The sequence below is a fragment of the Triticum aestivum genome, chromosome 7A (assembly GCF_018294505.1).
Source record: "Triticum aestivum cultivar Chinese Spring chromosome 7A, IWGSC CS RefSeq v2.1, whole genome shotgun sequence".
In the NCBI taxonomy this organism is placed as follows: Eukaryota; Viridiplantae; Streptophyta; class Magnoliopsida; order Poales; family Poaceae; genus Triticum; species Triticum aestivum.
Genome location: NC_057812.1, coordinates 592,772,171 through 592,844,259, shown reverse-complemented (window position 1 = coordinate 592,844,259; position 72,089 = coordinate 592,772,171).

Sequence of the window (72,089 nt, the reverse complement as noted above, 5' to 3'; positions counted from 1 at the left end):
AAGCACGGCCTCTTCCATCGAGAGAACATCTGCGGCTGCCGACAGGGTAGCTACAGCTGCCGAGACGGTCGTAGCTGTTGCTACGACAGTGGCTGCAAACACCGAGAGCGCTCGAGCTGCCGTCCGTGCCGCCGACGTCGCCCTGGCTCGGGTTGAGGCCATCCACGCCAAGATCGAGGATGCACACACCAATATATTCTAGGCCACCTCGGACTCCAGCATGCAACCCATGTTTGAAAAGGCTGTGGTGGCCATGGAGCACCTGCTTCCTCATGAGGTCGCCGAGCGGGAGCTGGAGATGCAGGAGGCGGCGGAGATCGAGGAGCGCCAGGAGGAGGAGTTGCGCGTGGCCGAGGTCGAGGTAGAGAAGAGTCTGTCCGTCGAGGAATTGGCAGTGGAGTACCAATGCCAGCTCTGGCGCAGCCACTACTACGAGTACTACAATCTTGAGGGCGGCGCCGAGGACGAGGACGAGAATGCGGTCGACTTCAGCAGGGGGGACGCGGAGTCTACCAACGGCGGCATGTCGCCAGGACAAGTCATCGACGTCTCATCTCACACCGGCGATGCATAGGTTGGTGCGGCGGCGGATTTTTTAAAATTATGCGTACTTAGGCTTTGTTTTTAATGCTGGTCTTTTGTTAGAGCAATGTTTAGGTCAACTGGCTCTGTTTAATCACTTAAATTGCTTGATTCAGTAAGTATGGTCTGTCTGGTGTACGCTCTTTTGTGTGCCCAAATTAGCAAGCAATGTTAAATTATGGAATGACGTACCCTGGGAAATTTCCACCAAAATTTGAATTATCAAACTCATCCCATGCATGTCAAGCTGAAGAATCATTTGTGATGCCCACAATCGTTCAAAGTGAATGGTCCGGCGGCACCACGCGCAAAGTTTCCCTCCACATTTCCAAAATTTTGGCCTACTGCCAAAATATCTATCCCACCCCCTTTTCTCCCCAACCACAAGTCACATTTCCCCTATTTCTTCCTTCCTTCCTTCCTTGCTAAGCTATAGCCGCTTCCTCGCTCTCGCCGTCGCATCCTACCGCCGGTCTCACCATGGTCTTCTTCAAAGACCTCTCCAGCGGTTCCTCCTCCGACGACGACTCCTTCACCACTCAGGTATGCCTCTCTTCTCTCTCTCTCTCTCTCTCTCTCTCTCGGGCTATGACTTGGAACGAAGGATTTTTACCCGGTGGTCGATTTGAGTCATTTCTTCCTCTTGTAGCTCCCTAGGACCATTAGTGGAAACGAATGGAGAGGGGTGGCTGAAGATCTATCTGCTCGTTGTCACCATCATTCTCCATGCGTGAAGCTAGTTGCGTTTGATTCTGTGGATAGTGGGAGGATGTTTCTGGCATGTGCAGAGAAGGTTAGACCCTCTTTCCTTGTTACAAATCATTTGTTAAATGTGATTCAGACACTATCACGGTCCCAGCCCATTCATACAACACCTTCAACCAAACGCATCCTAAGACAGTGTCACAGTCTGTACCTAGTATCTTAAATTGTTTCCATCTCACCAGTGATGCCATTAGAAAATTATTTGGTACTGCTTCAGCAGTTTGTGCAGCCAACTTTGGTCCACACATCCGAGCAGCCAAGTAGTAAAATACTAAATCTTTATGGCACGAAGGAACTGGGCATCGGAGCAACTTCGTGCTCCGAAGTCCGGGTCCCTGATTTTTTCCGCTGCATCGGCTCGCCAGTGCAGGGCACCAGTGCGAGATGTAGGTTGTCTTTACCCTGGTTTTGGCATACACAGTGGATGGTCTTAGTGCTATTAGTTCTATGTTACTAAATTTGTGCATGTACACACCTATTAATATCAATTTGTTGTCATCCAAACACGTCGCTATGCTGTTGCAGTTATATTTACCTTCCTCATAAAATGTTCAATTTTTTTATTTATTGTACATGAGTAAGAACTTGTAGCGTTGTTGTAGTTAATTATAGCTTCTGATGTTCCAGAATTTGGTCGTTGTCTCAGTACCAATTATTTCATTTGCACATTGACCTTTTTGAGAAGATATGTCATAATTAACATGTTTCTTCAGTTTTTCAAGATAAGCATTGGTGATTTTCTATGTTTCTCTAAACCCATTTCCCCTAGAATTGTTACTGATCTAGTTTTAAATATTATAGGATGAATGGAAGTGTTCTTACTTGGAGTGGGTTGATCAAGAGTGGCTACAGTCTTTAAAGATGTGCCTAGTGAAGCTCTGGAGCATGTATGAGGAAGAGAACAGACGTAGGCTTAGAGAAACTGTTGTCCACTGAAGAATATTTGAAGATGCGGGATAAAAAGTTGAAGGTGGAGAATGAGCTCAGATTTTTTAAATCAGACTTTGCTAAGATGGTGTTGCCGAAGGAGCAGGCACTTTCCCAGTTGGCCCGTGCAAAACAGGTTCTTACTGAACTGAAAGCAGAGGTGGATAAGGCGAGCCTGGATGATCTCGATTAGGGAAATGAATATATTGTTCTTATGAAGTTGAACTAGCTATATGTTGTACCGTGTTGTTTTCATGTAGCTACCGTACTGTCATGTTATAATATATTTATGTGCCTGATATGAAATTGGCAAACAACTGTCTGATATGAAATGTGAATTTGCATAATATTGGAATTATTAATTGTAAACTAATAAACCTGCTAAATGTGTCATGGACCTTTGCAAACGGTTCTAGTAGTAAAAGCGCCTGCGATGGATAGCCCAATGCCACACAGCTTTCTTCATCAAATCGTGTGTGATATAGTTGATAAAAGCAAACAGTTAACCAAGGCAGACTGTGTGTGATTGTTACACCTTTCACACATGAGCCTACACATAAAACTGTGTGGGATGTACGTACGAACGAAAATGTTTTCCCTGGATTGACTGTGTGGGATGTACATAAGAACGAAAACATATTCCTTGGATTGATTTTGTGTGCTATACATACGAACGGAAATGTTTTTCTGGGATTCACCGTGTGGGATGTACATACCTACGGAAATGATTTTCTCGGATTACCGCGTGGGATGTACATACCTACAAAAATGATTGGGTTTCGATGCCTCGCTCGATCGCACACGGCCCCAGCCTGTGTCCTAGGAGGGCCTATCCCCGACAATTTCTGTGTTGTATGGGAAGGACCCCCCTATCGCCCACACTCACTTGGTGATGGTTCCAAATGCCGTCGCGGAAAGGGGTTAAAAACCGTTTGTATAGCACCAATGCGTACCAGTGATTGTTCTTGTCCCCATCAATGATCTTATGATCTTTGGACCATTGCCACAAGGCAGTTTCTTCTTTACGCCAAATATCTGCAAGTTCTTTTCTAATCTCTTCCATTCTAATTTTATCATTATCATCAAGTTGGGTTTTCTCAGAAAACACGTCAAGAATACCAACTTCAAGAAAAAGCTCTCTCTTCTTTTTCTTAATCCCTTGTTCGTTATTAATACTCCACCCTTTAGCTTTCTTCCTAAAAGGCCTACTCTTGTTCATCCACACATCCATCGCATATTTTCCAGGCATAGGTGTATTTGAAATGTCAGTGACCAAAATTTTAAAGTTTGGGTGGTCAAGCAACCATTTCTCAAATCAAAACATTTTTGGGGAGGTAACCCTCTAAGCACCCGTGTCAAGAATTAAAGGAATATGAACACTCCCTATTCTAGGGAGAGCAGTTAACACCGACAAGGGAAAATGAGCACCCCAGGAAAGAGAAACAAAGACTCTATCTATAACAACAAAAATTGGGGTTGTCTTGACTATTACTCCAAGTATAACTTCTATTAGCAGTATTGATTTCCATAAGGGACCATTTAATTATCTTGTTATTAAAAAACACGAAAATTGATTATTAATGACCCCATTGTTCTTATAAGCAGTAGATCTGACCAGCACTACAAAAAAATACACTTCCATGATGATACGTGTTTGTCACAATAGGTCGCGTTTTTTGTCATGCATGTACATCCATGACGATTTTATGACAGAATCAAGATAGTCATAGTTGTGCTGTCGTAGAAGTCTTCCATGACATTACCAAAATTATCATCACGGAAGTGTCCACTTCCATGATGATAAATCGCGCGTCATAGAAGTTCTTTCGTCAAGGGTGACCAACACGTGGCATCCACCATAATGGAACACTGTTAAGCTATCGTTTCTGATTTTGGATCTGATAACCCGTTAACAGCCCGGACCAATGGGGATTTTCCACGTGTAAAATCATCATTGGCTGGAGGAAACACATGTCAGCTCCGCGTTGGCACAAGTGTCACTCAGCCAATGGGCGAGATGCGCCTATGATATGTTGACATGTGGACCTGCCCAAAAGTGGCCCATAAAGTTTAAATGGGCCGGCCCAACTAAAGTCCCGCTAGATTTTGCGGACCATAATGGGCCGGCCCAGCTAAAGGCCCGCTAGATTTTGCGGACCATAATGGGCCAACCCAGCTAAAGGCCCACGAGATTTTGCGGATCATAATGGGCTGGCCCAGATAAAGGCCCACAAGATTTTGCGGGCCATAATGGGTCGGCCCAGGTAAAGGCCCACAAGATTTTTGCGGGCCATAATGGGTCGGCCCAGGTGAAGTCCCACAAGATTTTTGTGGACCATAATGGACCGGCCCAACTAAAGGCCCATGAGATTTCGCCGACATTAATGAGCCGGCCCAGCTGTAGGCCCACAAGATTTTGAGAACCCTAGTAGGCCCGCCCATTAACTGGCTGCCATGTTTTGGGCCAAATGCCGGCCCATATTTGATCTGGTCCATTATTGGCCTACCATGTTCCGGGCCTAACAATGGCCCATATGAGATCCGGCCCGTTAAAAGCCTACCATGTTCTTGGCCAAATTACGGCCCAGATCAGGTCCGGCCCTTTAAGAGGCTTTGGGCTAAATTATGGCCCATATCAGATTCGGCCCGTCAACTGGACGCTATGCTTTTGGGCCCACTTGCTAAAGTCCCATTTCGTAATTCGGCCTGATATTAGTTTCGGCCTGTTAAGGGCCCGTTTAACATTTTGGCCCTATATTAATTTTGGCATGTTAAAAGCCCATCATATAGTTGGCCTAACTACGGCCCGGTTTGCACCTGGCCTGCTTGCAGCCGATAATCTGATTGGGCCAAACAAGGTCTGAGAAAATTTTGGCCTGTTAAAATCCTGTGATTTGATTGGCACAATCATGGGCCGGGGTCCATTTCGGGCTCCTGCCGGCCCGTGAGAGTTGTTTGGCATGTTTCAGGCCCAACCTACTTCTCAGCCTCCTAAAAGCCCATTGAGTTTTCTTGCGAAAAGAGGGTTGGCGTTTACTCGGCCTATTAAATGCCCAAATCTACTAGTGGGCCAATTTACATTTAGGCCTTTAACAGACCAAGATGACGGGGCCCATGATGCGGATCATACATCGTGATTGCATGACGGCCTGATTATGTACCGTAATTTTACGGTTTGGCCAGTTTACTGTGAAGACATGATATATATATATATATTATATATATATATATATATTATATATATATATATATATATACAGTAAAATAACTGCAGCATCGTGAATAAGAAAAAACCTAGACTATACAATAAAGAAATTACGGCATATTACATCCACTGGGCATCAAAGTTCTCCACTATGATAATAAAGCACAAGCAGACAACAGATTACATACACTGGGCATCAAAGATCGCCACCAGTGCAACTAAACACGCCGACAAAATAATATACAAAACCGACAGCACTTCAATAGAGTTCAAGAAAGGTTAGCCCTGCTGGGGAGCTGCAGTGCAAGCAGTTGAGCAAGCTGATGAGATTGCGCTTGTTTAACACTTATATCCTCCACTCTGAAAGATAAACAAGCAGACAGATGACATGTTTTGCATATAAAAGTATCAGTGCTGACAATTCATCACATTTCTTACTAAAGAATAAAGTGACACAGCTTAAAATTGCATTAACACAATATGGTATATTTCAGGTCAAGACATGGCAGGAAATGACATTGTGAAGGAGTTGGCAGCTTCACGACACCACTCGATTACATATCAAGAACTCATAAGTATCGATGGTTAATGTGCTGTCAATTTATCCCATTTCCGATTGGCAAATAAAGAGACTGTTTAAATAATAGTAGAATGATATGACATTGTTCATAGTTAAGACATTGCAGAATATGACATTGTGCTGTAGTGGGTAGGTTCACCACACCACTGGATTACGGATCAAGAACAGAAGCATACATGTAGTGCAAAATAAGATCACTTGCTCTGTATAGTTTAATTTGCATGGTATGACGAAGGAACTTGGTTGTACAACTGAAAACTTAAATTGAGAAGGACAAACTTTTGTTTATGAACTACATAATAAACTTTAAACATGCAATTTGATGCAAACACCAAAAATAAACAGCTGTTGCAGTCATGCCTAACCAAATATACATAACAAAGTTTGAAGGTTTGAGAAGGACAAACTTACATTATTGGTGAAGACAGGCTCTATAAAGCCCTTGTCCATGCTGATGGGGGGGGGCAATTCAAGATGTTCACCACATAATCTTCTTCATAAGCATTGCCTTTTGTCGGGGAAACTGATCCACGAACACCTATGGGGCCGGCGGACCGGGCCCCTTTCGGTTCGGCGGGGGGCGGAGATCGCACGAAGAGCAGATCGAGGCGAAGCACACGAGCAGTTTACCCAGCTTCGGAGCTCTCCGGAGAGATAACACTCCTACTGCTGCATGTCTGGTTGTATTATGTTCTTGCTCGTGAGAGCTAGGTGTTTTCTGGCTTACGAATGAATTGAGCCGACCGAACCCCCTCTACGTTGCGCATGGGCCTCGTTTTATATGCTAAAGGGGTCACCGACAGGTGGCAACATAGAGAAGGGTACAAATGTAAAAAGTGAAGTGGTTGGTACAGTTACTTGTACAGTGTACCCTACCTAACCCTAACAGCAGGGGACAAGGGCATTAAATGCCCGTCTGGGTCACCCAAACGATGCAGAAAAGGACCGTTAGGGGCGCCACCGCTCGCCACGATGGCGATCTTGTCAGCTTCGCATGCCACTGCGCACCGCTGGCTGCACAGCCTCCCGCCACGCGCGCCTGGAGAGGCCCCCAGGGCGACACGTTGGTGGATGCGCTGGAGCGTGGGCACAGAGTGGCCGCCTGCCGCGGCAAGCGCCTTGCCGCTGCTGTTATCTTGTCGGGCCTGGAAGCTTGTCGCTCACCGGGCCTCGAGGTACCTTGGTTGGCCTTCCCGGCAAGCTCCTCTTGCCGGGGCCTTGTTGCCTTGCCGGAGCGCGTGGCACGTCACGGCAAGTTCCTTGGAGTGCCTTGGTTGGCCTTCCCGGCAACCTCCTCTTGCCGGGGCTTGTCTCCTGAGCTTAAATACTTTGTTCTTGAATGGCTCCAAGGGAACCACGGAAGATCTTGGTGTTAGCACGGCAAGTCTTGCCGCGGGGTGCTGCAATTGCCCGTGCACAAGTTCGGGGTACTAGGGTACCCCTATTCTAGTACACCGACAGGAGCCCCTGGGCCTGGGCCAGACACGGTGCCGAGCGCTATTGGGCCAGGCCCAAGACAGGGCACGGGCACACGCGGACCGGGCCACGCCGAATCTCGTTCCGTATCCACCGCGCTCTCCCCTAACGGCACGCGTTGAATGCGGCATCGTGGGAGAGATCGTGGGTGGTTCTTTATTCAGAAGGGTGAAAAGTCCGCCCCATCCCTCTTTATAAGCAGAGGAAACAGGGGCAGTTCGTTCCCCCTCGCTGGTTGCTACTACTCCATCTTCATGAACCTCCGCCGCCCCCTTCTTCCCGAAGCCGAGAGAGTAGCGCTCCGCCCCCCATTGCCATCAGCACCACCAACGCCGTCGACCTCCCCCACCACCTCTGCCATGGCTCCGAAAGCCGACAAGGGAAAGGGCGTGAAGTCGGCCGAGGCGCAGCGGCTCGCAGCGCTGCGGAAGGAGAGGGCGATCTTCTCCCCCCAGCTCGGCGTGCAGGAGCTGAGGGAGTACTTCTACCTCTTTTGGGCGACGGAGACGCGGGCGCATCCGCGCACGAGGGTACTCCCGGCCGCTGCTTCGGAGCTGGCTCCAAACGGGTACCCATTCTTCACGCCATTCTTCTATTGCGGGCTCTGCCCGCCCTTCTCGGAGTTCTTCTGCGATATCATGAACACATACGGCTTCCGCCTCCTTGACTTCACCCCCAACGCCGTTCTGACCATGGCAGTTTTCGCACATTTGTGCGAAAACTTTGTCGGAGTCCACCCCAGTGTTGCCCTTTTCTGCCACTACTTCATACCTCGGGTAGAGAGAGGAGAGCCGCTTGCCGGAGGGATCGCTTGGATCTCGAGAGTCGGCAAGAAGGAGGCGTACTTGGAGGGTGAGCTCCGCAGCAAGTGGGATGAGTGGAGAGCGGAGTGGTGCTGGATCGTCGAGGAGAATCCGCAGCCCTTCACCACCGTGCGCCAAGCTCCAATAGTGCGCGGCAATGACTGGAGCAACATGGCCCCGGAAGATGAGAGGCTGAGGATTGCCATCACTAGGATTCTTTGCCTCAGGCTTGCCGGGCTCACTGTAGGTGCTGTAGGCGCAGATTTCCTCCACCGCCGCATCGCCCCCCTGCAGGAGAGGGGAAGGCCCGCCTGGGAATTCAAGAACTCGGCGGACATCATGAGGCTGCGCCCGGGCCTCAACTACAACTTCACCGTCTTGGAGCTGGATGCAATGCTCCTGGAGTTGTTCAAACGCGACCCCCAGCACCCATTCACACTGCCGAGGGGCGTAGTTCCATTGTGCAACAATTCTTCGCTTGACCGGATCCGCGCCATGATGCCCTTGTGCGATTCACACGAAATCGTTCCAACTTGGCAAGAGCCTGCGGATGACGCCGTGCAAGCGTTCTTCGACAACTTGGAAGAGGTGCGGGTCCATGCTGACGAGCAGAAGAGCCTCACCCGTGACACCACCGACAAGGAGCTGCAGCGTATCGCCACTAGGGTAGAAGAGGTTGCGGCCGCAGCTGCCGCGGGCGTGTTCGGGTTCACTGTGGAGGAGGCGGAGGCTGCAGAGGCGGCAAACCTTGCCGAGCGCGCGGAGTTCATTGGCGAGGAAGGGCCTGCCGGTTCTGAAGCTGAGCCGAGCGAGGCCGGCGAGGAAGAGCCCGAGCCTTCAGAAAACTTGTCGCAGGCGGAGCCCCCGGCCCCGCCAAGGAGGCGCCTTCGCAGGGCCGGGGACGCAGCGGGGCGGCAGCCGGGTCAACAGCCGCCAAGCCGTGCGACACGCTCTACCGCGGCAAGTAATGTTGCCGCAGGTGCGCCTCACACAGCAGCGGCAACTGGAGCGGGATCTTCCCGGGCCACCGCCACCACCCCCGCCAAGCGAGCAAGGGATCCTACTCCTCCGCCTCGCCGCACCAGAGGGGAGCCGGACTTCAATCTTTCCGCGCTCAGCTCCGACGAGGAGGAAGAAGAGTAAGCTTCTTTGGTGCTCTTGTAGTTCTTCAATCTTGCTGTTTATATCTTGTATCTGACTTGCTTCAATCTAGACTCCTTTCTTTTCAGGACGCTGGCCCAGAGAGCGGCGAAGAGGGCCAAGGCCGCGGTGATCGTCATCGAAGATGACCCCACCGTATCAGCAGGGGGTGGGTCCGAGACCACCTTGACGGACCCGGCAATCACTCCTCAAAGCAGCCCCCAGCGTAAGTTCATAGTTAGCTTTCTGCCGTCGGGCGCGCATGAGTGCTTTTTTTCCTTTGTTGATATCTTGCTTGTTGATTTGTGTAGGAGCAAAGCAGCCACATCAGGAGCGCCCGGAAGCTGGTCCCGAAGTGCCATCCGCTTTGACTACACCGCCAAGGGAGGGGTTCCCGGTAAGGGAGCGCTCTCCAGCAAGGGAGAACTCTCCGGCAAGGGCAGCACCGTCGATCCTGTGGCGGCCGAGACCGCAACTGCAGATCTTGGCACAGGTAATTCACTTGTCCAAAAACTTTCCCTTGGGTTCTTCTTCTTCTGATTTTCTTCTCTTGGATTTTTGATTGATTTTTCTCCCTTCTTCGTTCTTCAGACCCACCTGCGGCTGAGCCAATGGAGACAGAGGGCGCCGGCGAGGAGGGGATCGGTGTTGATGAGGCCGCCGGCGAGGAGGCCGCCAAGGCTGCCGCCGCAGAAGCCGGCGAGGGGTCAGGCGATCGCACTGACGACCCCGAGGCCGCAGGAGCGCCAGGCGCTGCACCGACCACCGATCCCTCTGCTGCTTCTGCGGAGCCGGGCTCCGAGGAGCCCGAGCCCGACGCCTACTTGAAGGCCGGTGACGGTATCTTCATCAAGCTACCCTGGGCGTTGAGCTCCAGGGCGCCGGTCGAGGGGGAAACTTTTGATGAGGAGGTGCTCGCCTCCGCCGGACTGTCGTTGGTCGACACGCCCAGCAGCAGCAGTGGCGAGCCTGAGGAGGAGCAGCTGCTGCGGAAGCTGCTGTCACTCTACCGCGCCCGGCAAGCCAAGCTGGCTTCCCGGGAAGCGCTTGTCGCGAAGGCGGGAGTTGACATGGAGAAGCGCGCGGAGGAGCTCCGGGGCCAAAATCAAGAAGCTCTCCGGTCCCTGGCACAGGAGCGGGAGCGACTCGACGAGGAGCGCACGGCCTTCCTTCTCGAGAAGGCCGAAGCTGAGGAGGAACAAAGGCTGGCCGCCGAGAAGCAATCCGCGCGAGAAGGCGAATTGGTGCAGCGGAAGGCCAACCTCGACAGCTACGAGGAGGAGCTCACCGAGCGCGAGCAAGCACTTGGCGGGGCGCTCAAGGAGGCAAAGGACGCTGCCGCAATCGCAGAGGCTACCAAGAAAGAGCTGGAGGAGAAGGTGGCGCAGCTGGAGGCCAACATTGGGAAGAGCGGCAAGGAGCTTGCCGCGCTAAAGCGTGAGCGTGAGAAGGATGCTGCCGCCCACGGTGAGCTGCAAGGCCTTCTCGCTGAGAGGGGCAAGGAGCTCAGCGCCGCCAAGGACTCCAATGCGGACCTGGAGTTGAAGCTGGCCACGCTGATGCAGACGCTGGAGGCCGGCAAGGAGCGGGAGAAGACCTTGTCGGAGAAGGTCAAAGCTGACAAGGCGCTGCTGGAGAGCATCGCAGTTACCCAGAACTCGTTCAGAGACACTATGGAGCACTGGACCGAGGGTCTGGTGAATACTGCCGCAGTCATCAACGAGGAGCTGGCGCAGCGGGGGATGGAGGACTTTGGGTATCCCTCCGACGAGAATCTCCAACCCAGCGCCAAGCTCAGCCTGTTCTTCAAGGGCGTGGCGACGACACTCCAGCGGCTCCGGGAAAGGATCCCAAAGCAGCTGTCCGATGAGTCACGCAAAATCTGCGTCGGGGTTCTCCAGAAGCTGCTGATGAAGGTGGCCTTCCGCAATCCAGGCCTCAGCTTTACCAACGTCCTCAAGTCCTTGCCGCCAGACGCCGATCGGGACGCACTCAAGGCCCTTGTCGCACCCATTGTGGATAAGGTGAGCGAGATCAAGAGGGTCGAGGGCGGACGCGTAGACTAGGCCGCCCATTTCTTCTTTTCCCTTGTCACTGCTAATTATGTTATGAAAACAGTCTGTTAGAGCTGCGACAAGTTATCTTGTAATATAACTTTATTTCTGTTATCAATTGCTATGTTATTTCCTCTACTAGATTCCTTCCTTTGTATGTTTTTACCCTACGCTTCTAGGGAACTTGTCGGCGCAGGCACCCGAGCCACGAGCGCTGAGTGCGGAACGTCAGCAGCCTGCTGGCGGCGCTGCTTCCGACAAGAAACCTTGTCGCGACTAGATGCAGCACACTTAAGTTGTTGAGCGGACTCGAAACAAAGTAAGGGCGCAACTAGCCACGAGTTGGTTCCTCCGCGCACAGGTTTTCCATACAAAGCAGGATCGTTCGAGGAAGATAACTAAAAAAATTTAAAAACTGATTGCTCAAACTTTGGCAACTTAGCTTTTCTGTCGTTTGCTTCCCGGCAAGGCAAAACTTTGCTTGAACGACGCCTGGTCCATACTACAATCCTCTCCTTCCCCCCGGCAAACTTGTGTGCGAGGGAACCTTCTTTTCCTTTGTTGAAAAAGAAGAAAGAAGAGAAAATAATAATATGGAGCCCTTCAGCTCGTTATTGCTTACCGGATGTAGGTGCTGCACAAAGTGTCAGACAACGCATGCAAGAAAGAAACTAATGCATGAAATGGACAAGTTGTGCGGAGCACATGGGGTTCTATTTATGCACGGGATCTGCGCCCGGCTTTGTACAAAGGATTACATGCAACAGTGGCAAGACTTGTACAAAAGGTGGTTGCCGGAACGGGTTCCGGCAACCGCGCCCTACGGGAAAAACTTACGAAGATGTTCTATGTTCTAGGAGTTGCTCACCGGAATGCCATCTTCGGTCTCAAGGCGGACAGCGCCGGGCCTTGTGACTCGTTTCACCCGATAAGGGCCTTCTCACTTCGGCGTCAACTTGTTGGAATTCTTGGCGGACTGAACGCGCCGAAGAACAAGGTCGCCTTCCTCGAAGCTTCTGGCCTTAACTTTGCGGCTATGGTAGCGGCACAAAGCTTGCTGGTATCGAGCAGCTCGTACAACAGCCTGAAGACGATCTTCCTCGAGGAGCAGCGCGTCGTCTAGTCGCAGCTGTTCTTGCTCAGGCTCATCATAAGCGAGCACTCGAGGCGATCCGTATATGAGTTCCGTGGGGAGAACTGCCTCTGCTCCATAGACTAAAGCGAAAGGTGTCTGGCCGGTGGCTCGATTTGGCGTTGTTCTGATCGACCAAAGAACCACCGGCAGCTCCTCGATCCAGTTTCTTCCGCACTTGCGTAGCCTGTCAAAAGTTCTGGTCTTGAGCCCACGCAGCACTTCAACATTTGCCCTCTCTGCTTGACCGTTGCTTCTCGGATGAGCAACAGAAGCGAAGCAGACCTTGGCGCCAAGGTCTTGGACATAGTGCATGAAGGTGCGGCTCATGAATTGCGTGCCGTTGTCTTTGATGATCCTGTTAGGGATCCCGAAACGGCAAACAATTGACCTGAAGAACTTGACTGCTGACTGTGCTGTCACCTTCCTCACTGGCTGCACTTCCGGCCACTTTGTGAACTTGTCGATTGCGACGTACAAGTACTCAAAGCCCCCGACAGCTCGGGGGAAAGGGCCGAGGATATCGAGCCCCCAGACCGAAAATGGCCAGGATAAAGGGATCGTCTGGAGAGCTTGAGCTGGCTGGTGTATCTGTTTGGAGCGGAACTGGCACGCTTCACACTTGGTTACTTGTGCAGTTGCATCCTGGAGGGCTGTCGGCCAAAAGAAACCTTGCCGGAAAGCTTTGCCGGCAAGTGCTCTTGCGCCAATGTGGTGGCCACATATGCCTCCATGTATCTCTGCCAACAGCTTTTGTCCATCTTCCCGGCAAATACACTCCAATTTCACACCGTTGAGTCTTCTTCTGTACAGTATGCTATCGACAAACTGGTACATACTTGACTGCCGGGCTACTTTTTCCGCTTCTTCTTGCTCTTCGGGAAGTTCTCCTGTCTGAAGGAAATGGACAATCTGCTGTGCCCATGCTGGAGCTTGTGGCTCGACAACAAGGACTAAAGGCATATCTGCTGCTGCGGGAACATCCGCTTCCACGGCAAGGACTTGCGGCCCCGCCGGAGCTTGATGTTCCCCGGCAAGCTTGCCGAAGCAAAACTTGTCGGGAGCGTCTGCTTCAACGGAACAAACCATAAGGCTTGCCGGAGCAGACTGTCCCTCAGCAACCTTGGTGTTGATCTTGGGGACTTTCTTGGCGGCGGCTTCGGGGAGCTCTGCCGGAAAGTAGTCACCAGAAACCAACTTCCTCTTCTTGCTTTGTCCAGTTGATGGTGTTACGGATGGTTGAGTCAACTTGAGCACAAAGATCCCTGGTTCCACAGGTAACTTTAGTGCGGCGCACTTTGATAGGCCATCAGCAATGTCATTCTGAGCTCTTGGGATATGCTCCATCTGTAGGCCGTCAAAGTGCTCTTCTAGTTTCCTCACTTTATCAACATATGCTTCCATCAATGGACTCTGGTAGTTCTTGTTCACTTAGCGGACGACAAGCTGTGAGTCACCCCTGACAATGAGCTTCTTGATCCCAAGGTCTGCTGCGATTCTGAGACCGGCAAGCAATCCTTCATACTCTGCAGTATTGTTGGTTGCTTGCTCCTTGGTGAAGTGCATCTGGACTAGGTACTTGAGGTGCTCTCCGGTGGGTGCGACAAGCAGCACGCCCGCACCGGCGCCTTGCAGCGAGATGGCACCATCAAAGTACATCAGCCACTCTTTGCTTGCCTCTTTGACGGGGATGCTCGTCTCTGGAATTTCTTCATCTGGTGTCGGCGTCCACTCTGCTATGAACTCTACCAATGCTCTGCTTTGGATAGTTGAAGTGCTCTCAAACTTGAGGCCAAAGCTTGACAGTTCCAGCGCCCACTCGACAATCCTGCCTGTCGCTTCTAGATTTTGCAGTATCCTCTTCAGCAGAAAGCGAGTGACGACTGTGATCTCATGTGCTTGGAAGTAATGGCGCAGCTTTCTCGAGGCCTTGAGGAGGCCGAAAAGCAACTTCTGCACACCAGAGTACCTTGATCTAGCCCCCTATAGAAGGGAACTGACAAAGTAAACTGGACGCTGCACCATTCTCTTCTGCATCTTATCATGCTCCTGCGCAGATCCATCTCTGTCGGGACCAAAGCTTGTCGGCGAAGCCCCCTGCTTGTCGCTGGATGCATCTGCCGTGGTTGCTGGCTCATCATCTGCCTCCCTCTCCGCCACTAACGCAGCACTAACCACTTGATTGGTTGCCGCTATATACAGCAGCAACTTCTCTTGCGGCTTAGGTGCGACAAGTATTGGAGTGGAGGACAGGTATCTCTTCAAGTCCTGCAGTGCAGCCTCCGCCTCCGGAGTCCATTTCATTGGACCTGCCTTTTTCAAAATTTTGAAAAATGGCAGGGCGCGCTTAGCAGATCTAGAGATAAACCTGCTGAGAGCAGCCACACAACCGGCAAGCCTTCGTACATCCTTGACACGCTTTGGTGCTTCGATCTGCTCAATGGCCTTGATCTTGTCGGGATTGGCTTCAGTTCCCCGCTGAGACACGAAGAACCCGAGAAGCTTGCCGGAAGGAACTCCAAACACGCACTTCTCGGGGTTAAGCTTGAGGTTGATCTTGCGCAGATTTGCAAATGTCTCATCTAAATCTTGAATCAGGGTCGCCCTGTTCTTGCTCTTGACCACTATGTCATCCATGTAGGCTTCCACATTTCTGTGCATCTGCGGCTCAAAAGCATGGTGGACTACCCTTGCGAATGTTGAACCAGCATTCTTCAAACCGAAAGGCATCCGTACGAAGCAGTACGTGCCACACGGGGTGATAAATGCGGTTTTCTCTTCATCCTCTTCTGCCATGAAGATCTGATGGTATCCTGAGTATGCATCAAGAAATGAAAGCAAATCACATCCGGCTATGGAGTCAACAATCTGGTCAATGCGCGGCAAGGGAAATGGGTCTTTGGGACAAGCTTTATTAACATCAGTGAAGTCAATACAAAGCCTCCATCTCCCGTTAGCCTTGCGCACGACAACAGGATTGGCCAACCACGTGGGATGGAGCACTCCTCTGACAAGGCCTGCTGCTTCCAACTTCTTGATTTCTTCTGCGATGAATTCTTGGCGCTCCACTGCCTGCTTCCCGACTCTCTGCTTGACGGGCCGCGCATGAGGATAGACGGCAAGGTGGTGCTCAATTACTTTTCTGGGAACACCGGGGATATCAGACGGTTGCCACGCAAACACGTCGACATTTGCCTGCAGGAAAGCAATGAGTGCGCTTTCCTATTTGGGGTCAAGAGTGGCGCTGATGGTGAAGGTACCACCAGCGCCGTCCTCCTTGGCGGACAGCTTCTTGGTCTCAGGTGGAGCTGTCATTGCCTTCTTACACTTGCCGGTGGAGCTCGATGGTGCATCCTCGACGGTAGCGCAGCACTCCGAGGAGGTGCGCTTGCCGGAGTGGGCATCAGAACTCTTGCCGGACTTGGTCTTCTTCTTCCCCCCGGGAGCTTCAGCTGCAAGTGTCTTGCATTCTGCTGCGGCTGCTGCTTCCCGGTAGATCTTGTCGGCACAGATAAGAGCATCCTTCTTGTCGCCAGGGACAGAGATGACACTTATCGGGCCTGGCATTTTCAGTACGTTGTACGCATAGTGAGAGGCTGCCATGAACTTGGCGAGTGCCAGTCGGCCAAGGATTCCATTGTAAGGTAATGGAAAGTCAGCAACATCAAATGTGACCCTCTCAGTCCTGAAGTTCAGCTCGCTGCCAAATGTTACTGGCAACGTGATCTTTCCCTTCGGCTTGCTCCTTCCCGGGTTGATTCCTTGAAATGTACCGGTCTCTTCGAGCTCGCTGTCAGGGATCTGGAGTTTCTGGAGCACCGCGGAGGAGATCAGGTTCAAGCCGGCCCCGCTGTCAACTAGCATCTTAGTGACCTTGAGGTTGCTGATTGTTGGTGAAACCAACATCGGCAAGCACCCGACCGCAGTTATGCGATCAGGGTGGTCCTCAATATCAAAGATGATAGGCGTGCTGGACCATTTCAGAGGTTTGCGTGACTCGACGGGTGGTTCTGCTGCATTAACTTCCCGCACCCACTGCTTGAGCTGGCGGTGCGAGGTGTGCAGAGAAGCACCACCGTCAACGCACAGGACCTTTGTGGCTTTCTGGAACTCCTGCTCATCAGTCTCCTCATCGCCCATGTCTTCATCGTCGTCTTCATCTTCATCCTTGTCGCGGCCGCGAGGAGGTCTGTCTCCTTGCCGCTACTTGGCCTTGCCGTGGCGTCCTCCTCGGCCGGGACGTTTCTTGCCGGATCCCCCAGCACCTTCCCGGGCCTTCTCCTTGTCGCGCCACTCATATTCAGCTTTCTGTTGCTCAACAAGCTGCTCGACTTTCTTACAGTTCTGGAGATCGTGGCCCTTGGTGCGGTGGATCTTGCAATACTGCTTGTTGGTGCCGTCCGGCTTGTCGGCGACCGCCACCTCCGCGGCAACCTCCTTGCCGGAGTCGCCAGCTTTGGCTTCCTTGGCGCCACCACCGTTGTCGGACTACTCAACAACTAGCACCTCTTTGCCTTTCCTCCTTCTGTTATTCTGCCGCCGGTTTTTCCTTGCCGGGGCAGCATCTTCACTGTCAGATCCTCCTGCTTCTGCATTCTCTCCGGGGAGTTTCCTCCCTTCCTCAGCACGTGCACACTTGTCGGCCAGGGCATATAGCTCACTGACGTCTCTGATCTTGCACATCGCCATTTCCTCCCGCATCCTGCGGTTTCGCACGTTCTGATGGAACGCGCTGATTACCGCGGCAGGGTGGACATCTGGGATGTTGTGCTGTACGCGGCTGAATCTCTGAATGTACTTGCACAGGGGCTCTCCTTCCTTCTGGGCGAGCAGATGAAGATCACTCTCCTGGCCATGAGGCTTGTGTCCGCCTGTGAAGGCGCCGACAAACTGATGGCACAGATCAGCCCAAGAGGATATGGAGTTGTCCGGCAAGTGCATGAGCCAGGATCTGACGTTGGGCTTGAGCACCAGCGGGAAGTAGTTGGCAAGGATCTTGTCATCCTGTCCCCCAGCAGCCTGCACCGCAATGGTGTAAATGATGAGGAACTCCGACTGATGCATCTTGCCGTCGTACTTCTCCGGTACGTCTGGCTTGAAGTTCTTGGTGCTGGGCCAATGGACTTGCCGCAGCTCACGAGTGAACGCAGGGCAACCTATCGTGTACGGCAGATCGCCTGGTTCCCCTGGCGCATGCATGTCAACAGAGGGCCCAACGCGCTTGTCGGATTGACGTCGCACTTCTCTTTGGCGCTCGATGCGAGTTCGAGCGTCTTCTTGTTGCCGATCATGAAGAACTTGGCGCTGATCGCGACGAGCTCGTGGATCCGACGATGCGGTGGAGTCGCTGTCGAGGTGGATCCGGCGAGTCGGCGATCTTGGCCTTCGGGGTGGTGATTGCATGGTAGTTGCACCTCCACCCGTTTCGTCGCCACCGGCTCGCGCCCGGCAACCCTGCCGTGGCGGTGATGCGCTCGGCCGCCCTGGAGTGTCACCGTTGGCGTAGCCGATGAGACTCTGAATGGTGGCCCTCCATTCGTCGATCTTGTCCGACGTCGGGGGGTAATCTAGGAGAAGTTGAGCTCGCGCAAAAGCTTCTGGTGGAGTGGTGGGTGGCAGTGGCGGACGGCGCGAGGAGCGGGACGTGCTCGAACTTCTAACTATGTTAGAAGGAGCAGTATCCCGTCCAGGCGACCGTGCCCCGCTCGTGCCAACATGCTGGCGTGCATGTTGGTCTTGAGCGCCCCGAGATCCACCAGCTTGGTCTTGGCCTATCACGCGTATGGCACTGCGAGTGCCATGACGCTGTTGATCTTGCGCCTCCTGAGAGTGGCACGGAACATGTACAGTCGCTGAGGTCTGTGCAGCCTTGTCTTGGACCTGGCAGCATCATAAGCTTCCTCGTCGACATCCATTCTTCCGCCGGCGTCCATTCCACCACCCGTTTGCTCCAACAGTGGCGGAAGTGACGTGGACGGAGCGGCTGACGCCGAAGTCTTCTTCTTCGGTGGCATGTTGATGAAGGGAATGAAGATCTAGCTCGTGTGAACGCCGGATCAGGTTCACACAATCTCGACGCCCCCTACCTGGCGCGCCAAGATGTCGGGGGAAACTGATCCACGAACACCTATGGGGCCGGCGGACCGGGCCCCTTTCGGTTCGGCGGGGGCGGAGATCGCAGAAGAGCAGATCGAGGCGAAGCACACGAGCAGTTTACCCAGCTTCGGAGCTCTCCGGAGAGATAACACTCCTACTGCTGCTTGTTAGTTGTATTATTGTTCTTGCTCCAGAGAGAGAGCTAGGTGTTTTCTGGCTTACGAATGTCAACTTCATGAACCAGTCGAACCGAACCCCCCCCCCACCCCTCTACGTTGCGCATGGGCCTCCTTTTATACGCTAAAGGGGTCACCGACAGGTGGCAACGCAGAGAAGGGTACAAATGTAAAAAGTGAAGGTGGTTGGTACAGTTACTTGTACAGTGCACCCTACCTAACCCTGACGGCAGGGGACAAGGGCATTAAATGCCCGTCTGGGTCGCCCAAACAGTGCAGAAAAGGACCGTTAGGGGCGCCACCGCTCGCCATGATGGCGATCTTGTCAGCTTCGCATGCCACTGCGCACCGCTGGCTGCACAACCTCCCGCCACGCGCGCCTGGAGAGGCCCCCAGGGCGACACGTTGGTGGATGCGCTGGAGCGTGGGCACAGAGTGGTCGCCTGCCGCGGCAAGCGCCTTGCCGCTGCTGTTATCTTGTCGGGCCTGGAAGCTTGTGACTCGCCGGGCCTCGAGGTACCTTGGTTGGCCTTCCCGGCAAGCTCCTCTTGCCGGGGCCTTGTTGCCTTGCCGGAGCGCGTGGCGCGTCGCCGCAAGTTCCTTGGAGTGCCTTGGTTGGTCTTCCCGGCAAGCTCCTCTTGCCGGGGCCTTGTCTCCTGAGCTTAAATACTTTGTTCTTGAATGGCTCCAAGGGAACCACGGAAGATCTTGGTGTTAGCCCGGCAAGCCTTGCCGCAGGGTGCTGCAACTGCCCGTGCACAAGTTTGGGGGTACTAGATTACCCCTATTCTAGTACACCGACACCTTTATTCTACATTTTGTTAAGAGTAAATATAGATGTGATAATATAAAAAAAATGGAGAATATTTAAGATAAGATGAAGAGTGATGCTACATAACCAAGTAGCTATAAATGTAAGTACATTGATACAGGCAAAAGGTACAAACAAGAGAAATGCACAGCTAAACTTCTTCAATACCATCGGTGTTATCCAACCTTATGGTAAGAGTAAATATAGATCCGATGTGTAGAAAATGGAGGGCAAAGGAAAATAAGCTGCAGAGTGAAGGTACATGAACAACTACCTGTCAATATAAGTACATTGATAAAGGACAACAAGTACTTACAAGAAGAATGCAGATCTAAAAGAATTCATTGACATTGGATATATTGTACACTAATGTAACCATTTATACAGACCAGATAATTTGGAGCGAACAATTGATAAGCAAGCTATCATGCATACTGCTGTCACATAATGAACCAGGTATGTATGCAAGTACAGTGATATAGGACAACATGTACTAACAAGAGCAAAGCAGCGGGTAGCATATTTGCGATATCCTGTCGTTCTTTTCAAACCGGAATTCTTCTTCGAGCAAATTTCCTGCAAAAAAGATCTGTAAGGCACATGCAGAAAAGTAGAAGTTCAAATTTTCATGTGATTTCATAGACAGATCCTGGGAACGAGGCCAGTGCATAACAAGCTTTTTCCATTCAATGTCTTCTAAATTTAGCACAGGAGACTTCACCGGAAATTCGTTTATAGACTTGCCATCAAAGTGTGATTTCCTCAGGTAACACCGATACTGCTGCAATGCTTCCTTGAAAAGCACAAGCAAGCTTTGCTCGTCATGACTATCCATATTGACCCTCTCCCACTTACAACAATGTAATGTAAATCATTGATGTGTTCAATAAGAAGAAAACAGGAAAGTAATAACCATGAATAATAGCACTTACATGTAAGTTGGACATGAAGATGTGAAAATGGTGTTTGTCTTCACTATAATCTTCCCATGATGGGAATATATGCACGTAGTCCCTAACAACATTGAAAGCATTGTCTTTTAAACTGGGAATAACTGGAGGGTTCCAATCTGCAGGAATTGGCCGTCTTTGCAGTTGGGATAGGTCTTCGGTCGGTGGACCTACTGTACTTTTTGCTGGAGTGGGATTTTTCTGTGGTACGGCTGGTGCTATGGCAACTGAAATCGGTATACCTTTTGCTGGAGTGCAGGTCCTGTGTGGTGGGGCTAGTGGTGTGGCCAGTGAAGTATGGGTACAGTCTGCTGGAGTCGGTCCTACGTTTTGTGTCACTGGTTGTACAACCAATATAAGTGGGGTGATGTCTGATTTCTCTGGCACCATCACGTTTTCAAGGACTTTGCTGGTGCTCCTTCAGGTTCGGCAAACACCCTCTTCCTTTTTGATGTCTGATGCACAAGAACAAAATTTGAGTGGAAAAACATGGTATGATGACAAATGGAATATGTATTGATAATGGATGGGCATGGCATCTGGACATATATGATGAGTAAACTAAGCAGATGGCGGTGCAACAAAGTAGAAGAAATGCAAGACAACATATGCAAGATACGCGCAATCAATAAAACCTTGCCAAATTAGAATAGACACCTTGATGGGTGAACAGGACAGGCCATCTGCCTTTGACTCCTTGAGGTTAGAATAGTCATTAGCATCATATTCTGAACAAGAATCAACAAGTGGGGAGCGTATGAGTTTCATTGCATCTAGAATGGAACTCAATGCCTTTGTGCCAATTTTGTAAGTCATTGCAGTGTTTAGCTTCAAGAGTGGACTGCTGCTAGTGCGACACAAAGAAGCTACATAGATCATAGTGTAGATATAACGGGAAAACTGTAAGCATCAGAGTAAAATCAGCAAAGTGGAACTTGCTGGAATATATGTGCTAGTATTTCCGGTACGGCTAGAAAGGCTTTAGATACCAGATCTCTTCAACTGAAGGTGCGGTACTATTAATATTAGTGTAACTCTCAAAGGCGACACAACTCCCCGCATTTCCTTACTATTCTTATAGGATTCAAGTGGGCAGGCCACTACAAATCCTATTCCCATGTTTACAAAATCCTATGAATCAAAGAGGCCCGAATAGTTCAAAGTGTCCATCACAACCGACCGTATAGACCTCTACACTGCAAATGTCCCTGCTCATCTTCACTACAAGGAACATACTATAATACTATCATACTCCCTCCGTTCCAAAATATAAGTCTTGGTAGAGATTTCCACTATGGATCACATACAGATGTATCCAGATACATTTTAGAGTGCAGATTCACTAATTTTGCTCCATATGTAGTCCATGGTGGAATCTATACAAAGACTTGTATTTAGGAATGGAGAGAGTACTTATTAAAGAAGAATGGAAGAGGAACATGCTAAAGAAGAGCAAACAGATTTTGGATAATAAAATGTTCGTTGCGCAGTGCCCACACATGATGAACCAGAGCGCATTAAGAAAGCAACTCCCTGATGTCTCTCTATATGTGGTGCACGTGCTTTTTCAAAAGTAAAGTAGGAACATTAGCTGACCAATTAAATGTTATCTATTTTAGTAATATCAGCATCATATCAGATTTGTACTTGAGCAACAAGTTTGGAATTATGAGTGGCACGTTAGCTTGATGGATTCAGTAGCAGTGCTAACCAGCTACGATGATGGTACTGAATATAAAGGCATGTATGCATGAAAGTTGCGTGACTTTTGTCATTTGGATCAGTCGACCATTTCAGGCGGTTGGATGAAGATCCTACGTCTCCTAACCCTTCTTCTTCCTCGTCCCTGAGTCTTCCCATACAGAACATCACACGGGCCGCCGGCCGGACCACCGCCCCCACCGCTTGTGTTCCTCCGCCACCCCCACCACCGCCCCCACCCGCGTCGAGTTTTCTTCGTTCGGCGAGGCCCCACCACCGCCCCCCACAACCACCATCCCCACCCGAGCCCCTTCGTTCCCACCGGCGAGCTCTGAAAAATCGACTGACCCAATTTTGAATTTTAGTCTACTGTGATTTAACTAGTGTGGAATATAAAAGGGGAAAACCATAAGAATTGGGAGTATAGTGTTGAGCGTGCCATGGAGGATCTGAAGGTGCAAACCAGACAATGGCAACTTTGCAACCAATGTTTGCTTTCAACTAGCAAGTAAGTGATGGACAAGAAATCAGAGTAAAGCAGTGGCGATCTATTTTCTTGTTGCGATAAATAAGTTGAGCAGATACAAAAGAGTACCGCCTCTGGTGCAGTGCCGTGTATGCATCTGCTGAGAATTTGATGGTGCTGCGGTAGTGATGGCTGTCGGCGGCATGGAAGCAGATCTAGGAGGGTAGATGGTGGCAGCAGGGCGCGGTGGACGAGACGGTCGTAGGAGCGGCATCGACTTCAGCAGGGGGGACACAGAGTCTACCAAGGGCGGCATGTCGCCAGGACAAGTCATCGATGTCTCATCTCACACCAGCGATGCATAGGCTGGTGCGGCGGCGGATTTGTTAAAATTATGCGTACTTAGGCTTTGTTTTTAATGCTGGTCTTTTGTTAGAGCAATGTTTAGGTCAACTGGCTCTGTTTAATTACTTAAATTGCTCGATTCAGTAAGTATGGTTTGTCTGGTGTACGCTCTTTTGTGTGCCCAAATTAGCAAGCAATGTTAAATTATGCAATGACGTAGCCGGGGAAATTTCCACCAAAATTTGAATTATCAAACTCATCCCATGCGTGTAAAGCCGAAGAATCATTTGTGATGCCCACAATTGTTCAAAGTGAATGGTCCAGCGGCACCACGCGCAAAGTTTCCCTCCACGTTTCCAAAATTTTGGCCTACTGCCAAAATATCTACCCCACCCCCTTTTCTCCCCAACCACAAGTCACATTTCCCCTATTTCTTCCTTCCTTCCTTCCTTGCTAAGCTATAGCCGCTTCCTCGCTCTCGCCGTTGCATCCTACCGCCGGTCTCGCCATGGTCTTCTTCAAAGACCTCTCCAGTGGTTCCTCCTCCTGCGACGACTCCTTCACCACTCAGGTATGCCTCTCTTCTCTCTCTCTCTCTCTCTCTCTCTCTCGGGCTATGACTTGGAATGAAGGATTTTTACCCGGTGGTCGATTTGAGTTATTTCTTCCTCTTGTAGCTCCCTAGGACCATTAGTGGCAACGAATGGAGCGGGGTGGCTGAAGATCTATCTGCTCGTTGTCACCATCATTCTCCATGCATGAAGCTAGTTGCGTTTGATTCTGTGTATAGTGGGAGGAAGTTTCTGGCATGTGCAGAGAAGGTTAGACCCTCTTTCCTTGTTACAAATCATTTGTTAAATGTGATTCAGACACTATCACGGTCCCAGCCCATTCATACAACACCTTCGACCAAACGCATCCTAAGATAGTGTCACAGTCTGTACCTAGTATCTTAAATTGTTTCCATCTCACCAGCGGTGCCATTAGAAAATCATTTGGCACTGCTTCAGCAGTTTGTGCAGCCAACTTTGGTCCACACATCCAAGCAGCCAAGTAGTAAAATACTAAATCTTTATGGCATGAAGGAACTGGGCATCGGAGCAACTTCGTGCTCCGAAGTCCGGGTCCCTGATTTTTTCCGCCGCATCGGCTCGCTAGTGCAGGGCACCAGTGCGAGATGTAGGTTGTCTTTACCCTGGTTTTGGCATACACAGTGGATGGCCTTAGTGCTATTTGTTCTATGTTACTAAATTTGTGCATGTACACACCTGTTAATATCAATTTGTTGTCATCCAAACACGTCGCTATGCTGTTGCAGTTATATTTACCTTCCTCATAAAATGTTCAATTTTTTTTATTTATTGTACATGAGTAAGAACTTGTAGCGTTGTTATAGTTAATTATAGCTTCTGATGTTCCAGAATTTGGTCGTTGTCTCAGTACCAATTATTTCATTTGCACATTGACCTTTTTGAGAAGATATGTCATAATTAACATGTTTCTTCAGTTTTTCAAGATAAGCAATATGTTGCTATAAACCCATTTCCCCTGGAATTGTTACTGATCTAGTTTTAAATATTATAGGATGAACGGAAGTGTTCTTACTTGGAGTGGGTTGATCAAGAGTGGCTACGGTCTTTAAAGATGTGCCTAGTGAAGCTCTGGAGCATGTATGAGGAACATAACATACATAGGCTTAGAGAAACTGTTGTCCACTGAAGAATATTTGAAGATGCGGGATAAAAAGTTGAAGGTGGAGAATGAGCTCAGATTTTTTAAATCAGACTTTGCTAAGATGGTGTTGCCGAAGGAGGAGGCACTTTCCCAGTTGGCCCGTGCAAAACAGGTTCTTACTGAACTGAAAGCAGAGGTGGATAAGGCGAGCCTGGATGATCTCGATTAGGGAAATGAATATATTGTTCTTATGAAGTTGAAATAGCTATATGTTGTACCGTGTTGTTTTCATGTAGCTACCGTACTGTCATGTTATAATATATTTATGTGCCTGATATGAAATTGGCAAACAGCTGTTTGATATGAAATGTGAATTTGCATAATATTGGAATTATTAATTGTAAACTAATAAACCTGCTAAATGTGTCATGGACCTTTGCAAACGGTTCTAGTAGTAAAAGCGCTTGCGATGGATAGCCCAATGCCACACAGCTTTCTTCATCAAATCGTGTGTGATATAGTTGATAAAAGCAAACAGTTAACCAAGGCAGACTGTGTGTGATAGTTACACCTTTCACACATGAGCCTACACATAAAACTGTGTGGGATGTACGTATGAACGAAAACGTTTTCCCTGGATTGACTGTGTGGGATGTACATAAGAACGAAAACATATTCCTTGGATTGATTGTGTGTGATATACATACGAACGGAAATGTTTTTCTGGGATTCACCATGTGGGATGTACATACCTACGGAAATGATTTTCTCGGATTACCGCGTGGGATGTACATACCTACAAAAATGATTGGGTTTCGATGCCTCGCCCGATCGCACACGGCCCCAGCCTGTGTCCTAGGAGGGCCTATCCCCGACGATTTCTGTGTTGTGTGGGAAGGACCCCCCTATCGCCCACACTCACTTGGTGACGGTTCCAAATGCCGTCGCGGAAAGGGGTTAAAAACCGTTTGTATAGCACCAATGCGTACCAGTGATTGTTCTTGTCCCCATCAATGATCTTATGATCTTTGGACCATTGCCACAAGGCAGTTTCTTCTTTACGCCAAATATCTGCAAGTTCTTTTCTAATCTCTTCCATTCTAATTTTATCACTATCATCACGTTGGGTTTTCTCAGAAAACACGTCAAGAATACCAGCTTCAAGAAAAAGCTCTCTCTTCTTTTTCTTAATCCCTTGTTCGTTATTAATACTCCACCCTTTAGCTTTCTTCCTAAAAAGCCTACTCTTGTTCATCCACACATCCATCGCATATTTTCCAGGCATAGGTGTATTTGAAATGTCAGTGACCAAAATTTTAAAGTTTGGGTGGTCAAGCAACCATTTCTCAAATCAAAACATTTTTGGGGAGGTAACCCTCTAAGCACCCGTGTCAAGAATTATAGGAATATGATCACTCCCTATTCTAGGGAGAGCAGTTAACACCGACAAGGGAAAATGAGCATCCCAGGAAAGAGAAACAAAGACTCTATCTATAACAACAAAAATTGGGGTTGTCTTGACTATTACTCCAAGTATAACTTCTATTAGCAGTATTGATTTCCATAAGGGACCATTTAATTATCTTGTTATTAAAAAACACGAAAATTGATTATTAATGACCCCATTGTTCTTATAAGCAGTAGATCTGACCAGCACTACAAAAAAATACACTTCCGTGATGATACGTGTTTGTCACAGTAGGTCACGTTTTTTGTCATGCATGTACATCCATGACGATTTTATGACAGAATCAAGATAGTCATAGTTGTGCTGTCGTAGAAGTCTTCCATGACATTACCAAAATTATCATCATGGAAGTGTCCACTTCCATGATGATAAATCGCGCGTCACAGAAGTTCTTTCGTCAAGGGTGACCAACACGTGGCATCCACCATAATGGAACTCCGTTAAGCTATCGTTTCTGATTTTGGACTTGATAACCCGTTAACAACCCAGACCAATGGGGATTTTCCACGTGTAAAATCATCATTGGCTGGAGGAAACACATGTCAGCTCCGCGTTGGCACAAGTGTCACTCAGCCAATGGGCGAGATGCGCCTATGATATGTTGACATGTGGACCTGCCCAAAAGTGGCTCATAAAGTTTAAATGGGCCGGCCCAACTAAAGGCCCGCTAGATTTTGCGGACCATAATGGGCCGGCCCAGCTAAAGGCCCGCTAGATTTTGTGGACCATAATGGGCCGGCCCAGCTAAAGGCCCACGAGATTTTGCGGATCATAATGGGCTGGCCCAGATAAAGGTCCACAAGATTTTGCGGGCTATAATGGGTCGGCCCAGGTAAAGGCCCACAAGATTTTTGCGGGCCATAATGGGTCGGCCCAGGTGAAGTCCCACAAGATTTTTGTGGACCATAATGGACCGGCCCAACTAAAGGCCCATGAGATTTCACTCTCTTTTCTCTAACTCACCCGCACGCTCACTTCATGTTTCTCCTATCCTCGCAAACAAGGTCTCTCGACGTCTCCCTTGAGAAGTTTCACACTCTTCCTATCATTATACATTACATGGTTTTCATTATCTCCCACGTCTCTACCGTTCTCTCGTATCACTAGGTACCTAAGCTTTCTTTTTCACCGCCACACACATAGTCTCCACTTGTCTTTCACTTTGTCTTTCTCTCTGTGGAATTCTCTCACACACCCTATATGTCTCTAGATATGAATCATACCACTAAAATTAGTCTCTCTCTCTCTCTCTCACCTGTAGACACAACATTTGTTGCCGTCTCCTTTTCATCTCCATCCCAAACTGACATTATTCATTTGTTTACCGATCAGACAAACTCCCCCCCCCTCTCTCTCTCTCTCACACAGAACTCCTGCTTCCACTCCCCTTCCCGACTATCGTCTCTCTCTCACACACACAAAACTCTCACTTTCGCACCCCGACTCGTATTTCTCTCACAAACATTTATCGACTAGCCTCTAGATAGGTTTATACACCCATACACTCATGCTTCCACTATCGCATACATGTCTCTCTCCCGCTCCTTGTATCTATGTAGATTTTACTTCCCTTCTTGAGACACGCCCTCTCGATCGTACACACACACACACTATCGCCTCATTTTAAGCTGATACCTCTAGCACACACATTCTTTGTGTCTTTGTCACACATGCACTCCGTCCTCCTCCTCTCTCCCTCTCTCTCTCTCTCACACACACACATGGGCTTTTTGCAACAACTAGCAAGATGCCCATGCGTTGCACGAAACATCAAGATGCATTTGTATGAGTAGTTTATCTTGTGGGAGAAAAGGATGAACAAGGGAATGCCTTATTTGCAAGTGTGGAGAGGGGTGTGGGTATCTTTTTGCAAAATTGCCATAGTTTCCTTCCTATCCGCCAGATATAGATCAGACGGCCTAATTTGCAGGATGGCAGGCACACGATCATCATTGACTATGCTTTTTTATAAGAGTAGGGATAAAAAACAGAGTTGGTGATGATGGTGGGCATGCCATCCTGCAATATAGGTCATCCGATTTATATCTTATGGATAGGAAGGAAACTATGGCAATTTACCCGCACTCCTCTCCACATTTGTAGATAAGGCCTTCCCTCGTTCATCCTTTTCTCCCACAGGATCTTGATGTTCCATGCAACGCACGGGCATCTTGCTAGTAAGAGTAGAAATTAGACATATACCACTTCTCGAATCTTGAAACCAACAACATTCCTCCTTTCTCTCATCAAAACTGCCAAAGGAATATATTTTGAGTGAAACATAACATACTTTTAGTGATATACATATTTCAAAACTAGACTTTTTTTCTATCAAATTGGTGAATATGTATTAATCTACTCTAAACGTGTGGCAATGCATTGGCACATTGCTAGTAGTTATTATAATTTGTTGGACACCAGACAAACGGTGGAGTACATATATGAAGAGAAGAGGCGCATGCACGCAGCCGGTCTCTCGCTGTCTCGCACACATGAGTGTTACGTAAAGGCAATGTTAACAAATAAACCCTAAAACCCTAGGTGCACGATTGCTGCATTCGCGGGTACCGGGTACGTGGTGGAGCGCACCTTTGTAGGAATAGTCAGCTCGCGTGATAATTTGATCCGTAGGAGTTGATGGTCGGGACCACAGGTGAACGACTTGGAGGCGGTGGCTCGCTAGTTGCCACAAATCGAGTAGGCACGTTTAAAATATCAATTTTTTAGCGGGGTTAAGAGTTCCAATTTTCAATGGCGCGTTATAAGTACTAAGTAGTTTTTAGAACGATTGGTATGGAGCAAAAATGGAATTCATAGTACTACGTACATCCTAGGCGTATGGTTGTATGGGTTTATGTTGCGAGATGTTGAACCTGGTAGTTCTAGGGAAAATACTATGTGAGGGAGTCCTGGATTAGGGGGTCTCCGGATAGCCAGACTATATCCTTTGGCTAGACTGTTGGACTATGAAGATACAAGATTGAATACTTCGTCGCGCGTCCGGATGGGACTCTACTTGGCGTGGAAGGAAAGCTTGGCAATACGGATATGTATATCTCCTCCTTTGTAACCGACCTTGTGTAACCCTAGCCTCCTCCGGTGTCTATACAAACCGGAGGGTTTTAGTCCGTAGGACAACATACAATCATACCATAGGCTAGCTTCTAGGGTTATCCTCTCCGATATCGTGGTAGATCAACTCTTGTACTACCCATATTATCAAGAATAATCAAGCAGGACGTAGGGTTTTACCTCCATCAAGAGGGCCCGAACCTGGGTAAAACATTGTGTCCCCTGCCTCCTGTTACCATCTGCCTTAGACGCACAGTTCGGGACCCCCTACCCGAGATCCGCTGGTTTTGACACCGACATTGGTGCTTTCATTGAGAGTTTCTCCGTGTCATCGCTGTTAGGCTTGAGGGCTCCTACAATCATCGATAGCGATGCAGTCCATGGTGAGACTTTTCTCCCCGGAAAGATCTCTGTGTTCGGCGGCTTCGCACTGCGGGCCAACTCGCTTGGCCATCTGGAGCAAATCGAGAGCTACGTCCCTGGCCACTAGGTCAGGTTTGGAAGCTTAAACTACACGGCCGATATCCGCGGAGACTTGATCTTTGACGGATTCGAGCCCCTGCCTTGTGCGCCACACGATCACGATGAGTATGATTTAGCTCTACCATCGGACAGTGTTCAGGAGATCGCACCGGCAACCGCTACGACCCTCATTTCGGAACCAGTTACGCCATCCATGGACGGGTGGATAGACCCCGCCACGGAGGCCGCACTCTCATCGGCGATTGTGCCGAGTATCGACCTTACCCTTCACGAGAGCCATGACACCCAACTCCCAGATTCCTCCCCGGCCACGGACTCCGAACCGCCTGCGCCCGTGCCTATCGAATCCGATTGGGCACCGATCATGGAGTTTACCTCCCCGGATATTTTTCAGCACTCGCCCTTCGGCGACATACTGAACTCATTAAGGTCTCTCTCCTTGTCAGGAGAATCCTGGCCGAACTATGTCCGGCAGGATTGGGATGCGGATGACGAAGAAATTCACCGCCCACCCACTACCCACTTAGTAGCCACTATCGACGACTTAACCGACATGCTCAACTTCGACTCTGAAGACATCAATGGTATGGACAATGATGCGGGAGACGAAGAGGAACCACTGCCCACAGGGCACTGGACAACCACCTCATCATACAATATATACATGGTGGACACACCCAAAGAAGGCAATGGCGACGAGACAGCAGAGGATGAACCCTCCAAGAAGCAACCCAAGCGCCGACGTCAGCGGCGCCGCTCTAAGTCTCGCCAAAGCAATAGCGGTGACACTGGCACAGGAGATAATACCACTCCGGACAGTGCCGAAGACGATAATAATCCCCTCCAGAAGATTTAGGGTAGGAGGATTGAGGGAGTCCTGGATTAGGGGGTATCCGGATGGCCGGACTATACCTTCAGCCGGACTCCTGGACTATGAAGATACAGGATTGAAGACTTCGTCCCGTGTCCGGAAGGGACTTTCCTTGGCGTGGAAGGCAAGCTTGGCGATACAAATATGCAGATCTCCTACCATTGTAACCGACTTTGTGTAACCCTAACCCTCTCCGGTGTCTATATAAACCGGAGGCTTTTAGCCCGTAGGACAACATACACAACAACAATCATACCATAGGCTAGCTTCTAGGGTTTAGCCTCTCCGATCTCGTGGTAGATCTACTCTTGTACTACCCATATCATCAATATTAATCAAGCAGGACGTAGGGTTTTACCTCCATCGAGAGGGCCCGAACCTGGGTAAAACTTCGTGTCCCTTGCCTCCTGTTACCATCCGGCCTAGACGCACAGTTCGGGACCCCCTACCCGAGATCCACCGATTTTGACACCGACATTGGTGCTTTCACTGAGAGTTCCTCTATGTCGTCGCCGTCAGGCTTGATGGCTCCTACGATCATCAACAGCGATGCAGTCTAGGGTGAGACCTTCCTCCCCGGACAAATCTTCGTCTTCGGCGGCTTCGCACTGCGGGCCAATTCACTTGGCCATCTGGAGCAGATCGAAAGCTATGCCCCTGGCTGTCAGGTCAGATTTGGAAGCTTAAACTACACGGCTGACATCCGCGGGGACTTGATCTTCGACAGATTCGAGCCACTGCCGAGCGCACCGCACTGTCACGACGAGCATGATCTAGCTCTGCCGCCGAACAGTGCCCTGGAGGCCGCACCCGCATCGGCTTCGACCCTTAATTCGGAGCCGACCATGCCGATCGAGGATGGGTGGTGGGACGCCGCCTCGGGGGCTGCGATCCCAACGGTGATCGAGACGAACACCCACCCCGCACTCTGCGAGACTCGTGACTCCAAGGAGCCGGACTCCTCTCCGGACTTCGAACCCTCCGCACCCCTACCGACCGAATCCGATTGGGCGCCGATCATGGAGTTTACTGCCGCGAACATCCTTCAGCACTCGCCTTTCGGTGATATTCCGAAGACACTAAAGTCTCTCTCTTTATCAGGAGAGCCCTGGCCGAACTACAGTCAGCAAGGTTGGGATACGGACGATGAAGAATTTCAAAACCCACCCACCACCCACTTTGTAGCCACTGTCGATGATTTAACCGACATGCTTGACTTCGACTCCGAAGACATCGACGGTATGGACGCCGACGAAGGAGACGATAAAGAACCAGCGCCTATCGGGCCCTGGAACGCCACCTCGTCATATGGCATATACATGGTGGACACACCAAAAGATGACGACGAGGAGCGGAAGGATGCACCAAAGGCTTGTTCCCTCGAAAGGCAGTCAAAGCGGTGACGCAAGCGTCACCCCAAATCCCGCCTCGACAGAAATAGCGATCACACAGACCCAGCGCTGGAGCAGGGTGAACCGCTGCCGGACAACGGCAATCCGGATAATCAAACCGAACAAACAAATTCTATCAAGGATAATGGTCCGGACGACATAACGCCGGACAGACACCCGGAGCAGCAGAATGCCCATAAAAGGCTTGTCGCCACCGCGAGGAGTCTTAAAAAGTAGAAGCAAAGGCTCAAGGCCGCGCAAGACACACTCCAAATCAGATGGAGTAAAATACTCAACACTGCAGCAAGGTACGGCGACAATCGCCCCTCCAAGAGCTACCCAAAGCGGAAGCTGCTACCCGAATTCGATGAGGAGGCCTCAGACCCCCCACAACCAACTATCAAAGTAGCCACCTAGTCGGATATATGACCCCTCTATCAACACAGAGAGGCATACAACGCCGCTCAAAATACAATACGCGACCCATGCGAGGGCTTGCACCCAAAGGACGGCACAACAAGATCCATCTATGGACCACGCAAGCGCGCCCCAACATATAATGAAACACAACAAATATCTGAACAACATGGTACACCCAGCTACAGGGGTTCCGCACACCCCCTATGTTTCACCGATGAGGTGCTGGACCATGAATTTCTAGAGGGATTCAAGCCCGTAAACATAGAGGCATACGACGGAACAACAGACCCTGGGGTCTGGATTGAGGACTACATCCTTCACATCCATATGGCTCGAGGAGATAATCTCCAAGCCATCAAGTACTTACCCCTCAAGCTCAAAGGGCCAGCTCGTCACTGGCTCAAAGGCCTCCCCGAAAGCTCCATTGGAAGTTGGGAAGAGCTCGAAGACGCCTTTCGGGCAAATTTTCAAGGGACTTATGTCCGACCTCCGGATGCGGACGATTTGAGTCATATAACTCAACAGCCCGGAGAGTCAGCCCGAAAGCTTTGGAACAGGTTTCTTACTAAAAAGAACCAGATTGTCGACTGTCCGGACGCCGAAGCCTTGGCAGCTTTCAAGCATAGCGTCCGTGACGAATGGCTCGCCAGACACCTCGGCCAAAATAAGCCGAGAACGATGGCCGCATTAACAAACCTCATGACCCGCTTTTGCGCGGGTGAGGACAGCTGGCTAGCCAGATGCAGCACCAGCGACCCCAGTACATCTGAAGTTAGAGATGGAAACGGGAAATCACGGCGCAACAGCAATAACAAACGCCGGAATAAAGAAGACAGCACGAAGGGCACGGCAGTAAATGCCGGATTCAAAAGCTCTCGGCCAGGTCAAAAGCCGCCCCCTAAAGGCACCAGGGATGAACTGTCCAGCCTCAACAAAATTCTGGACCAAGTATGTCAGATCCATAGTACCCCTGGTAAACCTGCTAATCATACCCACAGAGAATGTTGGGTCTTCAAGCAGTCCGGCAAGCTCAACGCCGTACACAAGGGGGAGGATACACCAAGTGAAGACGAGGACGAGCCCCCCAAGCAAGACACGGGGGAACAAAAGAAATTTCCACCAGAAGTCAAAACAGTAAACGTGTTACACGTGATCAAGGGAAAAAACAACGCGGCACTCCCAGGAAAATATACCCAAGTGCCTGTCACCGCGAAGTCCTGCCACTGGTCGTCTCAACCGATCACTTTCGACCATCGCGATTACTCAGCAAGTATCCGACACGCAGGATGGGCTGCCCTGGTATTAGACCCAGTAATTGGCGGATATCACTTCACACGAGTCTTGATGGACGGCGGCAGTAGCCTAAACCTAATATATCAGGATACAATCCGCGGGATGGGGTTAGACCCAACACAAATTCGCCATAGCAATACTACCTTTAAAGGAGTAACGCCAGGCCCAGGGGCTCGTTGTACGGGCTCCCTCCTACTACAAGTTATATTCGGCTCCCCCGATAACTTCCGTCGCGAGCATTTAACTTTCCACATCGCTCCGTTTCAAAGTGGCTATCAAGCACTGCTCGGACGCGAAGCTTTCGCTCGCTTTAATGCAATACCACACTACGCCTCCCTCACACTCAAGATGCCCGGTCCACGTGGCATCATTACAGTGCACGGAAATATCAAGCGATCTCTGCGCGCCGAAGAGAGTGAGGCTGCCTTGGCAGCCGCACACTAAAGGCGCCCGGACCAGCGAAAGCATCCAATAGGTCGTCAAGACCTCAGACACAACTAATCGAGTCCGGCGCCGCTACTTATACCGAATAAACGGTCACACCCCTATTTGTCAATACAAGGGGCTCAACACGCGCAGACAAGTGGCAATTTCTTCTCATCTTGAATTATACATGGTTTCTTTAACAAACTATCTTTTTGCACGACAACTTTTTCACCTAAATTCCTCTCTTTTACAGACGATCATCGTGCTACACCCGTCCAGGATACGGCACAACGGAGACACAGGCGCAGACGTGCAGCAGGGACCCGCTCCAAGGATTCTTTTTAGATTAAGACCCTGCGTAAACCTTTTTTACTGTCTCTTGTTGATACATATCCACCGTTGAGAAGGATGCTGACGTCTTGGCATGTGGCCACGCCAGAACAATGCACGTACCTGGACACAAGGGGCTTCTTACAAAGGCCATTATTTAGGCCCGGTTTATACCACAAAGACCGAATACCTTAGGGAGTGTTCGGCGTCGCGAGTTTGGCCCTATATGCATCAGCTCCGAATCATTGTCTTTGGTCAAATGTTGGGTTTGCCCGGCTCCTGTGTTTTGGTGCCTTACGTTCCGCTTTACCGGCTAAGGTAGCACCAGGAGAACTACTGCGATTGTGCCCTGGTTCATCCGGACGAGCACCTCAGTAGAGAAAGCCGAAAACTGACTGTCATGATATAGCGTGAGACTGGTCAACCACTCGATGACCTGTGGGAATGTTAGAATTCCTCCGCCTTAACGAAGGGCCGTTTTCCGGCCAGGCATGTACGCACCCCGAGATCGGGAGAGTGCGGAGCCACCAGGGGCTATCTAGTAGCCCCACTGTCAAACTCCTATGGCTAAGTGAAAGTGCTAAAGCATTATAGTCCGGTTGCCTCGCTCGCTCCGCTATCACCTCCTTAATAGGACCAAGACGTTGGGTTAAGTGTGAACGCGTGTTTTTGCGAGCACCTCCGCATTATATGCGTGAGGGTTGAAGCCGACGGCTGCAATCTTTCAGGTTATACACGTGTATACATAAACGGCCGCCCAGGAGGCATCATATTACTTTCAGGCAAAAGTATAAAAATAGCCTTATAAAAATTTATAAAAGCATTTCGCTTACAATGAGATTACATATCACTCAAACATAATATTTTTTGAGCACTGGGTCTCTATCAAACGAGCACCCTCAAGAACTTCTTCAAAGTAGTGCTCAGCAGCCCTTCGACCTATGGCCGAATCCCGCGCTGCAACAGTGGTAGCATCCATCTCCGCCCAGTATGCTTTAACACGGGCAAAGGCCATCCGTGCGCCCTCTATGCACGCCGACCTCTTCATCGCATTAATGCGCGGCACCACGTCAAGGAACTGCTGCACCAAGCTGAAATAGCTGTTCGGTTTTGACCTTTCCGGCCATAGCTGATCCACAACAGACCTCATGGAAAGTCCGGACAACCTATTTAGTTCGGCCCATTCGGCTAATTGGTCAGTCAATGAAAGCGGACGCTCGGGAGAATGGAATTGTCTCCAAAACAGCTGGTCTACTTCACGGTCCGTCTGACCCTGGAAATACTTGGCCGCATCGGCAGCGCTCGCCGCCAAATCCATATATACATCCTCCGAACTCCACAGCCGATCCAGAGGGGCATACCGTGGATCTCCGAACTTCCTCCGCAACATAAAGGATTTCCCAGCTACAATATCCCCGGCTTCCCGCAGCTCCTCCTTCTTTGCCCTCATAGCAGAGCGGAGGTCCTTTTTCGTCGCAGCAGCCTTCTCAAGGTCCGATGCCTTCGCTTGGTTTTCCTTTTCAAGAACCCGGCAACGGTCGGCGGCGGCTTTTAATTCTATGGCCATCTTGGCCATCTTGTCTCGGCTCTCGCCATGCGCGGCCTTCTCGGCTTGCAACTCTTCGGCCGCCTTCAAAGCAGCCGCATTACCCAACCTCGCTTGTTCCTTGGCTCGGGCAAGTTCTGCCCGCAAGGCTTCAACAGTGGCAGCTCCATCTGCAGTCACAACATATTAAAGATACTGGCATCATGCTGCTCTTCCTATGTGGCCTTTACCAGATAATGACACTTACCCTGTGCCTCGTCAAGCCTTTTGTTAACAAGCTCGATGTCGGCGTCTGCCGCATCCAACTGCCGTTCTAAATGGGCAAATTCGCTAGTCCGGCTAGCCACCGGAGCTTCCATCACCTGCACATAGAGGCAGTATGGTTATTACCTGGGAATATGATCCTCTGTTCGTCGTCGTTTCCGACGACAACCAGAGTCTCAGGGGCTACTATCTACACAGGGCACACCTAGCATGTGCAGGACTATCATACATTCTTTTACGTACCTCAAAGCCTGTCAGTAGACTCATAAAAGCTTCATGCAATCCGCTTTCGGCGGACGATATTCTCTCCATCACCGTATTCATCAGCACACGGTGTTCATCTGAGATGGCCGCTCGCCCCACCAACTCCCTCAGAACATCCGATCGCACACTATACGGTGCCGGACTCTTTTGTCTGCTCTCTTCGGGAGCCGGACACTGGGAGCTTCGGGGGTCAATGGGATTATCTTCCGGTCTCACCGGACTCGGAGAGGCCCTCCGCGACGACACTTCAGGGTCGCCCGCTTCCGGAGCGGAGGAGTCCGGAGGAGGCGTTTCGCTCTCCATCATCTCTGGAAGAAGATCCCCCGAAGACGAGCTCATTTGAGAGGGGCTAAGGCCCGAACTGCAAAAATATATGCGGTGGTTATTTTCTCAGAAGAAAAAGATGGCATATCTGTACTATTAAAGTATTTCGGGTCACTTACGACTCGCGGGAGAATTGATCCCCCCGCGGACTTTGTGCGGCAACAGCGCCCCCCAAGGTAGGACCCTCTGTGGGAGACTTCTTCTCCCGTTTGGAAGCTTCGGCTTCCGAATCCCCGGGCGCAGTCCTTTTCCTCTTCTGGTCGTCTTCCTTCATGGAGACGCTCGCTCCCTCGGCTAGAATGGGCAGCGTTGGGGGCCCGCGTCCGCCCGCATTATCCTCCACAGTATCTTCCTTCAAGGGCTCCGGGCAAGGTGCGGTCTGGAGCATCTTTTCCAATACCGGATTTTCCAAACCCTCAGGGAGGGGGGCCGAACACCGAATCAACTTCGCCTTTGTTAGCCAGTCCTGGTCAAAAAGCAAACTCTCAGAAATAACTTCGTAACAAAGGAGAGATAGTATGTTCGGCCGGAAGATGCCTTACCTGTTCGGCGGCGTGGTTACTACTCAGGCCCACGTCCTCGGTGATTTCCGGACACTCCACCTGAGGTCCGAAGAATGACTTGTACATCTCCTCGTGCGTCAGGCCGAGAAAATTTTGAATGACACGCGGTCCCTCGGGATTGAACTCCCACAGGCGAAGAGGCCGGCGTTTGCAAGGCTGGACTTGACGAACCAGCATAACTTGTATTACCGCAACCAAACTGAAATCTCCATTGAAGAGATCTCGAATGCGGCTTTGCAGTATAGGCACGTCCTTGGCTGGACCCCAGCTCAGACCTCTGCTGATCCATGACATCAGTTGTGGTGGAGGGCCCGAGCGGAAAACAGGGGGGCCGCCCACTTGGCACTTCTAGGAGCCGTGATGTAGAACCACTCCTGTTGCCACAATTCAGACACCTCTGGGATGGAACCTTTGGGCCACGGAGCTCCCGTCATCTTGCGTATTGAGGCACCTCCACACGCTGCATGTTGCCCCTCGATCATCTTCGGCTTCACTTCAAAGGTCTTGAGCCATAGGCCAAAGTGAGGGGTAACCCGGAGGAAGGCCTCGCACACGACAATAAATGTTGTGATATGAAGAAAGGAGTCCGGAGCTAGATCATGGAAGTCTAGCCCATAGTAAAACATCAAACCCCTGACGAAAGGATCCAGAGCAAGGCCTAGACCTCGGAGGAAGTGGGAGACGAACACGACGTTCTCGTTGGGTTCGGGGGTGGGGACGGCCTGCCCTCGGGGAGGCAGCCGATGCAAAATCTCGGCGGTCAGATATCTGGCCTCCCTCAACTTTTTGATGTCTTCTTCCGTGACGGAGGAAGGCACCCATCGGCCTTGAAGGCTAGATCCGGACATGACTGAAGGTTCGGAGCACCTGACCTGAACTTTGGGCGTTTGAGCTTGAGGTGGGGGAAGGATTCGATTGAGCACGGGAGGGAAAAATAAAAGCCTTGTCCCTTTATAAAGAGGGTGAATATCAAGCGTCCTCTCCGTGTCCGTTTGGACTTGCCTATAATCTAGGAGTCCTAGAAGCGGTTGGGTTACCCACGCCCGTATTGATGAGAATCCCGGAATAAGGGGACACGATCTCTGCTTTAACAAGACGTGCCAAGGAAACCGCCTCGCATGACGCGCTGAGGTGGGATAATGAAACGACTCGGATAAAGGCTTGGCCGTGGTGTGTCACACTACGGAATACGTCAGCAGATTAGATTTGTGTAAATATTATTCTCTCTATGGCAATATGTGGAAACTTATTTTGCAGAGCCGGACACTATCTTTGTGTTCAAAATCTTCTATGAAGTACTTGGAGGAGGAACCCGCCTTGCAATGCCGAAGACAATCTGCGCGCCGGACTCGTCGTCATTGAAGCCTGGTTCAGGGGCTACTGAGGGAGTCCTGGATTAGGGGGTGTCCGGATGGCCGGACTATACCTTCAGCCGGACTCCTGGACTATGAAGATACGAGATTGAAGACTTCGTCCCGTGTCCGGAAGGGACTTTCCTTGGCGTGGAAGGCAAGCTTGGCGATACGGATATGCAGATCTCCTACCATTGTAACTGACTTTGTGTAACCCTAACCCTCTCCGGTGTCTATATAAACCGGAGGGTTTTAGTCCGTAGGACAACATACACAACAACAATCATACCATAGGCTAGCTTCTAGGGTTTAGCCTCTCCGATCTCGTGGTAGATCTACTCTTGTACTACCCATATCATCAATATTAGTCAAGCAGGACATAGGGTTTTACCTCCATCGAGAGGGCCCGAACCTGGGTAAAACTTCGTGTCCCTTGCCTCTTGTTACCATCCGGCCTAGATGCACAGTTCGGGACTCCCTACCCGAGATCCGCCGGTTTTGACACCGACAAGGATGGAGAAGCCAGCTCTCTCGAGAGAGCGGCAGATGGAGAGGCGGAGGATGATAATTACATGCCTCCCTCCGAAGACGAGGCAAGCCTTGACGATGACGAATTCGTCGTGCCTGAGGATCCCGTCGAACAAGAGCGCTTAAAGGGCCGGCTTATAGCCACGGCAAATAGCCTTAAGAAAAAGCAACAACAACTTCAAGTTGATCAAGATTTGCTAGCCCGCAGATGGACTGAAGTCCTTGCGGCCGAGGAATATAAACTCGAACGTCCCTCCAAGAGTTACCCAAAGCGCAGATTGCTACCCCGACTGGAGGAGGAAGCACTAAAGCCTACATCTCCAGCGTATGACACGGCTGATTGGCCACCTCGTGGCCGCGACAAAGAGGCACTTCAGCCAAAAGCTCAGCCCGCACTCCGACGCCACTCAAATAAAAATGTCAAGGCATGGGGAAATACGCCAGACCTGCGAGACGTATTGGAGGATAAAGCAAAACATGCAAGATCGATCTACGGATCGCGAGGGCGTGCCACTATGCGAGACGATAACCGTCATGCCGGATACAGTAAAAGTAAATCCGGCCGGGCCGAACACAGCGGGCAAGACTCATTTGAGCTGTGTCGCGATATAGGCCAGTACAAAGGTGCCGCACACCCCCTATGCTTCACAAATGAAGTAATGGATCACCAAATCCCATAGGGTTTCAAACCTGTGAATATCGAATCATACAACAGCACAACAGATCCTGCGGTATGGATCGAGGATTTCCTCCTGCACATCAACATGGCCCGCGGTGACGATCTACACGCCATCAAATACCTCCCACTCAAGCTCAAAGGACCAGCTCGGCATTGGCTCAAAAGCCTGCCAGCAGAATCCATTAGCTGTTGGCAAGACCTGGAAGCCGCATTCCTCGACAACATCCAGGGCACTTATGTACGACCACCAGATGCCGATGACTTGAGCCACATAATCTAGCAGCCCGAGGAATCGGCCAGGAAATTCTGGACATGGTTCCTAACAAAGAAAAATCAAATCGTCGACTGTCTGGATGCAGAGGCCCTAGCAGCTTTCAAGCACAACATCCGCGACGAGTGGCTCGCCCGGCACCTTGGCCAAGAAAAGCCGAAATCTATGGCAGCCCTCACGACACTCATGACCCACTTTTGTGCGGGGGAAGACAGCTGGCTGGCTCACAACAATAACATATCAAAGAACCATGGTACTTCGGATACCAAGGATGGAAATGGCAGGTCACATCGCAACAAACACAAGCGCCGCATTAATAGCGACAATACCGAGGATACGACAGTCAATGCCGGATTCAAAGGCTCTAAACCCGGTCAGTGGAAAAAGCCATTCAAAAGAAGCACTCTGGGCCCATCCAGTTTGGACCGTATACTCAACCACTCGTGTCAAATACACGGCACCCCCGACAAGCTAGCCAACCACACCAACAGGGATTGTTGGGTGTTCAAGCAGGCCGGCAAGTTAATTGCCGAAAACAATGATAAGGGGTCACATAGCGATGACGAAAAGGAGCCCCGGCAGCCAAACACCGGAGGACAGAAGAGGTTCCCCCCACAAGTGCGGACGGTGAACATGATATACGCAACCCACATCCCCAAGAGGGAGCGGAAGCGTGCGCTGAGGGACGTATATGCGTTGGAGCCAGTCGCCCCAAAGTTCAACCCATGGTCCTCTTGTCCGATCACCTTCGATCGCAGGGACCACCCCACCAGTATCCATCATGGAGGATTCGCCGCACTGGTCCTAGACCTAATCATTGACGGATTTCACCTCACTCGAGTCCTTATGGATGGCGGCAGCAGCCTGAACCTGCTTTACCAGGACACAGTGCGCAAAATGGGTATAGACCCCTCAAGGATCAAACCCACAAAAACGACCTTCAAAGGTGTCATACCAGGTGTAGAGGCCCATTGCTCAGGCTCAGTCACACTAGAAGTGGTCTTCGGATCCCCGGATAACTTCCGAAGCGAGGAGTTAATCTTCGATATAGTCCCGTTCCGCAGTGGCTATCATGCACTGCTCGGGCGAACCGCATTTGCAAGATTCAATGCGGTACCGCATTATGCATACCTCAAGCTCAAGATGCCAGGCCCTCGGGGGGTCATCACAGTTAATGGGAACACATAGCGCTCTCTCCGCACGGAGGAGCACACTGCGGCCCTCGCAGCAGAAGCGCAAAACAGCCTCTTAAGGAAATCCACTAGTTGGGCAATTAAGGACCCGGACACCTTCAAGCGCGCCCGGAGTAATCGGCAACAAGACCACCTGGCACGTTCCGAGCTTGCATAGCAATGTGGCCCCCACCCCAGTCCTAGCCAAGTGGCGAAATCCATGCCGCGCGTACATAATTACGCATTGAAAATACCATGGGCATAGGAGGGGAGGGGGGCACCACTATGGCACGCCCCAAGACGCGGTTAAACCGCACTAAGGGCTTCCCACTTTGTTATTTTTCTCTCTTTCAAGACTTTAATCTCTGGAAACTTTGTCCGGCAGTATGATTACCGACCACATGATGCAGCAACCAAGGAGGCAAAAAGCTACATCGCACCACGGAACTCCTAGGTGGATTACGATAACAAGTGAAATATTTGCTTTAATGCCACTCCTCAGCTTGCCCTTGGAGGGGACACTTCAAATAGTCCTACTTTTTTCTTATCACACTACTTGTATCATTTTGCTTTAACACACCTTTTTTGAATAAACAATGCATAACACTAGACTATTATCGCATTCTTCATTCTTCCTTTTTATATATATATACATATATATGTTCATTCATGACATCCAGCACCCGTACACTCTGGTATGGCTAATACGCTAGGGGCTTAAGCATACCCCTTATTACGGCGTGAGAAGTCCGAACACTTTCGACAGTGTGGCACCCCGAATTTATAACATTATATGCATCAACTCCGAATCATGTCTTGGTTCAATAGTTGGGTTTGCCCGGCTCCCATGTTTTGGTACCTTACGTTCTGCTATATCGGCTAAGGTAGCACTAGGAGAACTACAGCGATTGTGCCCCGGTTCTGCTGGGCTAAGTAACTCAGTAGATAAAGCTAAAACTAACTATCATGATAAGGCGAGAGACTGGTCGCTGTTCGAGAGGTTTCGAGTCCCTAAAGACTTATGCCACTTAGAGCGAGGAGTCGGCTTTGTCTGTCTTAAGGCGTGTATAGCACCCCGAATTCGGCCTTCCGAATACTAGGGGCTTCGCCAAAATTTAAAATTATAGAATTCTATGGCTAAGTGAGAGTGATAAAGCATTATAGTCCGATTGCCTTGTTCGTTGTGCTGAGCACCTCCCTCGAAGGACCCAAAAATGGGAACAAGAGTGCTCAGGTTTATCCCAGACACCCCAACACTCGTGGCATGGGGGCAGAAGCCGACGACTAGCCATCTCTCAGATTTGATAAACAGCCGAACATAAGGTAATATTTTAAATTCAAACAAGCGTTGCATAGCGCATATGAACAAGTTTTCATAATACATGATCACATGAGCAAGTTCATTCAAATATTACATCTTTCGCACACTCGTCCGCTACAAGACGGGCACCCTTCAGGACACCCTCATAATACATCTCGGGGTGGCGATGCTCTTTGCCCTGCTGCGGCCCCTCCTTCACCAGCTTCTCGGCGTCCATCTTGGCCCAATGCACCTTCGCACGAGCAAGAGCCCGGCCTGCACCTTCGATGCAGACGGACTACTAGATGACTTCCAGCCATGGGCAGGCATCCACAAGCCGCCGCACCAGGCCAAAGTAGCTGTTGGGAAGGGTGTCGCCAGGCCACATCCGGACTATAATGCCCCTCATGGCCTATTCGTCCGCCTTGTGCAGCTCGACCAGTTGCTTCAGCCGGTCGCTCATAGGCATCGGGTGTTCGGTCCCAGTATACTGAGACCAGGACATCTTCTCCATCGAGCTTCCCTCCTTGGCCTAGTAAAATTGTGCGGCATCCGACACGCTGCGGGGCAAATATGTGAATACTCCTGGAGAGCTCCAGACTCGGGTAAGTAACATGTAATTTACTTTCACATGCTTTCTTTGCATATTGAATGCCTTACCCGCCGCTATCTTCCTCATCACCTCAATCTCCTGGAAGGCCTTTTGGGCTTCAGCCTTGGCATTCTTTGCGCTCTCAAGGGCCGCAACAAGCTCAGACTCTCGCGTCTTCGAGTCAAGCTCCAACGCCTCGTGCCTCGTCACGAGAGCTTGGAGCTCTTGCTGCACCTCGCCCACCCGTGCCTCTTGCTTTTCCCGCTCGGTGCGCTCCTGGGCCGCTTTGTTTTCGGCCTCGGACAGCGCTTGCTTTAGGGTTGCCACTTCGGTCGTGGCCCCTGGCAAATTCATGATGATCCTGTCATTTTGCAATCGCATCTTATATATATATCTATAGACTAGGTATTACTTACCTTTGTTCTCCTCGAGCTGCCTCTCAGCAAGGCCGAGCTGTTTCTCGGACCCCTCGAGGTCCTGCTTCAGTGCGGCTACCTCCGCAGTCAGTGCGGCAGAGGTCATCAGCGAAGCCTGCATACGCATATAGACATACTTATATTAGACTCCTGCAGATATTATTTGATCCTCTATTGGGCTTTTCTTTGTGAACACCAAACAAAGCATCAGGGGCTACTGTCTATGTGGTAACATTTTTCCTATATTTTAAATACTTACCTCAAAGCCTGTTAGAAGGCTGGCACAGACTTCAGTCAGTCCGCTCTTGGCGGATTGAACCTTCTTGATCACCGCACTCATAATAGTGCGGTGCTCTTCGTCGATAGAAGCGCCGCGAAGCGCTCCCAGCAGGTTCTCCGGTGCCTCTGGATGGACAAAGGTCACCGGCATGGGCGTCTTACCCCTTTGGGAAGGGAGCCGCCTGCCCGAGTCCGGAACCACTGGAGGTTCCGGCGCGGTGTTCGGCTTAGAACCAAACTTGGAGCCCCCGGGAGCCTTGCTCCCTTTGCTCCTGGAGTCCGGAAGGTCGCCTTGAGGCGCCTCCAGGACCGTCTCCCCCCGGCTCGGTGCCCCTTGAGACAATACCTCAGCATTGTCCGTAGGGCAGGGGGAGGCGGCCGTCGGAAGTGGATCACTATCCATATCCGACGAGTCCAAGGAACCGTTCGACAAAGATACGTCGATACGGGCTCGGGGCGGTCTACATAATCATATTCGGCGTCAGGAAAAGTAGTGCGACAATGGTATGCTATGAGTTACTCTGGTATCCGAATACTTATGACTTTGCCAGGGGCTTGGCTCTGAGTAACCACTTGTCTTTGCCATCGGCGGCGGTAGTGGAACAGTTCGAAAGGAGAGTCCTTCCCTTCTTGGACCCTTCGGCCTCCCCGGTTGGGGCGACCTTCCTTTTCTTGTCTCCCCCGGCTGGAGGGGGAGAGTCTTCGTCTTCCTCCTCCTCGTTTTTAGGGGAGGAGTGCATATCAGAGTTATCGGACGATGAGTCCGATACCACCTGGCGCCGGGAACTCTTTCGGGTTCCCTTGGCCTTCGTCTTGGTCTTCCCCGGCACCTCATAAGGAGCCGGGGTCCGCATCTTCGTTAGAAGAGCGTCCGCCAGGTCTTCGGGCAGAGGGGGCGGACAGTTAACCTGCTCCGATGTCTTCACCCAGTCCTGTCAAAGGCATGGGAGCTCAGACGCTGCACATAGTCAAGCTATGGGAAATAAATACCCTACCAGATATATAGAGCTTACCGGATTTGCATGGCGCTTCATGCTTAGCCCGCGGTCCTCGGTAAGAGAAGGAGGGACCTCGGCGCCCTTGAACAGCACCTTCCAGACATCCTTATGCGTCGTATCGAAGAGCTCGTGTAGAGTCTGGTGCTGGGCCGGGTCGAACTCCCATAAATTGAAAGCCCGTTGCTGACACGGGAGGATCCGGCAGAAGAGCATGACTTGGACTATGTTGACAAGCTTAAGTTTCTTGCTTGTCATGTTCCGGATACATTTCTGGAGTCCTTCCAGCTCCACCGATGAACCCCAGGACAGGCCCTTCTCCTTCCAGGAAGTGAGGTGCCTGGGGAATCCGGATCGAAACTCGGGGGCCGCCACCCAGTTGGTGTCGCACGGCTCGGTGATGTAGAACCACCCCGATTGCCACCCCTTTATGGTCTCCACAAAGGATCCCTCGAGCCATGTAACGTTGGGCATCTTGCCCACCATGGCTCTGCCGCATTCCGCTTGTTGGCCGCCCACCACCTTTGGCTTGATATTGAAGGTCTTCAGCCACAGGTCGAAGTGGGGCCGGATGCGGAGGAAAGCCTCGCACACGACGATGATTGCCGAGATGTTGATGATGAAGTTCGGGGCCAGATCATGGAAGTCCAGCCCATAATAGAACATGAGGCTGTGGACGAATGGATGGAGGGGAAACCCCAGTCCACGGATGAAGTGGGGGAGGAAGACCACCCTCTCGCGAGGTTCTGGGGTAGGGATGACCTGCCCCGCGGCTGGCAGCTGGTGCGCGATATCCGCGGCTAAATATCCGGCTCTGCGTAACTTTTTGATGTGCCCCTCCGTGACGGAGGAGGCTATCCACTTGCCTCCCGCTCCGGACATGTTTTGGAGAGAGTTGAGGAGGAAAATGCGGACTTGGGCGCTGGAGCTCGAGTACGCGAGAATGGATGAGCAAGGAGGAAGAAGGTGTGGGTAGAAAAAGGTGAGATCTTATCCCTTTATAAGGGCGTACTAAACTATGCACCTCCACTAGCCTGGTAAAACTCGCTTATCCACCAAGCGTCGTAATTGATGGCGCGGTTGGGTTACCCACGTCCGTATTGATGAGAATCCCGTAATAAGGGGAACACGATCTCTGCTTTGACAAGACGTGTCAAGAAACCGCCTCGCATTATGTACGGGGCTGGTTAAAGGAAAACGGTTCAAATAATTACCGGGCCGTGGCGTGATGTCATGCTGCCAAAACGTGTCAGCAGATTAGATTTGTGGTAATATTATTCTCTCTACGGTGGTATGTGGAACTTATTTTGCAGGGTCGGACACTATCCTTGTATTCAAATTCTTCAGTGGTGTATTCGGGGGAGGAACCCTCCTTGCAATGCCGAAGACAACACTGCGCGCCGGACTCATCGTCATCGAAGCCTGGTTCAGGGGCTATTGAGGGAGTCCTGGATTAGGGGGTCTCCGGATAGCCGGACTATATCCTTTGGCCGGACTGTTGGACTATGAAGATACAAGATTGAAGACTTCGTCCCGTGTTCGGATGGGACTCTACTTGGCGTGGAAGGCAAGGTAGGCAATACGGATATGTATATCTCCTCCTTTGTAACCGACCTTGTGTAACCCTAGCCTCCTCCGGTGTCTATATAAACCAGAGGGTTTTAGTCGGTAGGACAACATACAATCATACCATAGGCTAGCTTCTAGGGTTAGCCTCTTCGATCTCGTGGTAGATCAACTCTTGTACTACCCATATTATCAAGAATAATCAAGCAGGACGTAGGGTTTTACCTCCATCAAGAGGGCCCGAACCTGGGTAAAACATCGTGTCCCCTGCCTCCTGTTACCATCCGCCTTAGACGCACAGTTCGGGACCCCCTACCCGAGATCCGCCGGTTTTGACACCGACACTATGGTTTAGATTTAGATGTTGGTTTTTAGTAATCAAAATCGGAAGGGGGAAACCCTTCTTTGATTAAAAAAACCACTACCTCTGTTCTGGTTTACTAGTCCCCATCGTATTTTGGGTCAAAGTTTGTCCACGAATTTTACTTCTAAAATGTGAATGGAAAATGAGATTTTGTTATACCCAAACAAAAAAGGACTGGAGGCAGTGATTGCTCTGACACGGGCGCGACCTCTCATAGCGCAGGCATTGAACTGGCGCGCCGGCCAAGAGGGCCCCACTCGCTATAGGCCTGGCTGAACACGCCTCCTCACCGCATGCAACCGGCTTCAGACTGCCCTGCCTGCCTTCATTGAATCCACGTGTGCCGGCAACACGTCCTTCCGTGAGCCGGTCGGCATTTTAGAACACAAAAAATGACCAAAATATAATTAATTACGCATGGTCTTGACTTGTTGTGCTCGCACTGGTAGCAGGAACTAGAGGTTTTTCTTTATTCATATATCTCCTCAATTTTTTTGGCTTTGAAGTGAATCATGGTTGTGGACATTATGTATGAATGTGCAAATATCTATGAACAATGAGTTTGATGTGGAAGTTGAACTTGGAATTTCGGGCTTGCGCATGAACCATACCGTGTCCAATGCTTCGTCTGTTATTGTTTGGAAAGTAATTGATGTTATTACATGACCCAAAAAAATGTGCCACATCAGTAGATGCACGGACATCACAACAGGCATGCTGACTGGATAAACATTTGAACCTAGCTACTATGAAGGGAATTTTGTATTGACAACAATTTTAGATTGCAGGAGACGCCTAGCCTGCTCAGCCTCTGCTAGCTTATTTCCGGCTTCTTCCATCTCTTCTTTGGCATGGGTGAAGAGAGCATCTGATTGCTCTTTTCGCTTCTTCAGGAACTTAGCTACATTCTCACGGGCTGCTGCACGCTTTCTTTCAGCCTTTACTAGAGCCACGAGGACACGAACAACTGATGACTCCACCTGGCTTGTGTGTAATCTAGCATCATCTGGGAATTTGCACCTTGTGTCTAATCCAACATTATTAGGGACTGGCACCTTGTGTGTAATCCAGCCTCATTTTGGAAACATGATCTCGAGGTTGACCATACTTCCCTCCTCGCAGGAACTGCATCCTGACACGAAGTTACTTCTTTTTTAGATCAATACTCAGAGCAACCCAGATCCATTTAGTAGAAGCCAGATAAACAGAACTGGGAGAAGTGAATTCAAAAGGAAAAAATAATATAAAAACAAACTACAATGTGAGAACACCCACTTCCTACATCAAGCTAAAAACAAAAGCATTAGAACAATTAAGACTCTTCTTATTACACATCAAAGAACACGAGGCTTAAGAGAAACAGAAACTACAACATATACACATCGAAGAACACGAGGCTAAATGAAAGTAATTGAAAGGGTGTTACTTACCAAAGCTCATTTTACAGGTTCGATGCAGCTCGTCTTTAACTTGCCACCCTCCTTGAAAATGTCCCCAATATCCCGTGTTTTGTCTTCATTGCTCCTCTGCATGTTCGCACTCATGGTTTTAAAATCTCAACATGGCAAGAAAAATATACTACTAGTAATACTCGCGCATCTTCTGGGAAACATTAAAGCACTCGTCTGCCATGTTAGAGCATCTCCAACAGAATCACAATGTGCGGCACTTCAAAAAAGTGTTTACAGTGCTAAGATCAAGAAGTAGAGATAGAGAGTATAGACTAGAGAGTAGAGGATAGTTCTCGGCATAGATAGATAAAAAATATATTATTCAACTACTCCTCGTCGTCCTACTCCTCCTCGGTGATGTCCTCCTCCGACGTCTGACTGTAGGCATGAAGATACCAATCATCGTCGGATTCATAGGGCGACGCTACTCCTAGCCTCATGTTGAATTGAGCATCCGCTTTTCGCCTACGCTTGTCCTCGCGATAGGAGGCTCGCTCCGCCCTCCTCTTATCCCTCTCCACCCTCCTTTGCGCGTAGAACTCGCGCTCATTGATGATGTCCTCCGAGAAGCGTTAGAGCCACAACGCCGGCTTCCTCGTCCATCTCGGTGATGCCGAGATGATGCTACCGCCTTCGGTTGTCGCGACGATCCTCGTAGGTGATAAGCCGCGGCAGAGGAGTGAGCTCCTATGCCCGCTCCTGCGTCGACACGTTGGGGAAGTTCAATGTTCTATGAGGCCACCAGAGATGCCACGCCGCCGCATTGTACGCGTGGGCGACCTTGTTGGGGGTGTCGAAATTGCCGAGGCCGAGGCGCATCCCGCGGAACCGGATCTCGGCGGAGAAGCCACCGGAGGGGCGTGCACGGACGCCGTGGTATCCCCAAGTTTCCCGGCGACGCGGCGACATGGTGGCACGGCAGCGGCGAGGCGAGAAAGAGCGGGTAGAGAGCGGTGGCGAGGCACAGAGCGGGGAGAGAGCGGTTGCAAGGCACAAAGTGATGGGAGGGCGTTGGATTTTATAAAGCACGCCGGGCGCCGCGCGCCAAAACTAGCGCACGCCCGGCCGCTTTTTCCCGCGCACGCAATCCTTTCCCGACATCTCTTCTATCTCTACTCTCTTCTCTACTGTTATATTTATTTTATATTTAATATTTATCTCTACTTCTCTACTCTCTACTTTTTTCTCTACTTTTTTCTTATAAAAAAACAGAGTTGGTAATGATGGTGTGCCTGCCATCCTGCAATATAGGCCGTCCGATTTATATTTGACAGATAGGAAGGAAACAATGGCAATTTTGCAAAAAGATACCCACACCCCTCTCCAGATTTGCAAATAAGGCCTTCCCTCGTACATCCTTTTCTCCACAAGATAAACTACTCATACAAATGCATCTCGATGCATGCAACGCATGGGCATCTTGCTAGTTCTCAAAAACTTTCCATCATTTGCCACACTACTGGTTGCAGATGAAAAACCTACCCAAGCACAGAGTGATACAGGAGCGACGCACAATTATAGGCTGATATTCTGTTGGACAATGGAGGCTAACCAATTACTTTTATAGGAACAATAGCACCCAGGAAATTTGATGGGTAGGTATGAACAAAATTGGGACCGCACATGTACTGCTAAGTGATTCAATACACACCTTACCAATCGAGGAGGAGAACGATGGTCGCGGCAGCCTCTGTGAGTCATGGTCAGCAATAGGAGTCAGTTCATTGTCCATGACGGTGGTGCTTCTGCGCTTGGAGTCGGCTTCCGGGAAGCAGATCCGAGACCGTGGAAGACAGTGGCAGGGAAGAGGCTCCGTGTACGACGACGACGGTGGACCGGCTCCAGTGCGGCATACGAGGTCATCGATGAGGCAGATGCACTGCGGTGGACGAGTGCGCCAATGTAGAAGGGGAGGAGCACGAAGGCTACGGTGCCGTGGAGAAGTCCATTTTGCAGTGGGAATAGAAAATGGGGAGTATTCAGGTGTACTACTCTGGGTGCCGGGGTGGGGTTGGCTGGGTAGGGTGAACCTGAAGTTACGAAAATAGCCCCCTACTAACTGTCATCCGTAGGCATGTTCCGAAGGCTATGATGGTAACTTCCCATTGCTCGAATCAGGGTCACGGGAGATTTTCCCGCTGACCTCAAAATTTTGTGACACTGAACTCCCCGTGTGGTGTGTTGGGTGATTCGGCTAAGCAACTAGCGAGTAGTACTAGTAAATTCTGCATATTAGGTTTGACCGAAGTCAAACTTCCTAAAGTTTGACCAAGTCTATAGAAAAATATAAACATTTACCATAACAAATATGTATGATGTGAAAGTACATTCAATAATGAATCTAATGGTATTTATTTGTTATTGTATATGTTAATATTTTTTGTTTTAAACTTTCTGAGAGTTTACAAAACTTGACTTTGACCAATGCTAATACGCGGACTTAAATAAAAATGGAGGGCGTGCACATTTGTTTTCTTAGGATGTAGTGAATTAATCATTTGTTGAAATTCTGAAAAAAATATTAGGCTACTGACTTCGAATGTAATGGTCTATACAATTCAATAGTTACAATCATTGTCGAATTCCAAGATGTATACAAGGTCTATAGTACTTCACAACATGCTCAAACTCACAGAATCCCAGTCAAATGACAATCAAAATGCATTTCATAGTTATTACTTTGTAGGATGCAACAAAACCAACAATAACTCTACATCGACCATTATAAAAGCAACATTTTGAACATATCCCAATGTGTGAATGAAACATGCAGAGAGAGCTTGCGAAGATGGAGCAGATAAGGCGGGAAAGATTGTATGTATGTGGAAAAGAGAGTAGGAGACAAACCTAAGGAAACAAAGAGAGAGATAGAGAGAGAAAGAGAGAGGAAGAAGTTAGGTCTGTGAAAAAGATGGAGACATGTAATATACGTGAGATGCGTGTGCATCCAGATTCTGTACACGTGGAAGGAGAAGAGACAATAGGTTTGATGAGAGAGCTGGAAAAACATGGACGAGAGGGGAAGGATCTCGTGGGCTGAGGCATTGATAAATTTGTGCGGGGGAGAGAGGGATTGGTGATTTTGTGCGAGAGAGGGAGGGCGGGGGAGGAGTCAGTCAGCCATCGTCACATCATCCTGCTTCCAAATGGCCACACATTCTCTAGCGCAGTGTGGTCGCCGTCATCGATCTCCTCGATGACCTCTTTGAAGATTGAGGTGTTGTGCATGCTGGGGTGCGGAGAAGCACAAGCGAGAGTGGTCGCCATATAACCTTGGATGGGGATGCATTGTGTGCTCGGGGGAGGGGGTGAGTGTGTGCTGTATGTTGTGTGTGTGTCAGATATTGAGAGAAAACAAACCTAAGGAGAGAAATGTGTGTGTATGTGATGGAAAGCTACATGCTAAACAGGGTATTCACGAAGAAATTGTGCGTGCGAGATAGAGAGCGATGTGCGGGCCTTGAGGTGGGTAGGGGCCGGGTGTGGGTGTCAAAATGTGCGTGTTGATGCATGTATTACATGCGATCGTGCGAGGGACGGACGAATCGAGAGAGATGGTTGTTGTGTTACGGATGCTCCTCTCTCTCTCACACACACACAAGTAAAATAGAAGACCGTTCTCTCATGTATACACAACGTATCGGCATCTGTCTATGTCTCACCCATGCATGATCATTTGCACATTCACACCTCTCTATGTCTCTATCACACGCACACCGTCTCCACATTGCCCTTCTGCCACAACACACATATGGACACATACACACGTTCTCTCTCAGTCACACACACAAAATCAGTATTAAAAAAACTAGGGCACACCTAAAACGTCCAAATCCAAATAAACATGAACTGGAGCTAAATTCAAATATATGGAAATATTATAGAGCGTCAAGAACTTTTCCAGGAAAAAAAGTTGAGTAATATTCGGGGATTGTTTTCACACACACAAAAAGGTTCAGTGGATGTCCTTCGAGCATGACACGGTGACGCACCGTTCGATCGACCACGCGGTCGCGGTTCACGCGCTTGCACATGATTTCGTATCGTGGTTGTGGTAACTAATAAAAGTGTGGCCTAAGTCTAATGTTTACGTGTACTAATACTATTTTCTTTTAAGTTTGACCAACCCTATATAAAACCAAACTAAGCTCCCATACACGCACTCATCAATATGCTGCCGCCGTTGCGCATGCCGGCGCCCGCGTGCTCCGGCCAACAAATTTTCGCCCATCACCGCCGTGTCGCCGCCATCCCTGTGCCATGAAGCCGAAGGCTCGCCCGCTCACACCGTCTGCAGTCCCTCCTCGCGCCGCCGCCGCGCTGCCAAGCACGCGAGCAGCTAGTGGAGCCGCGTCTATGCATGCAGTGTACAAAGAGGAGGACGAGCGCGTTCTCCAACATGCCAGTGGGGAGGAACTAGCGTGTCATTGTCGTCTTCGGCCGCGCGGAGTAGGCGCACATGGTGGCTATCGCGACGGAAGCCGGTCGCACGCGCGTCGAGCCCGCAAACCGGGTGCAGACGTGAAATCTACCTTTGAGACCATGAATGCCACGTGGATCCTGCAATCTGAAGGAGCAATTTGGGTCAGTCGACTCTTGTGAGCCGTTTGATGCAACATGGATGGCTTGAAGGGCTTCTTCAACCTCCGAAATTGATGCACGGTTCATCTTCTCAGCCCGCCACATGCCTAACCGCCTGCCGCCGCCACCGCGCCCTCCCCTGAACCGCCTGCCACCGCCATGCTCCCCCACCCCGCCATCCGTTTAACCCCGAACATGATCCATTTTTTTCCGGTGAACTGCATTCCACACCCAACACTCATAAGATAGATCATGGGCACCCTGCCACCCTAATATAGATACTAGGGTAGCTTCTCTGTCGTCTTCTTCCTTCGCTCCGTCGAACTTCTTTCACAAATCGACTGACCCAAATTATACTACTAGCACAAACATATTAAGTACAGTAGGAACACGAAGATACGAGCAGTAGTACCAACTGCAAGAAGAATAGTAGTAATACATAGTATTAGTACTACTGTATGTACTAAAGAGTTCAAATAACGAGAAATAACATAAACATAGTTCAGCTGAGGCCTCAGCACAACACACTTTGAAAATAAACTAAGCAACTAGTCTGCTTGACACTTCAGTAGAACCAGCATGAGCGACGACACTGCCACCTACTCGGAGTCCGAGTCCACGTCCTCGACTTTGTCCTCGTCCCTCTTCCTCTTTCTCTTCGCCGATGCTTCTTTTCTTGAACCAGACACTGGGCTCTACTTCTTCATCCAACCCTTGTAGATATTTAAACAAAGGTAGGCATCCATTGCTGCGTACGGGATGTGATCTTCATCTAATGTCTTCGACTCCCATGCATGATGAAACTCGTGGTGAGGTTTCTTCAGTTTAGCGTACGAAGGATCAATCATGGCTGCTGCCAGGGTCAGCATTGAAGGTTGAGAGGAGGACACCAGGCTTGCCTTATGGAGATCGAAGGGCTGTCCTACAACAAGGCCTATCTGACCCAGGACATCCCTGTCGTTCCTAAAGTCTACAGTAATGAATTTCACTCTTTCGCCCTTGAGGAAGTTCTTAAGATCCTGTCACTCAATGTCGGCATGGCATATGTGGTAGACCAAGCACACGTTATGTACGCAAACCTGGATCATGGCGGGCTTCTTCTTCTCTGCCTCCTTTAGGATCTTCTCTCTTTGTAGGACTGTGGTGTACTCAACATCTAGCCCAGCGACCCACTCATCCGTTGAACTGTTGAACATGCGTAGGAAGTGAGCAAGGCATGCTTTCACTGTCGCGGATCCACGTGTGTAGATGACAATGGACTCATCACCGTGATGGCTCTAACCTGGTACTCAGCGATGACCATGGAGATTTGGGAGGCCATGGATTTTGGAGGAGGGTTAGGAGAAGTTGAACTGGTGTAATGTGAAAGGATGGGACGACTGGGAGCGAACTGTTGTAAGGTACTGTACTAGTAGAAGACGGGGACGAGTAGGGCATGCGAACAACGTGGGGTTGCTGGCTTGCCCGGTGGATAAACGGCTCCAAGCCCCCAAAGAGTTCTCGAGAACTATGCGGGACCCACTAGATGTCATGTCTACAAGACCCATATCGTAGGCCTAATGGTATAGCTCGTTGATCAATAGATGGTTACAGTTTCCTGACCATGGACATTGGATGTCGTTGAGGACGAAATCACATCATTAGGAGATTGATGTGATGGACAAGACCCAATCCTAAGCCTAGCACAAGATCGTGTAGTTCCTATGCTAAAGCTTTTCTAATGTCAAGTATCATTTCCTTAGACCATGAGATTGTGCAACTCCCGGATACCGTAGGAATGCTTTGGGTGTACCAAACGTCACAACATAATTGGGTGGCTATAAAGGTGCACTAGGGTATCTCCGAAAGTGTCTGTAGGGTTGGCACGAACCGAGACTGGGATATGTCACTCCGTATAACGGAGAGGTATATCTGGGCCCACTCGATAGGACATCATCATAATGTGCACAATGTGACCAAGGATTTGATCACGGGATGATGTGTTATGGAACGAGTAAAGAGACTTGCCGGTAACGAGATTGAATGAGGTATCAGGAGACCAACGATCGAATCTCGGGCAAGTATCGTACCAATAGACAAAGGGAATTGAATACGGGATTGATTGAATCCTCGACATCGTGTCCAATGAGATCATCGTGGAACATGTGGGAGCCAACATGGGTATCCAGATCCCGCTGTTGGTTATTAGCCGGAGAGTTGTCTCGGTCATGTCTGCATGGTTCCCGAACCCGTAGGGTCTACACACTTAAGGTTCGATGACGCTAGGGTTGTAGAGATATTAGTGTGCGGTAAACCGAAAGTTGTTCGGAGTCCCGGATGAGATCCCGGACGTCACGAGGAGTTCCGGAATGGTCCGGAGGTGAAGATTTATATATAGGAAGTCCAGTTTCGGCCATCGGGAAAGTTTTGGGGTAATCGGTATTGTACCGGGACCACCGGAAGGGACCCGGGGGTCCACCGGGTGGGGCCACCTATCTCGGAGGGCCCCATGGGCTGAAGTGGGAGGGGAGCCAGCCCCTGGTGGGCTGGTGCGCCCCCCATGGGCCTCCCCCTGCGCCTAGGGTTGGAAACCCTAGGGGTGGGGCGCGCCCCCCTTGGCTTGGGGGGCAAGTCCCCCTTGGCCGCCGCCCCCCTTGGAGATCCCATCTCCTAGGGCCGGCGCCCCCTAGGGGCCCTATATATAGTGGGGGGAGGGAGGGCAGCCGCACCCAAGTCCCTGGCGCCTCCCTCTCCCTCCGTGACACCTCTCCCTCTCGTTGGTGCTTGGCAAAGCCCTGCCGAGATCCCGCTGCTTCCACCACCACGCCGTCGTGCTGCTAGATCTCCATCAACCTCTCCTCTCCCCTTGCTGGATCAAGAAGGAGGAGACGTCTCTCCATTCCGTACGTGTGTTGAACGCGGAGGTGACGTCCGTTCGGCGCTAGGATCATCGGTGATTTGGATCACGACGAGTACGACTCCATCAACCCCGTTCTCTTGAACGCTTCTGCTTAGCGATCTTCAAGGGTATGAAGATGCACTCCCTTCTCCTCGTTGCTAGATTACTCCATAGATTGATCTTGGTGATGCATAGAAAATTTTAAATTTCTGCTACGATCCCCAACAACTAGGAGTAGTAGCTAGGGATCGAGTGTGCGAGATGAACCGGAGAAAGTAAATGCAGAGAGATGAAATGCAAAAAATACGGAGTGATGTGATGGTTGCTTGTCCGTTTATTTTACCAGGGCACTTATTACTGGCAGTAGTTGGATTTTGTGATATGACGGCTTTACTGCCGCGCCACGAGCGGGGTTAGAGTGAGACTCCCGTGCAGCGCCGCCCTCTACACTTGTACTACATCGGTCGTGGTTTATTAGTCCCCCATTGAATTTGACTGAAGATTTAACTGACAAAATGTTAGTGCATGTCAACAAAAACTATATCATTGGATTCGTATTTGAACATAGTTTTCAATGATATAATTTTAGGTGACATGCATCAGCATTTATCGTACAATATACAATGTTAGTTCAATTTTTGGTCGTACTAATCTATAGTAGTAAGGTGCCCGTGTGTTGCACGAAAGAGTGAAATGCATTGACCAGGGAGTTGTTTATTTTGACAAAGGATGTGGGGGTCATCTCTAGAGCTCACAAACATCTGAGTGAAATAGATAAAAAGGTATATTTTGCAAACAAAAGTGTTCAACTGTTCAACCTACATCCAAAACTTGTGAAGAAATAACACTTATTGTGCTTTGCAAGAAATGATCTTTAAGAATTAGTTTTTGAGTATCAATTGTTATACATTTCCTACAGATGATAATAGTATCAATTGGCTATACTATTAAGTATTAACCATGCCTTTATACACCTAGACGGAGGGATCAAATCAGGATGACTTGGAAGGGGCAGAGGAGATGTAAGAAATGGTTCATAGTAAGTCTTTCACCAGTACTGTAGTAAAAATTCATACAAGGAAGATTCTAGACTAAACTATAAATGGATACACTTTTATTCATGCGCGATACTCCAATAGAGCAAGATCATGCATGGAAGTCTCCACATGCTTAGACAACGGATTACACTGAGCGAAGACTAATGATCAACATTTAACTTGATAATGCGTATGTCCAGGTGAACCTCCTTGGAGTCCCCGTGCACCGCGTGGGGGGGGGGGGTAAATCATACCATGCGTCTTCCATGTCCACATCAGCGGGAAGGTCCTAGCTCTGCACAGTCCTAGTCAGCAAGATGGAGCCCGTGTCGCCGCCCATGTACCTCAAAGGGGTAGTAACAGTGAGCACACACCCGTACATCGGCCTCGTGTCAGTGTCAGCGGCTTCCCCCTGATGCACACTACAGAGATGGGGCGGTGGCCTGTGCGGAGCTCGCCGGTGCCCATGATCAAGAGAGGACGATGCTGCCGTCCTCCTCCGAGACTAGCAGGCGGCGGTGATCCTCCAGCGACTCTGGCATGGTGAACGGGTAGCACGTCTCGTACTTGATGTTCTCCGCCAAGGGCCAGTAGTGACCGCTGCACGCATCCGTGAGGTGATGCACGATGTCTGCCGGCGAGCCCCAAAACAGCATCGGGCACTCATAGCAGTAGACGAAGGTCTCCTTGGAGGCATCGACCAGGCCGTCCATGAAACGGGAGTGGCTGTAGGGGACGTTGCGCCAGTTGAATATATGAGCAAGTTACTACGAGATTTAATCCGAATAAGCACACAATAAATCATGACGGCTATAACAGAGATTAAACTAATCATGTGGACTAGCATAGTAGATGAACAGATAGAATCTAGTAGGATACAGAGTAGAAACATGAATTCTACCATGATTTTGAATAGGAAGGACAGAAACACATACGATGCAAAGCACCATTGGCGTTGAGGTTGTCGCCCATATCGTTGAGGAAGAGGTTGCCAAGGTTGGGGAAGAAGTCGTCATCGGTGAAGTTGTGGCTGACAGCAGCCGCGAGAGTGCGGTCCCCAAATTTCAATAGCGCCCGCCGAATGGAGCGCATGAGGGAGTGGCTGTAGGGGACGTTGCGGACGCCGAATGGAGCGCAGGAGTAGCACATGAAGCAGTAGATGGTGCTCCGGTGCCTAGAAATTTTTGTTTGGCATCGCTTGGGCAATGTAGGGCATTGGTGCCAAATACCCAAAAAGCAAATTTAGCACCGCTTTTGGCCTAATAGTGGAAGGCCTAAGTCTCTATCTCTACTCTTATCTCTATCTCTACTACTCTTCTTTGTTTTTTATAACAAACCAAATAGTACTGTGCCGTCCGCTGCACACCCGGCTGAACACGCCTCCTTGCCTCCATCATCACCAACTGAGTCTTTTATAGGAGTAGGAGTAGAGAAAAAACTGAGTTGGTGATGATGGTGTGCCGTGCAATGCACGGGCATCTTGCTAATTTTTTTGCATATAATTCCAAACACAACGTAGACACAGTCTTTGACCATTTTACAAGTATGTTAGTATCATTATTAGTGGTCAGCCGGTGCAAGTTATAGCCCCAGGTGTTTTAACCTTTTTTTAGTAATGATATCTGGCGATTGTTCGGCATGAGCTCAATCCTGGTGAATCCCATGTAACCGTCAGATTTCCATCTGACGGTGGCCTGTTTTTAAGCCATAGTATTTGACAAAACTGCCACCCTTACACACGTACTATAACTGCGTCGCGGGCGTTTGCAACTGCCATGTCTCCCAGCAAACGTTTGCTGGGGATTGGAGTTAGCACCGATGGCGGTTCATAGTCGTTCCATGCTCCAGCATTGAAGTTTGTAACTATTTTAGATTAGAATATACTACTCCTCCGGTGCTAGTAGTAGAGCAGAGTCCTAGTCCACTACTACTCTACTCAAGCAAGTTAGGGCATAGTAGTAGGTACTGTAGGGAGTATCAGTACTGTGATCACTCAAGCAAGTTGTCTGACTTCGATATGACCCTACGCTGCTGGTATGTGTCTCGTAAGTCAAGCGGCGTGCTGTAGTCATCATCACCTGTCCACTTCCCATAGCACATATTCGCTTCTCCATCTTTGGCCACTCTTCCATCCCCACTAAGGCGCCTCCCCCCTTGTCCGAAACCCAAGCACAAACAATGGCAGAACCAAGCAGCGTCCGCCGAAAGAGTGGCTGGAATTAGCTCCCCATAGAGGTAATCAAGCTCATTGTTTCGCGTGTGGACAATCTCAGTACCATGCCGCTCGCCGCGTGCTCGTCCGGGCTGTACCGTTTACTCAAAGGCCTCAGGCTAGAGCTTTTTGAGCCAGCTCCTTGCTTGCTGATGCCATCTGATCTTCAGAAACGGCATGTCACGCAGCATAACGATCATAGGGTGGCGAGCATCAACCCCCTTGACTGCGATCCGATCCCCATCACCCTCAACTACATTAACGGTATGTACTGGGTCGACATGAACACATCTTGGATGGTGCTCATCGACGGTCGCGGCAGTTGGATGCTCGTGGAGGTCTACACCTAGCGATTGATCCCCCTTCCTTCGATTAACACTGCACTGCTTTGGCACCGCGGCCCAGAATACTCGGAATCTTACAGTAGCCAACATGATACCAAGTTTGATTTGCTCAAGGTTGTAATCTGCCAAGTGCCCACAAGACCTGCGAATTATGAAGACTTCAGGCTAATTGCGTTTTTCAACCATGGTCTCGCCTAGCTGACAGGTCATTGCGGTAAGTGGATAAATCTGCATGTCCATCGCAGGATCATACATCCTCCTGGGTTCTCTGATGCCATTGAACACAAGGGCTTCATTTACGTTCTCGACTCCTTCTATGGCTGGACGTATTGCTGGCCTACTCTAGTCATCGCTACAAACGGCTATTACAATAGTATGTTACTTTCCTATGATATCATGATGGCTTACTTATATTACTGTCGACATTTACTGAAAAAATATTCATGCTCATAACATGCTGTTCTTAAGATTAACTACATCAAGAGCCCTTTTTTATTTGACTCCAACTTTTATTGAGGGTTATTTGACTCCAACTTGATATGATGTTGTAGGCCGCCTGGTGTCCCTACCCTTCCTAATCGCAGAACCTTTCAAAGAAAAGCGGCATGGTAGTTGCAGGTGGTTCCTGGCTCGATCAGACGATGGCGAACGATTGATGATCGTTCGCACGTACCAGACGTGTTGTTTCGTGAAATACAATCACAGTCACTACGAGGTCTTTGAGTAGGATCCCAGCTTCTCTGGGCCTTCAGGAATTTCTGACTGGAGGTTGGTAAGTAGCCTTGGTACACGCTCTCTGTTTGTCGGACTGAATTATCTGATTAACTAGGAGATAACCGATGGCAAGGATCATGATGGCAGCGCAGTTTCGTTCATCAGGAAAAACTGTGTGTACACAGCGTACCATGCGTCTTTGCATGCACCATACCCTGATATGTGCCGCCACGCTCTACAGCCCAAAGTAGGAGAGAGGGTCGCAAGTGTCATACTTCGACCTGCTGGCTGGAGTTTCCCCCGTCAGGCACCCATCTAGTTCAAGCCGTCCGCCAATCTCCACAGCTTAATAAATAGTAATGTTTAACTGAGCCAATTAGTTAGATGCCTACACTTGGTGTAGTAGGATCTTTATTTAGTTTGATGCATACACTTGTTCTTTTTTGGTAGCCCTTTTGTAATGATGGATGATGTTTGGTTTGGAAGAGAGAGCTGCGTCTTCACTCTTCTGGCCTGCTTACTGCTTCTGTTTCACCCCCAGCCCTGGTTGCTGCTGCTACTGTTTTCAATGTACAATCAATAGTATATTTCGTCTGTTGGTTGAATAAATGTGTTGTTAGAATGACAAACACAATGTTTTGGAAGTCGTTGCACGGTTCGATTCTTTAGTGCCCCGTACCGTACATAGCAGATACTATTTTTCGTATGGAACACATTTTCCACTTGTTGATAACATGCATCCCACTGATGAAGGCCCAATAGAGAAGCCCATAATTAACTCGAAGGGAGGCTCTCACATGAATCCGGCCCAGGCACATGCTCATGGTCCCCTAAACATAAATAAGTAAATAAATAAATAAAGCTAAATGCTCATGCACCAGTTCTTTAAATTCATGATTTAATAGGAGGATATTATTTCCTATGATAGTGTCATTACATTCAGTCGATATTATTCTTAGGCAAAGATAGCGATCAATCTTCTTTCTCCCAGCATTTTCTTCCTGCAACTAGCGGAGCCATGCAAATTGTAGTCAACGTCGATAGTTCCGGTCCATTTTTATTTTTCAATAAGAATGTCCAACCTAGCCCAGCACATTGGCGACAACACTTTATCCTCCGCCTTGGTGCGCTCGCCACGGTGCCGCCATCCGGCCATGCCAACATAGTTTTTTTTGAAACGGTCCCTGTCAACATAGTTAATCAGGAGAGAACTGTAGTTGTGAGTATGACAGTACGGACCCACCAGGTCCACTCCCGAACACAAGCAAGCGCCTCTTTTACTACTCAGATGAACCCCTCGTTGTTTTACGCTAATCCACCCTGCTGATATCTAGGACCCACATCATTTTCAATGTATAGTCAATTAATGACAGAATTGCACAACTTTTTTTTGAGTAGTAATTCAGAGGAGCAGGCTATAAACTGGGTTGTGCAGTCTCTGTGACCCGTCTAACAACATGACCAGCCCAGCAGTTTTTTCCTTGGGAAAATAGGTAGCCCGGTATTTCTTTTTGAAGAATACCCAAGCTAGGCCTATTTGTTTTCTCCGAATTACTGGGTTGCAAATCTTTCAAGACGAGGAGGGATGCATTCCGGCCTGGCCAAAGAGTATGGTCAGTGTCTGTTAAAAGTAGTATCAAAAGGGGTTGAAAATTCTAGAAAAATTATAGCAAATGGGATATTAGTTTCTTTTTTTGTTTTTGTTCTTCACTGATATGTTATACTCCCTCCATCCCAAATTCTTGTCTTAGATTAGTCTAGATACAGATGTATCTAATACCAAAATGTGACTTGATACATCCGTATTTAGACAAATCTAAGACAAGAATTTTGGGATGGTGGGAGTATTTCATTGGATTTAACATGACATAGTACTAATTTATTTTTAAATTTGTTTTAGTATGGCTACTAAGTTTTTGATTAAGAATATTTTGTTCCCAGGCAAAAATTTGCGAATTTTCAAAATTTCCCACATATTTAGTTAATTGTTTAACCCTGGTACTGACCAGAAAATGGGCAGCAATTCCGAAAATGGAAAACATGCTGCAATAAATTCCATATGAATTAGAAAATGAGTAAAAATTATAAAAATAATAGCAAATGGGCTATACACGCCACAGATTTCAAGGCTGACTTGTTTACGCAAGGCTTTGTCACTCAACACACGATTCTAGCAGCAGTGACTGTTTACGCAAGGCTTTGTCAGTCAACACACGATTCTAGCAGCAGTGACTGCCTGCTCCCTCCTCTTGTGGCCCACTGTGATGCCGCATAGGCTTCCCCGGCCCACCCTACTCCCTCCGCTGGCCTGGCCGCACGCAATCAACTGCCTTCTTATTACGCGAAAAAAATGATCCCTCCCACTGACATCTAGGGTGCACCGGTTGGGAGGCTGGCTTGTGGGCCTACTAAGTTGACGCGTACGCAGGGCTTGTCAACTTAGTCAACAAACGATTCTAGCAGCAGTAACCATTGGATTTGAATCAAACGGTCCTGCTGCTTCTTCAATCGCTGCTCTTCTTGCACCAGCCGCCCAAACCAGCACCGGCGAGACCGCCTGCTCCTGCCTCCAGTGGCCGGCTATGCTGCCGTTGAGGCCTCACTGCCTCCTACTACTCCCACCGCTAGCCAGGCCCTGCGGCGACGACAGCCTCACGCCGCAGCCAAACCAGTGAACCCTCGTACTCCTCTCCGTGTGGGCATCCACTGCCGCGTCATCCCCGGCTCCACGTCTTCCCCTTCCTAGGCCTCACCATCATCCATCGCCTTGGTGCTCTCAGTGCAGTGTGATCAATGTGGTCAATGACCGACTTCCATCGGAAGAGTACTGTACATGGAGAGGCTGACAGCTGGGCCCACGGCCGCAGCTGGGTCCACGACCACAACCAAGTTTTTTTGTGATTTGCCAAGTAAGTTGCTTTGTCAGGCCTGTTGGGCTGCAAATATTTCAAGATGAGGAGAGATTCATTCGGCTGGCCGAGAAAATGGGTGTATATTTTCAAAACACATCAAACCGACAATTAGTTTCAATTTTTTTTCATTTCGAGATTTTAAATTGCATTGATTTTTATGCGTAGACAATTTGTTGGATTTTATATTGATATACATTTATTTTTCAAATCAGTTTGAATGTCACTTGAAATTTCGGGATTAAAAACAGTTCGGACCGCACCAAAATATGCAAAATTTCGTACAATTTTTTAACCGTGGCCACAATATGGGCTGTAATGCTAACAAAAAGAATATGGGCTCCAAAAAAACCTTATGAATTACCAAATGGGCTGTTAGAAAAAATGGCAGATGGGTTGTATGCTGTTTCCCACAGATTTGAGGCTTTCCTAAAAAAGGTTGACGCACAAGAAGTGACTGTTGGATGTCCATCCAGCGGCCTTCATGCTTCTTCAATCTCTGCTCTCTTCCTGCTCCAGCCGCTCAAACAAGCGCCGGCAGGACTGTCTGCTCCCTCCTTCCCGCGGGCGGCTCTGCTGCCGCGCAGGCCTCACCGCCCCACCGTACTCCCATCGCTGGCCTAGCCATCCCTCTACTCACCCACACTTGTTGTTATTCTCCGGTGACGGCATACGAACCAGTAAACCCTCGTACAGTCGTACTCTTGTTGGGGGGGGGGACAACTGTCGAGTCTTCCCTGGCTCCGTGTCATTCCCTTCCTAGGCCTCGCTGTCGTCCACCGCCCTGGTGCTCTCGGCGCGGCCTGGTCAACATGGTCAACGACCGACATGCATCTGAAGGGGACTGTACGTGGAGAGGCTGACAACTGGGTCACAAACGCATGCAAGGAAATGCCTCCTTATTACGCGCAAAATAATGATTCCTCCACTTGACATCCGGGACCACCGAAAGGGCCTCTGTATTTCGCGAAAAAACGTTACTGCCACTGACAGCTCGAATCCACCAACTATATCTTCGCACGCACGGAAGTGCCTCCTTATTATGCACAAAAAAAATGAATACACCCCTGCTAGCTGGGACCCAGTATAGTGGGAGGCTGACTTGTGGGTGTACTAAGTTGACGGGGATGGAGGGCTTTGTCAACTTAGTCAATATGCACGATTCTAGCTCCAGTGACCGTACGATGTCCATCCAATGGCCGTATTGCTCCTTCAACCTCCGGTCTTCTTGCTCCAGCCGGCCAAACCAACACCGACCGTGCCTCATGCTCCTGCCTCCCGTGGCCGGCTGCGATGCCGCGGAGGCCTCACCGCCCCTACTACTCCCACCATTGGCAGGCCATCCCTCTACTCACCCACACCCCTGTTATTGTGCGGCGACGGCAGCCTCACACCACAGCTGAACCAGTGAACCCTCGTACTCCTCTCCACGTGGGCATCCACTGCCGCGTCTTCCCCGGCTCTACGTCGTCCCCTTCCTAGGCCTCGCCGCCGTCCACCGCCTTGGTGCTCTCGGCGCGGCGTGGTCAATGTGGTCAACAATCGGCTTCCATCGAAAGAGTACTGTACATGGAGAGGCTGGTAGCTGGGTCCACGGCAGCCGCAAGGAAGTGCCTCCTTATTACATGCAAAATAATTATTCCTGCACCTGACAGCGGGGACCCACCAGACGGGCCACCGTATTCCACGAAAAAATGTTTCCCCCTTGACTGCTGGGACCCACTAGCTACATCTTCGCATGCAAGGAAGTGCGTCCGGGCAAAAAAAACGATTCGACCCCCTGACTGCTGGGACCCACCAGCTATATCTTTGCACGCAAGGAAGTGCCTGACAGTTGGGATCCACCTGGTCAAAGCGTACGTAGCATTTTCATTCTGGTCACGAACGTGTACGTAAATACTGCTCGATGTAGAGCGCGCACGTGTCATACTAGAGGCGCGCATGTACCATGTACATGTACATACAACGGCTGATGACACACAAGTATAGGGGATCTATCGTAGTCCTTTCGATAAGTAAGAGTGTCGAACCCAACGAGGAGCAGAAGGAAATGATAAGCGGTTTTCAGCAAGGTATTCTCTGCAAGTACTGAAATAAGTGGTAATAGATAGTTTTGTGATAGGATAAATTGTAACGAGCAACAAGTAACAAAAGTAAATAAAGTGTAGCAGGGTGGCCCAGTCCTTTCGTAGCAAAGGACAAGCCGGAACAAACTCTTATAATAGGAAAAGCGCTCCCGAGGACATATGGGAATATCGTCAAGCTAGTTTTCATCACGTTCATATGATTCGTGTTCGATACTTTGATAATTTGATATGTGGGTGGACCAGTGCTTGGGTTCTGTTCTTACTTGAACAAGCATCCCACTTATGATTAACCTCTATTGCAAGCATCCGCAACTACAACAAAAGTATTAAGGTAAACCTAACCATAGCATGAAACATATGGATCCAAATCAGCCCCTTACGAAGCAACGCATAAACTAGGGTTTAAGCTTCTGTCACTCTAGCAACCCATCATCTACTTATTACTTCCCAATGCCTTTCTCTAGGCCTAAATAATGGTGAAGTGTTATGTAGTCGACGTTCACATAACACCACTAGAGGCTAGACAACATACATCTTATCAAAATATCAAACGAATACCAAATTCACATGACTATTCATAGTAAGACTTCTCCCTTGTCCTCAGGAACGAACCTAATTACTCACAAAGCATATTTATGTTCATAATCAGAGGGGTAATAATATTCATATAGGATCTGAACATATGATCTTCCACCACATAAACCAACTAGCATCAACTACAAGGAGTAATCAACACTACTAGCAACCTACTAGCACCAATCCCGGACTTTGAGACAAGAATTGGATACAAGAGATGAACTAGGGTTTGGAGATGAGATGGTGCTGGTGAAGATGTTGATGGAGATTGCCCTCTCCCGATGAGAGGAGCGTTGGTGATGACGATGGTGATGATTTCCCCCTTCGGGAGAGAAGTTTCCCCGGCAGAACAGCTCTGCCGGAGCTCTAGATTGGATCCGCCATGGTTCCGCTTTGTGGCGGCGGAGTCTTGTCCCGAAAAATTCCTTTTTATTTTTTCTCATAGAAAGACCTCATATAGGAGAAGATGGATGTCGGAGAGCCACTAGGGGGCCCACAAGGTAGGGGGCGCGCCCTAGGGGGGGCACGCCCCCCACCCTCGTGAGAAGGGTGTGGGCCCCCTGGCCTTCATCTTTTGCGAGGATTTTTCTTTATTTATTTTAAGATGTTCTGTGGAGTTTTAGGACTTTTGGAGTTGCGCAGAATAGGTCTCTAATATTTGCGCCTTTTCCAGCCTAGAATTCCACATGCCGGCATTCTCCCTCTTTATGTAAACCTTGTAAAATAAGAGAGAATAGCCATAAGTATTGTGACATAAAGTGAAATAACAGCCCATAATGCAATAAATATCGATATAAAAGCATGATGCAAAATGGACGTATCAACGGCAGTGTGCAAGAAAGAAAATACGGCCACGTACGTACATACGGGCGGCGTCTCGAACACCTACTCGCGCATATGTACAGCCAGGACTCGTGTACATGGCTGGGTCGGAACGGGGAAACTGTGTCGTCGTCGTGTTCATGGGGAGCCAACTGGCTGGGTCGGAATGGAGTGTGTCGTTGTGTTCATCGGGAGGGCTTGGACGGAACAATCGATGGAAACGAGGCCTGGCATACCGCAGAACAGAGGAAACGGCCTTGTGTTCGACCAGCCACGTTCGAAATGGGATCCTGTTCATCGGGAGGGGTCTGGCGTACTGCAAAATGGAGGAAACGGACCTCCTACGGTCGAAACAGGGTCCTGTTGATCGGGAGTGGTGTAGCATACCGCAAAACGGAGGAAATGGACTTGTGTTGGAGCGCTACGGTCGAAACGGGGGTCCTGTTCATCGGGAGGGGTGTGGCATATCGCAAAACAGGACTCCACGGGATACTGTTCATCTCCACCGTCGACCCCCTCCGGCCTCCACGGGCTACTGTTCATGAACCGTCGACCTCCTCCAGCCTCCACATGCGACTGTTCATCCACGGGCTCCTGTTCATCCAGCCTCCACCGTGCACAACTCCACCGGCTACTATCCAACCAGCCCTCTCCACGGGCTCTTGTTCAACCACCCCTCCATGGGCTACTGTTCATCCAGCCCTCCACCATCTACTATTCATCCAGCCCTCCACGGGGTCATCCTGTTCATCTAGCCCTCCACGGGGTCCTGTTCATCCAGCCCCAACCGGCTCGATCGATCGGGGTCCTGTTCTTCCAGAGGCAACACCACAGGGTCCTGTTCATCCACCCCCACCAGGAACTGTTCATCCAAGCCCCCCAGCAATGCTCACTTTCATCCAGAGGCAGCATCGATCGGCTTTAGTTAGCAGCAATAGCGAAGGAATCACTCGGGTTCAGTAACGTAACTAGTGCAATCGCCCAACTTCAGTTAGAGCCCAACGCCTCGCTCAGTTTCAGTTAGAGCCCAACGCCCCGCACACACGCGCGTACGTGTACGAGAGAAACACGCATCGCTCGGCCCCAACCACCCATCATAACCGGGAACTCCCCGAAATTTTCCTCGCCCTCGCTTCTACCACGATTTTTTTCGTCATGGACGGCCCAAATAATGTCATGCAGCTGTGTCTCCGGCCCGCCCAGGACGAAAAGCCCATTTTCTGTCATGATTTTTTGTCATAGAAGTAGGAGCCCACCACATCTATGATGATACCAGGTTTTGTCACTATTATTGTCATAGAAGTGTCATAAGTATGACATATTTTTTTCGTTCGGCCCAAAATGTCACGGATGTGTCTTTTTTTGTAGTGCAGGTTAAAATCACACCCCCTAGCAAAATTGGGTAATTAAGTTCAGACATAGTTTCATGGAGCTCAGCAATAAAATCCAATTTAAACTCGTTATAAGCAATACCATATATAGCAATAAGATGCCTGATAAACCCATCACTTTTTATTTTAATAGTCATAACAATGCATAATTATTTATTTACAAAACCAATAACCTCAGATAAATCAATTTTCAGACCCACAAGGATCCCCCCTCAGCCGTGTTTACTGCAGGAAGGCTATGCCAAGTAAACTCATCCCTACAAGATTTACTCTTGAGGACGTGGGTATCTATATTATCTCTTTTCGTTTCAAACAAACCAACAAAATCTAAATGATTCTTGTTAAGGATATCTCCAATGCACTGTATTTTACCAGGGTGTCCTAGACCACGTATATTCCAGAAGGCTCCTATTATTTTTATTTCCTTATATCATGATAAATATTTATTATTCATGCTAGAATTGTATTAACCGGAAACTTAGTACATGTGTGAATACATAGACAAACAGAATGTCACTAGTACGCCTCTACTTGACTACCTCGTTGAATCAATGATGGTTATGTTTCCTAACCATAGACATGAGTTGTCATTTGATTAACGAGATCACATCATTAGAGAATGATGTGATTGACTTGACCCATCCGTTAGCTTAGCACGATGATCGTTTAGTTTGTTGTTATTGCTTTCTCCATAACTATACATGTTCCTATGACTATGAGATCATGCAACTCCCGAATACCGGAGGAACACTTTGTGTGCTACCAAACGTCACAACGTAACTAGGTCATTATAAAGGTGCTCTACAAGTGTCTCCGATGGTGTTTGTTGCGTTGGCATGGATCAAGATTATGATTTGTCACTCCGATTGTCGGAGAGGTATCTCTGGGCCCTCTCGATAATGTACATCACTATAAGCCTTGCAAGCAATGTAGCTAATGAGTCAGTAATGGGATGTAGCATTACAGAACGAGTAAATAGACTTGCCGGTAACAAGATTGAACTAGGTATTGAGATACCGACGATCGAATCTCGGGCAACTAACATACCGATGACAAAGAGAACAACATATATTGTTATGCGGTTTGACCGAGAAAGATCTTCGTAGGATATGTAGGAACCAATATGAGCATCCAGGTTACGCTATTGGTTATTGACCGGAGACATGTCTCAGTCATGTCTACATAGTTCTCGAACCCGTAGGGTCCGCACGCTTAACATTCGATGACGGTCGATATTACGAGTTTATGTGTTTTGATCTACCGAAGGTAGTTCGGAGTCCTGGATCTGATCACGGACATGATGAGGAGTCTCGAAATGGTCAATACGTAAAGATCGATATATTAGAAGCTATGCTTGGACATCGTAATGGTTCCGGGTGAAAACGAGAGTATACCGGAGCACCGGGAGGTTACCGGAACCCCCCGGCAGGTATATGGGCCTTATTGGGCCTTAGTGGGAGAGAGGGGAAAGGAGCAAAGGAGGGGGAGCCCCCCCATGCCCAATATGAATTGGGAGGGGGGCCGGGCCCCCTTTCCTTCCTCCTCCCTCCTCCTTCCTTCTCTCCTAAATCCAACAAGGCAAGGGGGGAATCCTACTCCCGGTGGGAGTGGGACTCCCCTTGGGGCGCACCTAGGAGCCCAACCCCCTCCCCCTCCTCCACTCCTTTATATACGGGGGAGGGGGCACCCCATAGACACACAAGTTGATCATTAATCTTTAGCCGTGTGCTGTAACATCCCAAAATTCTATATTTTGGAATGTTATAATAAATAGATAGATTGATTGTTTGTTTGGTTGTTGTGTGATTGATTGAGTGAAATTTGAAACTTCTTGAAAGTTAAATGAGAGGGAATAAAAGGACTTTCCCAAACTTTCACCTTTTTGCATTTTGATCTCCGTGAATTCAAATTCTTTTCAAATACAAAACCCTCAAGAGAAGATTATATGACTTCTTCCATTTAATTAAATGTAAAGGTTTTTTTGAAAATATTTGAATTTTATTTGGAAATATTTCAAATTCAGAAACTTTAAGCAACTCAATGATTTCCATGAGAGAAGATAAAATGACTTCTTCAAAATATATGAAATACGAGTTGGAAGTTTAAAAGGATCAAATTTAAAGTCCGTTCGAAATTATTTTCAATTTGGAATTATTTGAGTTTTATTCAAATTATTTTTCTCCAAAAATAAAATAAATGGAAAATAGGATAAAATGATTCCCTACATCATAAAATTGGAGATAAATAATTTTGAAATCATTTTGGTATTTCTAAAATGATTTTTATTGGGTTTTATTGTAGAAGTAGCACTATTTGAATTATTTGAATTTTTGTGAATTCTATTTGGCACTAGAGAAATGTTCATGTTGTATAAAATCTTTTTCTGAAAATTATGATATATAATATGCCTATATAAAATTTTATTTTATTATCTACGCGTGCGCCTGGAACTAACCGCCGCCCACATGCGTAGCATAGCAGCAGGCCGGCCTGTTTTTCTTTTGTTTTATTTTGTATTTTTTTCGTTAATGTTTAGTTTTTTTAAACAAATTTCAAACAAAAATAGACTTCGAAAAAAAATGCAGCCCATGTACCGCGCGCGGCCGGCCGAGGCCTTTATGCCCGGGCGAGGCGTTAGCCTTTTTCTTCTCTGTTTCGTATATTTTCGTCTACGTTTAGTCTCACATTGCCTAGCCTTTGACCCTTAAACCTCTTTTTCACCTATAAATATAGACCCATAGAGCCTCCAAAAATCATTCGATTCGGATTAAATCAATATTTTGGTTTGACTAGATTCATTTACGAAAAATATATTTCTCCTCTCCGGCGCGACTTCTGGAAGTTGTCTCTTCTCTCCAAAGTCATCTTTTCTCTGCCTTATAAAGGTATCTTTCTTTGTTTTTCTTATACTTTCGTAGTTTATTATTTACAGACTAATATGATAGAATAATTCAATTATCAATTAGTCTACCTATTTATAATTAGATCTTAGCCATAGCTATTTTTTCCCCATAAAACAGCTTGGCCCTGATTTTTCAAATAGCCATAACTTTTCACTCGTTTATCCAAATTCAACGAAACCAACACTCACTTCTTTGTTATGACCTCCTCTATCTAGTAATCCAACTCAAACATGTTTTTGAAAGTTTAAAATTTCAATTAGACCAGATTTGAACTCAAACTTCGTTTGATCGTAACTTGAGTTTCGTAGCTCTGATTTAGTTGATTCTTTTTGCAGATCGAAGCTCTTGACCAAAACTTTCTGATAAGGCCAAATTCACATATTTTTGGTACTGTTAGAAATTGTTTTATGTTGCAAGAGTTATTTGCTTGGTTTTGATGTTTTCCGAACTGTCTTCTTCGTTCTTCCCGATATTCTGAGTGATTGCTTATGTGTGGTTAGTATTGCTTGCGTACGATAGATTGAACGGAGTGTGACGAGTAGAACTATCAAGAGTTATGAGTGCGAATCATCTTCATCAACAGTACAAGGCAAGTTCACACTTTGATCATATCCCTTTCATACCCAGTTTTTATGCATTAGTTTCACCCTCAAACATTGCATGGTTAGGATTTGATAACATGTGGGTATAGGGAAGTAGTTGATGAGGTAGGAACCTACTGCCCTGCATTCAAACCTTGGGAGTTACTTTTATGTTATGCTCATATTGTTACGCTATGCTCGTAGACATGGATTGGTTTGAGAGAATTCATGACAGATGTGAGAGTTATTATTTAATGGTTAACTTAAGGTGGCTACTTTAATACACATCTGGGTGGATTGGTTGGGGCACCCTGGAGCACCCAGTGGTTTGCCCGGGCACCTGGAGAACCCAGTGCTTGCCCAAGGGGATCCCAGAGGACCCGTGTGATCACCCTATGGAATGCCACCCAGGCTCAAAGGGATCATCAGATTATTCATGCTAGAAACTTCCGTGTGCAGCCACAAGCTATTATGGGCTCTAGCATAGTTGA